We start from the raw sequence: 60,948 nt of genomic DNA, 5'->3' as shown, positions 1-60,948 counted from the left end.
CTCCGTCCTGCTGGCCGCCCGGAGCCACTGCCGTCCCAGGCCCCCCGCCCTCCGTGGGGTGGAGGCAGTGGACCCTCTCACAGGGACACGGGGAGAGGCCTTAGTAGGGCGCTCAGTGGGAGCCGTCCTCCTGCTGTTGGGGACCAGAATGCCTCCGGTGACACCCCAAAACCGCTCAGTTGGACAGCTTCCTTGGACAGGGAACAGCTGCTCCTCTCCCTGTGACTCAGGAGGTGTGCTCGGCCTCGCATGTGCTCCCCTCAACCCCCCACCCCGCCTTCCAGCTCAGCCACCTGTCCCCGTGCCGCCCCCGCCGTGGCCTGTGCAGGATTCTGGGCTCGGCCCAGGGAGGCAGGAGCCGGCAGCCTGGGGCCGGGACTTCCTGGCCCCCTGCAGGCGGAGGGGGAGACGGGGTGCATATGACACACTTACAGCCTGGACAAGGCGGCCACAGGGGCAGGTGAGCCAGTTCACCGGGGGCTGAGCGTGCCAAGGAGCGGGGGCGATGGAGGAAGAGGAGGGAGCCCCGCTGGGGGCTGCAGGGTGGCGCTCAGCGTTGCGCCTGCTGAGATCCCAGGGCGGGAGCCCCAGGTGGGGAGCTGTCAGCGAGGAAGGGGGTTGTGGCCTCCTGGGTGGGGGGTGAGGGAGGGACTGGTCTGGAGCCACAGGCCTGGCGGCGTGAGCTTCCCGCCTGGGCCCAGCGCCCTCCTCTGAGAATGCCTCCGGGCTGCCAGAGGGGGGTCCCTACGTGGGGTCTCAGCAGCACCCCAACCCGTGAGGCTGCCGAGGCCGAAGCAGCCACCCAAGAACACTGCCAACCCGGTCTGTGCAGCTGCTTTTATTAGAAAGCTGGTGTGCAAAATGGCGTCCCTCCCCAAGGACTCCCCCCACCCCCGGACGCCCCCCTTATGTCCTGTGGGGGGTTAGGGCTCGTGTAAAAATACTCGGAAAGGCTCATGCGGAAATGAGAGGATGAGGAACGAGGGCTCCACCCGGGGCGGGGCGGGCGGGGCGGGCGGGCCCCTCACAGTGCTGCTCCCTCCGAGGACGGCGGAGGAAGGCGATGGCGGAGGCTGGCCACAGGCTGGTTCTGGTAAAAACGGTTTAAAGCCTCAGCCACGAGCACCGCCTTCCCCTGATCGGCGGGCACCTGCTCTGGGCTGAGGCCTGAGGCCTGTCCTGGCCGGGCGTCCCCGCCCTGGAGGCTCCTGGGGCCCTGGGCGGCCTCAGGTCCCAGCCCCCCGGGCGCTAGGCCTCCGGGACCCCGTGCAGCGGCTGCTCTTTGGACTCCAGCGGCGAGAAGCGGTGCAGCGCGGGCGCGGCGGCCGGGAAGAGGGCGGGCTTGCGCGGCAGGCCCGGGAAGCCCTCCTGGTTCCTGCGGTTGAGCAGGCTGACCCTGCGCGCCAGCTCGGGGCTGGTCTGCGTGGCGCCCGGGGCCGGGCAGGGGTCCGAGGACAGCGAGGACAGCAGGTCCTGGGCGGCGGGGGCGGGGGCCGGGGGGCCGGGGCTGGGCGCGGAGGACGGCTCGCGGGCCGAGCTGCAGGCGCGGGAGGAGCACAGGGTGTGGCTGCTGCCGCTCTGCCCGGAGCCCGAGCTGCCGGTGGAGCAGGACGGGCTCTCGGAGGCCGAGCTCGCCCAGGCGCCCTGGCCGCGCAGCCTCGGGGGCTCCCCGGAGAAGAGGTCCGAGGACACGCCGGGCCGGTGGACGTCAATGGCCGCCGTGGTGACCACGCCCGCGGCCGGGTCCGGGACGCCGCTGTCTGCGGAGAGGAGGGGCCGCCTGAGGGCGGGTCCGAGCCCCGCCGGCTCTCGGCGTGGATTACCGTCAGCTCCGGGAACAACGCACACGTGTGTGCACGCATGCACACAGGAACACGTCTGACACAACAGGATCCTCGGGCACCAGTGATGTGTGGCCGTGGGACACCGCCCCTCTGGATGGCCGCCCTCGGCCCCTCCCCCCTTCCTCCCAGCTCGCCCCCAAGATCCCCTTTCCTCTACCCTCTAGCGTACCCCCCGTTGTCCCCCGCCCGCACCCCTGTCCCTGGGCCAGATCACACCGGCTCACCCCCAGCTGCCCTCGGAATGCCCCGCTCTGCCTTCCCACGCTCCCGACTCCAGGGCCTTCGTGTTTCCAAACACCTCGTTCAGCCACCGGGGGGCTCCCTGCTTCCCCAGACCAGCCCGCCCCAGCCCCAGCCCAGCCCCAGCCCCAGCCCCACATTCTTGGTTGTTCCCACTCGAGCTCCCGCTCCAAACCTCCCTCTGGATTGCCCTGCTGACTCCCCACTCACAGCCCCCACACTCGCTCCACAGTCTCACTCCACACCCCCCGGTGCCATGTACCCCCCCCCTCCGGTAACCACTCAGCTGGCCCCTCAGCCTGCACCCCGCTCCCCGCTCAGCTCGCCTCCATCACTCCCCCCCCCCCCCCCCCGCGTGGCCCTGTGGCTCCGCCCCTGGCGCCCCCTCCAGCCGCTCATCGCCACCATCTGCCCTTCCAAGTAGCTCTGCTGGCCGGGGGCGGAGGCTGGGGGGCGCGGGGACGGACGGTGAGGACCCCGGCAGGCCCACGGCTGTGACGCGTGAGTGGTGGGGAGGAAAGCTTCACTGATCCACCGGGAGCCTGGCAGCCCAGTGCCTGCGGCGGCAGCCCGGCTCCACAAGTGATGGGTGCCCAGCTAACGGGCGAGGGGGTGGCCGTGACCCCTGCTGAGAGGCAGGCTCTCCTCCGGCCTGGCCCGGCAGGCACCCGCCCCGGCGGAGTCTGCAGGGGAGCCCCGGGTGGTGTGGGCACCTCTATGGCGTGTCGCCCAGAGCCCTCGGGGCTGGCCTCGGGGTCACCGTTAGCAGCACACGCGGTCTTTCCCCGCCTCCAGTGGCCCCGGCCCCTGCGTGTCCAGCTGTCATTTCTCATGTCACATAGATGCTCCCTCGACACAGCTCCTGGGCAGAGACCAGCTGGGCCCCTTCCTCCCTGAGGACGGGACTGCGTCACTGCAGCCCTCCCAGCTCCTGCCTGCGGCTCAAGGCCGTGGACACGGCAGGTGCCCCTCTAGGGAGCTCCAGGCGGTGGTGTCAGGAGGTTAAGGAAGCGGGGGGCGGGGGTGCGCATGTGGCAGGTCTGTGGGCGCCCCATCACCCCCGCTGAGTACGCCTCAAACCTGACCCAGCTCTGTCCCCTCTCATCCTGCCTCCGTCCTTGTCCTGGACGTTCCCGCCGTGGGGACTGCAGGGAGGAGGACAGACGGCCATACAGACGGCAGGACGCAGAGTGTCACGGCGCTCCTGGTGCACGGGGTTATTTTAAAGTCTTCGTTCCTCTCCAACCCGGACCTGACTCCCTGGGCCCCATCATGGCGTCGGGGGTCAGGGGACTGGGGTGACGGCCGAGGGACAGTGGCCCGCCGTCGCCTCCAGTGCTCCGGACCCAGAGCCAGAAATGGGCACCAGGGCTTCCCGTCCGGGTGGCCGAGCAGGTCAGGGCTGTAGCTCACCCGTCAACACCCCTCAGCACCCCGCGGCCCCGGCCACCACCACATCCAGATGCCGAGCCCCAGCCCGCCCTCCTAGCGCCCCAGTTACTGCCTGAAGCCCCAGCCAGGCTGGCTCTGTGCTTAGGGCACTGCGGACTGAGGGGTCCAGGGTTCGAATTCAGTCAAAGGCACGTACCTCCAGGTGCGTGTGGAGGCAACCGATGGATGTCTCTCTCACTTCTCTCCCAGTTCCTCCCACTGTTCCTATAAACCAATGGGAGGGTTCACAACAAGAAGTAAAAATAAAATAAAAGCGGTCTTCCTGAAAAGGAAAATAAAGCTATTAAAAACCTCCCGAAGACCAGCTGAGCGGAGCTCGGATCACTGAGGACACACAGACCAGAGGAGGGGCAGAGGCGTGGGCAGGCGGGCCACACCCACGGGTGGCGATGAAACATCAGCAGGGATGTCTTGGCTGCAGAGCACTCCCCCCACCCCCCACCACCCCAAGGACCCGGGAGCCAGCCCCATGGGGCTCCCCGGCCCCGGGTTCCAGCGCCCGAAAGAGGAGTTGCCACAACCTCTGGCTCCGAAAACCTGTGGTGAGTGTGTCCCAGCGTCATCTTAGAAACCCACGTGCTTCTTCCCCAAGGGTCACAGAGCTCGGCGCTGGCGTGCTCCGCGGTGGAGCGTCTGCCTAGAACCAGGAGGTCACGGTTCGATTCCCGGTGGGGGCACAGGAGGCAGCTGATCCGTGATTCTCTCCCTCTTCCTTTCTTCCTAGAATCAGTAAGTAAGCACATGCACACCGGAGGCCGGTGCATGAAATCCGTGCCAGAGCTGGCCTGCCTCCCCCTGGCCGCCAGCCGGCTTCCCTCCGGCACTTGGGCCCCGGGCTTCCCCGGCCTTATCCAGGATTTCTGGTCTGATTAGCATATTACACGTTTATTACTATGCATACGTAAGTAACTTTAAAAAGCACCAGGGACATGGTCTGGCTTCAGGACGAGGGCTCAGGCAGCTCCCGCCCAGGCGAAGGTGCCGGCAGAACCGCTGCTGTGCTGGGCGCTCCCCACGAGGTGCGTCTCCATCAGCGTGGTTGGCGCTCACCCCGCCCTGTGGTTCCCTGAGGCCCCGTCCCACCCGCCGCGTCATGGCTGTTCCATACAAACGGCGGTCGTGGCTCACACTGCAGACTTTCCTGGAACCTCTCAGCCCACACGGCGCCGGCCGCAGCGTGTCCCACAGCCCTGCTCCTCGGCCCCGGGCCCAGCTCGGGGGCAGCGTCTGCAGCTCAGGCTCCCCGGCCCTCCGGCCCAGCTCGGGGGCAGCGTCTGCAGCGCCCTCTGTGCGCGCCCCCGGCCCGGCAGGGCCCAGGCAGCAGCTGGCCTCGGCCTGTTCCTCCCGAGAGACCTCAGAGCGCACACCTGGTGGCCAGCGTCAGCCCAGAGCACAACCCAGCCACCGCCACCGGCACTCCCAGGACCCACTCGCCAGGCCCGGGGCCCTCCCGCCTCCTGCTCCACGGCCCTCCCGCCAGCCTCCGCACCCGTCACCCGAGGTCACCCTCCACGGACGCGCCACAGCAGCAGGAGGGCACGGGGCCACACGGGGACCGGGAGGGCACACGGCCACACGGGGACCGGGAGGGCACACATGGCCACACGGGGGGACCGGGAGGGCACACGGCCACACGGGGACCGGGAGGGCACACGGCCACACGGGGACCGGGAGGGCACACGGCCACACGGGGGGACCGGAGGGCACACGGCCACACGGGGGGACCGGGAGGGCACACGGCCACACGGGGACCGGGAGGGCACACGGCCACACGGGGGGACCGGGAGGGCACGCGCGGCCACACGGGGGGACCGGGAGGGCACACGGCCACACGAGGACCGGGAGGGCACGCGCGGCCACACGGGGGGACCGGAGGGCACGGCCACACGGGGACCGGGAGGGCACACATGGCCACACGAGGGGACCGTAGGGCACGGCCACACGGGGACCGGAGGGCACACATGGCCACACGGGGGGACCGGGAGGGCACACACGGCCACACGGGGACCGGGAGGGCACACACGGCCACACGGGGGACCGGGAGGGCACACGCGGCCACACGGGGGACCGGGAGGGCACGGCCACACGGGGACCGGGAGGGCACGGCCACACGGGGACCGGGAGGGCACACGGCCACACGGGGGGACCGGGAGGGCACACGGCCACACGGGGGGACCGGGAGGGCACGGCCACACGGGGGGACCGGGAGGGCACGGCCACACGGGGACCGGGAGGGCACACGCGGCCACACGGGGGGACCGGGAGGGCACACGGCCACACGGGGACCGGGAGGGCACACGCGGCCACATGGGGGGACCGGGAGGGCACACGGCCACACGGGGACCGGGAGGGCACACGGCCACACGGGGACCGGGAGGGCACACGCGGCCACACGGGGGGACCGGGAGGGCACACGGCCACACGGGGGGACCGGGAGGGCACACGGCCACACGGGGGGACCGGGAGGGCACGGCCACACGGGGGGACCGGGAGGGCACACGCGGCCACACGGGGGGACCGGGAGGGCACGGCCACACGGGGACCGGGAGGGCACGGCCACACGGGGGGACCGGGAGGGCACACGGCCACACGGGGGGACCGGGAGGGCACACGGCCACACAGGGACCGGGAGGGCACGGCCACACGGGGACCGGGAGGGCACGGCCACACGGGGGGACCGGGAGGGCACACGGCCACACGGGGGGACCGGGAGGGCACACGGCCACACAGGGACCGGGAGGGCACGGCCACACGGGGGGACCGGGAGGGCACACGCGGCCACACGGGGGGACCGGGAGGGCACACGTGGCCACACGGGGGGACCGGGAGGGCACGGCCACACGGGGGGACCGGGAGGGCACACGCGGCCACACGGGGGGACCGGGAGGGCACGGCCACACGGGGGGACCGGGAGGGCACACGGCCACACGGGGGGACCGGAGGGCACGGCCACACGGGGGGACCGGGAGGGCACACGCAGCCACACGGGGACCGGGAAGGCACACGGCCACACACACGGGGGGACAGGGAGGGCACACGGCCACACACACGGGGGGACAGGGAGGGCACACGCGGCCACACGGGGGGACCGGGAGGGCACATGGCCACACGGGGGGACCGGAGGGCACGGCCACACGGGGGGACCCTGAGTGCCCGCTCAGGTGCCAGCAAGGCTGCCCCTTAGGGCACCTACGACCTGAGGCCACGAGACCGAGATGCAGAGCCACGGCCACTCCACCTGACGCGGACAGAGGCAGCCGGCGAGAGGAAGGAGCCAGCCCAGGTGCAGAGGGCAGGCCCCCACGGGCACCTACCTGGCGAGGGCTGCAGCTGCTCCACGACGCCCTCCGTGGCCGTGGCCTCCACCACGTGGTAGCGGCCGCGTGGCCGCAGCACCTGCGGGGCCCTCAGCGCCTCCTCCCGCTCGGCGGCCAGGTCCAGGTCCTGCTGGGCCAGGTGCGCCCGCAGCTGCCGGATCTCAAACTGCGAGGAGAGGGGTGGTCAGGCCGCCGGAGGGTCTGGGCGAAGGGGGCTTGTGGAGGGCAGGCGGGTGCGGGCCAGGTCTGGGCGCTGCTCATGGGGCTCTGAGCTCCCACAGGCTGGGCTGCCCCAGAGCCGCCTCCGGCCTAGTGTGTCCCCTCCTCTGGGCCCTGCCCCCCCTGTGGGCCCTGCCTCCCCCGGGGCTCTGCCCCCCCTGTGGGCCCTGCCCCCCCCCCGTGGTCCTGCCCCCCCAGGGGTCCTGCCCCCCCTGTGGGCCCTGCCCCCCCTGTGGGCCCTGCCCCCCCCCGTGGTCCTGCCCCCCCCAGGGGCCCTGCCCCCCCTGGGGTCCTGCCCCCCCTGTGGGCCCTGCCCCCCCCTGTGGGCCCTGCCCCCCCCGGGCCCTGCCCCCCCCGTGGGCCCTGCCCCCCCTGTGGGCCCTGCCCCCCCCCCGTGGTCCTGCCCCCCCCGGGGCCCTGCCCCCCCCCGTGGGCCCTGCCCCCCCCCGTGGGCTCTGCCCCCCCTGTGGGCCCTGCCCCCCCCCGTGGTCCTGCCCCCCCTGTGGGTCCTGCCCCCCCCGTGGTCCTGCCCCCCCTGTGGGCCCTGCCCCCCCCCCGGGCCCTGCCCTCCCTGTGGCCCTGCCCCCCTGGGGGACCGGAAAGAGCTGTGCTTGTGGGAAACCCCTGGAGGCCTCGGGGGCCTGGGTTTGAGGCCGTGTCAGGTGTCTGTGCTGACCCAGTGCCCCCCCCAATGCTGTCCCCCCAACGCTGTCCCCGACCCACTCACAGGCCTGCCGCCCCCCCCACCCCCCCACCCCCCCCCCCCCCGCTCACAGGCTGTGCCCGACCCTGGTCTCAGATGAGGCTCAGACTCTGGACCTCAACAGCCCTCCCCCCGCACTAAAACGGGGGGGGGGGCTGGCCTCAAAGGGTGAGAAACGGGCTGACGTGTGACCGTGGCCGGGGCGGCCCCTCTGGCAGAGACTCCGAGGTCACAGCGGCCCACGGGGCAGCCCCCTGACCCTGCGGGGGGGGGGGCCCTCCTGCCAGGCCGCGGGGAGCCGCACTCGGCCCTTCCCCCACGGCTGCGCAGGGCGGCAGCCCAGCTAACGGCTCCGAGCAGCTGCATTACTGATGGCCTGTCATCGACAGCAAGCTGCTGGGAGTCCCCCTGGAACTGAGGCCAGACGGCACGTGGTGACAGGCACGGACACGGGCATTCCAGGGGAGAGATGTACACGCGTGTGCGGTGCCTCCCCCCGCTCCCCTCCTCCCTCCCCCCCTCCCTCGGGAAGGTCAGGGGAAGCGCGTGAGCGGCTTTGGAAGGAAAGCCCTCCCTCCGTCCGGAAGGGAGTCCTGGCCGGGCCCTGCCTCCGGAGCACCTGGTCCTTGGTGCCGGGGGCCGCGGGGCTGGCAGGGAGGGCCGGAGCGGGCGCGGGGACCACCCCCGGCCTGTGGGAGGGACGGAGCGTTCCCGTGGGGCCCTCTGTCCTGGGACTCGGGGAGGGCGGAGGTGCGGCCATTAGGGAGCCTCGCCCATCAGACCCGCAGGGTCGTTACCTCCGGGCCGGAGGGAGCGCCGCAGGCTGGACTGTAACGCCGGGTGGGCAGCTCCTGCACGGAGGGGGGGGGGCGGTCTGGGCCCTGGAGGGCAGCACCACCCTCCTCCCTCCCCGCGGTGCCCGCGCGCCCGGCGGACGGCACAGTTTATCCCATCGGCGGCCGTGGTGGGAACAGGGGTCGGAGCAGCTGCAAACCTGTGGCTTGGGGGGCGGCCCTCCATGCCCCGGAGGGACGGTCAGGGCCGTGAGCTTCAGTGACGGAGAGGATAGGAAGTCACTGCTCTGAGGGCTGCCTGCACCGCTAGCGGCTGTTTCACAAACCTCTGCCGTGTTCAAACACACGTGACAGCCCACGGAGGGAGACCCGAGTGACGGGGGGGGGGCTGCTGCGCTGGGGGGGAAGGGGGCGCCTTTGGAGGAAGAGGCTCTGGAAGGGGCCGGCACCAGGCTCACCCCGAGGCCAGGCAGCACCCCTTTCCCGCACTGTCTCCCGCCTGGAGGGACCCGCAGCGCTGGCAGGGACGGGGCTCCCCGGGGGGATGGGGGGGCTCCCCCGGGAAGGCTGTGGCATTGGGGGCGAGGCCACTGCTCCCACCGGGAGGAGCGGGAGGAGCGGCTGGAGCCCCCTGACCCTGCGGCTCCCCCTCCTGGACGAGGTGAGGCCGGCGCTCAGAGGGGGTGAGGGTGACGGAGCCGTCTCCCTGGGGGACCCCATTCCCACCGTCGCCCACGCCCGCCCTCTCTGGGCTGATGCCCCAGCGCCACCCGGGCCTGCCGGGGGTCCTGGCGCCGGGGCCGGCCCGTGGTGACGGGAAGGTGAAGTCACACGACGTTTATGCGGAAACAGGCAGAGTCCGCCGGCGTCCAGGGCCACAGCTTCCTGCACCGACGACGGCGAACAGACCTCACAGTGGAGACCCCACCAACACCCTGAGCCCGCGGCCACGCGGGACCACAGCGATGTCATGGCAGCAGCCTGCCCTGCGCTCACCGCGGGTTCCCCCAGACCCAGGACTGCACCCCGTCCTGAGGCACATCCGACAGTCCCCACAGCCAGGAGCCACCACCGGGCGGTCCCCACAGCCACCGCCGGGCGGTCCCCACAGCCACCGCCGGGCGGTCCCCACAGCCCGCAGCCACCGCCGGGCGGTCCCCACAGCCACCGCCGGGCGGTCCCCACAGCCCGCAGCCACCGCCGGGCGGTCCCCACAGCCACCGCCGGGCGGTCCCCACAGCCCGCAGCCACCGCCGGGCGGTCCCCACAGCCCACAGCCACCGCCGGGCGGTCCCCACAGCCCGCAGCCACCGCCGGGCGGTCCCCACAGCCCACAGCCTGTTGGGACTGTCTGGTGAGCACTCACAGTCGTCCTGCTTTCCTACCTGGAACATGGGGAGGAGTCACCCTGTGTCCAGGGCCAGGCTCAGCTGAGCACTCACAGCTCCTTCGAGGATGCCATTCCCACACCGTCTTCAGATCAGGAAAACCAGGAAGGCCACAGAGAACCGGGCTGTCTAAGCTCGCGCTCCAGGGGCAGCGACTGAGCTGGCTGTGCGGCCCGAGTGGCCCAAAGCCTGTCCTCACCCAGCCCGGCGCTGTGCCCCCCAAGGGCCATGCCACCTGCCCCCAGCCCCTCTCACAGCCCCAGGGGTGCCTGTTGCCGTCCAATCTCAGAGCCGGTCTTCAAACCCAGCCGAACAGGAGGCGTCTGTCCGCCTGGCCTGTGGGGTGCCCCGCGCTGGGAGGGCAGCGTCCTGGCTGCAGACCAGCCCCCCGGCCTCCGTGCCCGCTCCCCCCACCCAGGCCTCCTGCTCCCTTTCGCTGCCCTGACTCGGGAACAGCCAGCGCTGGGGAGAGAAGTCGTGGGTCTGTTTCCCTTTTCCAGGCGTCACCACCCAGCGCGGTCCTCGCTATTCACTGCTCTGTCCTGTGCAGACCCTCTCCGCTGAGACCCCGGAGCAGCCGCCAGGGGTCCCCTGACCCAGGCCCCTGCAGCTCGATGGCCACGGAGCCCGGGAGGTGGTGGCTGGAGGGTCTGAGCTCGGCGGGTGCGGGGGGCTGTGACGGCGGAGCGGGAGGGCAGGTGCTGGCGGGGCTGGAGGCTGTGCATGCAGGGCGGCGGCCACGGGGCCGGGTCTCTGATGAGGCAGTGCAGTGAGGACAGCCTCTGTGTCCCGCCAGCCCGGCTCTGCCTAACACCCGGGCCCCTCCCCTCTCGACCCTGGGCCCCGAACCCGGCCACCCCGCTCCCCCTGCTTGCTGCAGCCTCTCCCCTCAGGGGCCCTCACCCCAGCTCCTCTGGACCGTCCACTCTGCCCGCCCCTGCTGGGGGCCGCCACCCCAGCCCTGTGAGAGCAGCAGCCAAATCCTGCCCGGAGGGAGGCCCAGGTCGGCAGGGGCTGAGCCCAGAGGGCGCTCCACGCCATGGCTGCCCGGCCAGGGAGGATGGAGGTGCCTCCCGCTGGCGGGGCTCTGTCTGCCCCACCGGCCCCACCGGCCCCGCCGCCCGGCCCCGCACAATGTGCTCCCTGGGCTGCACCCCCTCTGGCCACCCCCCTCTGGCCACCCCCTCTGGCCACCCCCCTCTGGCCACCCCCTCTGGCCACACCCTCTGGCCACACCCGCAGGCACTGGGTGTGACATGAAGGCGTGGGCTCCCGGAGAAAAAGACCTGGTTCCAGGACAGACGTCCCGAGGGTGCTCTGCGGGAGGGACCTGTGCTCCTGGGGCCCTCAGTGCCCTCCTCCCCGTGCTCCCCTGCTCCCCGCACTGGGCTCCCACAGGAGCCGCCGCCCGGCACCCACAGACGAAGGGCGTGAGGGCCAAGGGGACTCGCCCGGGCTATCGTCCTGGGGGTGGAGGTCCCCGAGGGCACAGCGCTGCCACATCGGGGGTGTCCGGGCCCCGGGGGCGGCCGCCCAGCAGATGGATCCAGCGCTGAGCCCAGAGGACCGGGCTGAGCCGCCCGCGGCGGTGCGGGCGGAGCCGGGCGGGTGCCATGGGCCCGCGTTGGGCCGAGCCAGCCTGGCTGGGCCTTCGAGACGCCCGCCCCCCCTGACCTCAGAGCCCCGCGGCTTTGGGCACCCGCACCCTGAGCCCGGACACCCCGCCCCCCCCCCCCCACCTCAGAGCCCCCGCACCCTGAGCCCGGACACCCCGCCCCCCCGCCCCCCGACCTCAGAGCCCCCGCCCCCTGAGCCCGGACTGAACCGAGGACCCGCGGGGCCGTACCCCCTGCTCCTGGCAGATCTGCGTCAGCCGCTCCAGCTGCTCGTCCCGCACCACCTTGGCCTTCTCGTACTGCTGGATGACCAGCTCCAGCTCCACCTTCACCGGCAGGACGTACGCTGCGGGCAGAAGGCCGTGAGCACCCGGAGCCGGGCCGGGGGCGGGGAGGAGGGGACCAGCAACCCCCAGAGAGTGGGGGCGGCCGGGGGGCTGAGAGCTGTCCTCCCAGGGACGCCCCTCCGCTGGGCCGAGGCTCCACAGCCTCCGCCGTGCCCACCCCTCCCGGGCAGGAGGTGAGCCAGCCGTGTGCCCAGCCCGTGTGCCCAGCCCGTGTGCGGGCCAGGAGCGGGGCTCAGAGGCCTCTGACCTCTGACCCCAGAGAACATCGAGAACAAGACAGAGGTGAGCCGCTGCGTGGGACAGCCGTGCAGCATGACTGACCTTGAGGGACAGCGACAGGCTCGGCTCTCCGCAGTCCCCCGCCCCCGGAGCTGGCTGGGCGCCCCCCTCCACCCCACCCCCCGGCCGCGGAGCCCCGCTCTCACCGTCGATGACCCTCTTCACCCGCCAGATGCGGAGCAGGATGATGAGGCTGATGGCGTCCCAGGGGCTGCGGGGCCCGTTGGCCACCGTGGACGCCACCATCGGGGCCAAGGACAGGACGATCACGGCGCCGTCGAACACCTGGGGGCGAGCCCGGGGCTGGTCCTCAGCCCCACACCGGCCAGGCCGCCTGCGCCCGCCCTCCTGTCCTCCCGCGGAAGGCGGTCTCCCCTGACAGGACTCCCACCCCAGGTGCTCCAGCTGGTCCTCCCTCCAGAGGGGCCGCTGCCCCGGCTCCCGCCCCTTCTGGGGCTGCAGCCCCGGCCCCTCCTCCCGGGCAGCGGCAGCCGTTCTGGGGAGGCGGGGCCTGGAGAGGGTCCCAGCCTGTGACGGCCCTGCAGCTCGGCCTCCTCGTGAGATCTCTGCCAGCCTCTGCCCCTCCACTGCCCCCTCTGCTCCGCCAGAGAAGCCAACGCGGGGGGAGGCGGCCGGAGCCACCGGCTCAGCCCCGCCTCCGGGCCGCAGTCAGGTTTGACACTTTTCAGAACTCGGGATGTGCAGCCTGTCCAGCCCCCTGTCCTGGGAGCCCCATGTTCCCTCCGCCCACCTCGCGGGCCCGGGTCCGAGGAGGAGCAGGCGTCTCCGGGCGGCAGCTCACCTCGATCTTGTTCTCGATGTAATCCCACAGCCCGAGCACCACGATGCGGAGGACGGTCTGGAAGAGACGCAGGAGGTGGGGGCGGCCCTGCCCCCAGAGGGCGCCGCCCACCGGGGGAAGCGTCTCCCCCACCCATGGGTGCCAGCCCCTCCCACATGTCCCCTTCCCCTCTGCCCGGCGGGGAGCAGGGAGCCTTCCCATGAGCCCCCGGCTCCCTTCCCTTTGGGGGTCACCGCCCAGCCCGCCCCCGTCAGCGGGCACGCGGCCACGCTCTGAGTACGAGTCCCGGTGCGCCCCCCGGGGTCAGGGCCCGGCTTGCCCTCCTGTCCCCCCCCCAGCAGGAGGCTGCGGTGCACAGCGGTGGTGCGGGGCGTCTCCATGGGGCTGGGCAGCGGGGAGTGTGCTGGGTCCCCCAGTCCCAGCTGCTGCGCCCCCGGCCCCCAGCGGTCCTGCCCGGAAAGGCAGAGGCCCCCGGTTCGGGCTGTTGGCTTCTGGGGGCAGCAGCTCAGCCTTCACTCCCCTCCACTCCCCCGGGAAGGGAGAGGCAGAGAGACAGAGAGAGTGGGAGAGACAGAGACAGGGAAACAGGGAGAGACAGGGAGAGACAAATAGACAGAGACAGGGAGAGACAGAGAGAGTGGGAGAGACAGAGACAGGGAAACAGGGAGAGACAGGGAGAGACAAATAGACAGAGACAGGGAGAGACAGAGAAACAGGGAGAGACAGAGAGATAGAGACAGGGAGACAGGGAGATACAGACAGAGACAGAGAGAGACAGGGAGATACGGGGAGAGACAGAGAGAGACAGGTAGACAGGGAGACAGGGAGATACAGGGAGAGACAAACAGACAGAGACAGGGAGAAACTGAGAGACAAGGAAAGACAGAGAGACAGTGAGACTGGGAGACACAGACAGGGAGAGACAGAGAGATAGAGATGGAGAGACAGGGAAAGACAGAAACAGGGAGATGCAGGGAGAGACAGACAGGGAGAGCGAGGCAGAGGTGAGCAGACTGGTGAGAACTGGCCTGCAGGCCGCCACGCCCCCACAGGAAGGCCAGTCCCCTCCCTTTCCTGGGGGACCTGCCGCGGCCCCGGAAACACAGGCCAGGTGCCAGCCTGGGCACTGCCCGGCGTGTCCCTCACCCGATGGGCGCGCAGGCAGAGGGGGGCTGGGCCCGCTCCCAGAAGCCCCCCGGGATGGGAGCCGGGCCCACCTCGGAGAAGAAGCCGGAGAGGATGAGCAGGCTGACCCAGTGGATGACCCCCGCGAACTGGAAGGCGCTGGGAACTGCAAGGCAAGGACAGGGCGGTCAGGAGGAGGGCGAGGTCAGGAGGAGCCGGGGCACCGGGAGCAGGAGGTCTGGGCGGAGCCAGGCCGGCCGCCCGGGGGTGTCTGAGAGGAGGGGGAGGGGCGGGCCACCCTCCGTGCTTTCCTCTACGGCCCCCAACCCCCGCCCCCAGGCTGCCTCTTGGGGTCCAGCCCAGCCCTGCGGACTCCAGGGCTCTGCCTCTGAGGGGCTCAGGGAACATGGGCTTCTGGACCCGGGAGCTTGTCAGTCTGGCCGCGCTGTCAGAACACCCCACCACCAGCCTTCCCGTGCCCCCTGCCCCGCACCAGCTCCAGAGGCCCTTTAATACAGGCGCCAGGTCAGCTCCGAGCAGGCCAGCACATCCACCAGGTGGCGGACCCGAAGCAGGTGCTCCCGGAGGACAGGGCTGGGGGCTCTGACAGAGACTGGGGTGCAGACTGGGGTGCAGGTGCTCCGGGAGGACAGGGCCAGGGGCTCTGATGGAGACTGGGGTGCAGGTGCTCCCGGAGGACAGGCCCAGGGGGCTCTGATGGAGAATGGGATGCGGGTGCTCCGGGAGGACAGGCCCAGGGGGCTATGATGGAGACTGGGGTGCGGGTGCTCCCGGAGGACAGGCCCAGGGGGCTCCGATGGAGACTGGGGTGCGGGTGCTCCGGGAGGACAGGCCCAGGGGGCTATGATGGAGACTGGGGTGCGGGTGCTCCCGGAGGACAGGCCCAGGGGGCTCCGATGGAGACTGGGGTGCGGGTGCTCCCGGAGGACAGGCCCAGGGGGCTCCGATGGAGACTGGGGTGCGGGTGCTCCCGGAGGACAGGGCAGGGGGCTCTGATGGAGACTGGGGTGCGGGTGCTCCCAAAGGACAGGCCCAGGGGGCTCTGATGGAGAATGGGGTGCGGGTGCTCCGGGAGGACAGGCCCAGGGGGCTATGATGGAGAATGGGGTGCGGGTGCTACCCGAGGACAGGCCCAGGGGGCTCTGATGGAGAATGGGGTGCGGGTGCTACCCGAGGACAGGGCCAGGGGCTGTGATGGAGACTGGGGTGCAGGTGCTCCCAGAGGACAGGCCCAGGGGGCTCTGATGGAGAATGGGGTGCGGGTGCTCCCGGAGGACAGGCCCAGGGGGCTCCGATGGAGACTGGGGTGCGGGTGCTCCCGGAGGACAGGCCCAGGGGGCTCCGATGGAGACTGGGGTGTGGGTGCTCCCGGAGGACAGGCCCAGGGGGCTCTGACGGGGATGGGGTGCAGGTGCTCCCGGAGGACAGGGCCGGGGGCTCTGATGGAGACTGGGGTGCGGGTGCTCCCGGAGGACAGGGCCGGGGGCTCTGATGGAGACTGGAGTGCAGTGCTCCCGGAGGACAGGCCCAGGGGGCTCTGACGGAGACCGGGGTGCGGGTGCTCCCGGAGGACAGGGCCGGGGGCTCTGATGGAGACTGGGGTGCGGGTGCTCCCGGAGGACAGGGCCGGGGGCTCTGACGGGGATGGGGTGCAGGTGCTCCTGGAGGACAGGGCCGGGGGCTCTGATGGAGACTGGGGCGCGGGTGCACCCGGAGGACAGACCCAGGGGGCTCTGACGGAGACTGGGGTGCAGTGCTCCTGGAGGACAGGGCCAGGGGCTCTGACGGAGACTGGGGTGCAGTGCTCCTGGAGGACAGGGCCAGGGGCTCTTACGGAGGCTGGGGTGCAGTGCTCCTGGAGGACAGGGCCAGGGGCTCTGATGGAGACTGGGGCGCGGGTGCACTCGGAGGACAGACCCAGGGGGCTCTGACGGAGACTGGGGTGCAGTGCTCCTGGAGGACAGGGCCAGGGGCTCTGACGGAGACTGGGGTGTAGTGCTCCTGGAGGACAGGGCCAGGGGCTCTTACGGAGGCTGGGGTGCAGTGCTCCTGGAGGACAGGGCCAGGGGCTCTGATGGAGACTGGGGCGCGGGTGCACCCGGAGGACAGACCCAGGGGGCTCTGACGGAGACTGGGGTGCAGTGCTCCTGGAGGACAGGGCCAGGGGCTCTGACGGAGACTGGGGTGTAGTGCTCCTGGAGGACAGGGCCAGGGGCTCTTACGGAGGCTGGGGTGCAGTGCTCCTGGAGGACAGGGCCAGGGGCTCTGATGGAGACTGGGGCGCGGGTGCACCCGGAGGACAGACCCAGGGGGCTCTGACGGAGACTGGGGTGCAGTGCTCCTGGAGGACAGGGCCAGGGGCTCTGACGGAGACTGGGGTGTAGTGCTCCTGGAGGACAGGGCCAGGGGCTCTTACGGAGGCTGGGGTGCAGTGCTCCTGGAGGACAGGGCCAGGGGCTCTGATGGAGACTGGGGCGCGGGTGCACCCGGAGGACAGACCCAGGGGGCTCTGACGGAGACTGGGGTGCAGTGCTCCTGGAGGACAGGGCCAGGGGCTCTGACGGAGACTGGGGTGTAGTGCTCCTGGAGGACAGGGCCAGGGGCTCTTACGGAGGCTGGGGTGCAGTGCTCCTGGAGGACAGGGCCAGGGGCTCTGATGGAGACTGGGGCGCGGGTGCACCCGGAGGACAGACCCAGGGGGCTCTGACGGAGACTGGGGTGCAGTGCTCCCGGAGGACAGGGCCGGGGGCTCTGACGGAGACTGGGGTGCAGTGCTCCCGGAGGACAGGGAGGGGGGTGCTGGCAGCACGTCCTGGGCAGGGGCCTGGCGGGCGCAGGCGCCGCTGGGAACGTGCTGCTCCCCTCTGCCCGCTCAGAGTCCGGGGCCGAAGGACGAGGCCAGGGTCACGCAGGGGCAGTGGACCCAGCCTCCCCGAGCTGAGGCTGGGACCCGGGGTGGCAGACACAGGTCTGGAGCGGGGAGGCTGTGTCCTAGGCTCCAGGTGGGGGCTCGGGGTGCCCTGGCGTGGGGCCCACCTGACCCTTAAAGTCGAGCCAGGAGGCGGCCCCGCCCGTGAGCAGCAGCGGGCAGGGCAGGGCGAGGCCACAGGCTCTGATTCTGGAATCGTAAACCCTCCTCCCCCACCCTTCTCCGAGGAACGGGGCCTCCTTATGCCGCGGCTGCGTCATCAGAGCGGAGGGCTCTGGCTGTGCTTGTGGAGGCTGCTCGGACCCCCTCCCTCCCTCCTGGAGATTTCTCTCTCAGCCCCATCCAGCCTGGCCAGGCCAGCAGCCTCCGGGCCTGGCAGCGCCCCCAGGAGAGAGGCTTGCTGGGGCCTGGGGCTGGGGCTGGGGGCTGGGGGCTGGGCTGGGGCTGGGGGGCTAGGGGCTGGGGCTGGGGGCTGGGGGCTGGGCTGGGGCTGGGGGGCTAGGGGCTGGGGCTGGGGATTGGGGCTGGGGGCTCGGGGGCTAGGGGCAGGGGGCTGGAGCTGGGGGCCCGAGGCAGACCTCATAAAACGCAGGCGGGTGGGCGCAGGAGGGAGGGCCGCCCACGTGGTTAGCGGCAGAGAGGCCGCGTGCACACCCTGCCGGCCCCTTGGGAACCCAGAGAGCTGACGGCCCCCCTCTGGTGGCGGGTGGTGGGGTGGGAAGGGCCTGGAGGCCTCTGAGAAACTGTCCTAGACCCGCCCTGGGGTGGGGTCTGCAGTCCCGTGTGGCCCAGGCAGGAAAGGAAACCCTGGGGTGGAGCTAGGTAGGGGGGCGGGGGAGGGTGAGAGGGTGGGAGGTGGAGGAGAATAATCTCCTCTCTTCTGTCTCTGGCCTTGAAAGACCCCCTTTCTGAACTGGGGGACGTGTGAGCCACCCCCTCGGCCAGAGCTGAGTCTCAGCCCCCCCCCCGCCCCCCCTGCAGCCAGGACGTCACAGACACGCCGGGGCCTCCAGCACCGGGACCGGCCAATGGCCGGAGGAGGGTGGGATGGGGATGGTTTCTCGTGGGCACACGGAGGCCCGGCCTGCCCGCTCGGGGCTGCCGGAGGCCGATGACAGCAAAGCACTTACGTGGGCGGGGCTGGCGGGACAGGGAGGCGCCCCATGTGGAGCCTCTTTAAGCTGCAGACACTGCAGCCGCCAGCCCAATGGAGTGACAGCGCACGCAGGGCCCATGTCTGACCTCGGTCTCGGGCGTGGGGTGCGGGAGGACGCGGGAGCGGCCACGGGGCGGGGGGCACCGGTGCGGGGTGGCAGCTGCCCCTGTCCGCCCGGCGGCGGGGGGCTGCGCGGGGACCCTGGTGGGCGCGCAGGGAATATGGACAAGTATCGGCACAGGCCCCCCGGCTACTCACACTGGAGGAGCTTTATATCTATTAGCAGTTCCAGGGTCAGGAGAATCACCACCAATATTACACAGGCTACCAGGACACTGTTGAGACTGGCACTGAGCAAAAATACCTGCCACACGGCCGCTCTCTTCCCGCAGCACGGCCTCAGCCAGGGGGACCTGCGGGGACAGAGTGGGGAGAGGCGCTGAGAGGGGCCCGGAGGCCCTGCTCTCACCCCCCCACATCCCACTCCCCGAAACACCATCTTATCAGGAGGCTGCGGAGCCCAGTTACAAAGCCCCACTCCGGTAGAAACAAGATGCGGGGCCAGGGGGTGCCTGTGGGGGGGACGAGGGGCCGGAGGGAGTGGGGAGCCCTGCCTTCGGCTCCCGTTCCGGACGCTCCCGAGCCCCAGGCACGGGCCCCTGAGAGGCTGTGGCTGGTCGAGAAGCACCTGGAGCCGACACGCGCTCATGAGGAGGCTGCGACGGCCCTCACACTGGCCCCCTTCCCTCCGTCCAAAGGGGCAGACAGCGCGCCAGCCCGAGTCCCAGGGCTTCCCCCCAGCCCCCAGCGCAGCCCGGAGCCCGAGGGGCCCGAGCTCCCGGCTCAGGAGCCGGCAGCACAGGGCTCAGCCACGTCTTCCCGGCGTTTTCCAAATCTCTGGGCGTGGAGGCGCGGTCCGGGCTCTGGGGGAGCGCCAAGACTGGGTTCAACCCCCCTCGGGAGCCGGGTCCCAGGAAGGCGGCACTAACCCGGGGACACGGGGAGCGGCCACCAGGGGACGGGCCAGGCGTGTCTGTCCGGGCGGCAGGAAGGACGAGGCAGGAAGCCCCACCTCCCGCTCAGAGGGGGGCCCTGCCGCCTGGACAGAGGCCCCGAGAAGCCAGGTGCCCCCCGAGGTGCTGTCAGCCGCGCTGCTTCTGTGCCCGGCAGACCCTTGAACGTTGAGAAGGTGGCTGTCACTCAGTGACGGCTCTGCTGATCCATCCTCTCACCCCTCCCCCTCCTGCTCCACAAGGGCCATGCCTGCGCCTTCCCGGCCCTATTTCCACCCTTCACAGCTCTCACCCCGTCCCCAGCTCACACGTCCCTCCCTCGGCTCCTGTCAGCGCCTCCCTCGGCCACAGGCCCGGCAGCCTCAAAGGAGGGAACTCCAGCTCCACCCCCGCTAACCCCAGGCCCATGCCCCCGAGTGTGAGCCCAGCACCCTCTCCGGCAGGGGTCCTCAAACTTTTTTTAAAGTGGGGGCCAGATCACGGTCCCTCAGAGAGCTGGAGGGCCGGACTATATGAACTACTAATTCCTACTGTAACACCTGGGCTGCGCTCACTGCCCAAAGAACCTGGCGGGCCGGATCAGACTCCTCTGCGGGCCGCATGTGGCCCGCGGGCCGTAGTTTGAAGACCCCTGCTCTCCGGTCACAGCTTTGAGGGTCCCTCGGCTGGCATCGCGCTGAGCAGCCAGGCCGTGAGTCCGGGGCCAGGGCTTCCTCGGCTAAAGCCCCTTGGGGGGCAGGACCCCGAGGCTCGGCTCAGAGCCGAGCGGAAGGAGCAGACGTCCGGCTGCTCAGGCTGCTAATAAAGCGTCCTCTGACGCTCGGAAGAGTCTGACATTCCGAGGAGACGGGGTTTTAGCAGAAAAGGAGGATGAGTCTCATTTCAAAACGTCCAAGTGACTAAATGACAACTCACGGAGCCTCCTGGGCGAAAGGGACATCGGCGCCGACTGCGGTTTTTCTTTATCCTCAGGGGGAACCTGTTTCTTATTTGGCGTTTCCCTTTTCAGAGAGGGAGGGAGGGAGGGAGAGGGGGAAGAGCCAGCGTGAGAGACAAACGTGCTCGGTGTGCGGGACGATGCTCCGCCGAGCCACGGCCAGGCTGACTGCACTTCTCCTGTTGTGGCTGATTTCCGAGAGGGAGGGAGAGGAGGGCGGGGGGAGCATCCATGACGGGAGAGTGATGGGTCCGCCCGCCCGCCCGCACTGGGGATGGAGCCCACACCGGGGCCTGCGCGGGCTTCCGCTCCTGAAGATTCTGTCTGTCTTTCCACCTCCTCAGCATCAGCCCATCCCACCAGCGCCGGTGCTCGGGCGGCGCTGCCCCGGGCGGCCACCAGAGGGCAGGAGCGCCCAGCTCCAGCTCCGGGAGCAGGAGGGCAGCCAGGCGGCCAGCGGGGCTGCCGAGGAGCAGATGGCAGGCCCGCAGGGGGCTGTGTTCCATGTGTGGTCCCACCAGTGGCTCCGGAGCCGCAGAGATCCTGGCTGGCGGGCACCGGCCGTGCCGCCTCTGCTCTGTGTACGAAGGAGTCCCGGTAAACGCTGGAGGGCCGCTCCAGAGCATTACATGAACTTGGCTCCTTCACGGAGGCAAGGCCGCGGGGGCCCTGAAGGGGCGGCTCCAGGTCCCTGCTCCGTCAGGCAGTCCCCACATGGGGCACCGAACAGCCCTTTCCGAGGGGGGGCAGGCCTGGTGCCTGTCACAGGGCGGCTCCTATGGGGTCTGGGCTCCGCCAAAGAGCTGCGTGCTGCCAGGCCAGCGAAGAGGAGGGTGCAGCACTAGGGGGCGCTGTGGAGACCCTAAGTCGTCCCAGCCAGTGCTCACAAGCCGGGGGCCAGAGGGCCACAGCACAGCCCCTGCCCGGCTGCCAGCCCTGTCAGCCCCGCGCCGAGAGGCTCGCCCCTCAAGTCCCCAAAGAAGGGAGCGAGGGAGGGTCCAGGAAGTCGGAGCCGCCTGGCCGCAGCATGGAATGAGCTCAGGGCACCGGCTGGCCTCCTCCTGGCACTGGCGGCACGGCTGGGCCAGAGGCCAGAACCTTCTGGTTGCAAAGCTCTCCCCGGGGATGCCAACTACAGCCCTGCACCTCCCCCCCCCCCCGCCCGAAGGCACCCCTCACAGCCCCGTGCGGGCGCTCCAGGGGCGTGTGGTCTGCTGAGACAGCGGGGACGGGAGCCCGAGACCCCACGTCCCCAAGAGGCTCCGCCTCTGTGACGCCGACGGGCCTGGACGGCACAGCACCCGAGGCCCGCTCCCTGCCTCTGCTGTTTGTCCACAGGGCTGAACGCTCCGGGGCGGCCGCGGCGCTGACAGGAACCTCACGTCTGGGCGGGACAGACGCCGTCAGCACTTCGGACAGCCTGGAGCTGCGCCCAGCACTTCACACGCCGCCTCACCCAGTCTCCCAAAGACGGCTCCTCTGCAGCTGCCTCCTCTGCGGACAAGCCCCCGGGGACAGCCCGGCTTCCTCTCTGCTCCCCGCCTCCCGTCTGGGGCACCGGTGTCTCCGAGCGCAGCCCGAGCTGCTGCCTGCCCCCCGGGAGCCGCCCTGTGCGGGGCTGTGGTTCTGGAACATTAAATAGCGCGAACCCAAGCAGCCGCCGCCTCCGTCCACGCGGGACTGGGCGCAGGGGCCTCGGGAAGGGGGCACTGTCTCCGTGTGGGGGTGTGGGCCTTCACTCCGCCGCCTGCGGTCAGCTGCTACCACACGCCCCTAACCCCGCCCGGTGGGTGCTGAGCGCCGAGGGTGGCGGCCTTCCCTCAGGGAGCCTGGGCCGTGCGGGTGGGTTCTGACTGTGCCGGGAGCCCACTCGGGAAAAGCACAGGAATAAAGGGATGGGCAGGAGCGGGAAGGAGCGCCCATATGCAGACAAGTTCCCCGCGGGGCCCGGGCTGTGTATCCGCACGGGCGGCTGCTGCCTCAGCCTCCGGGAGAACGTGACCACAGCCCCGTCCTGCGCAGCACCCTCTCCCCGTGCCCCGCCCAGCAGCACCCTTTCCCTGTGCCCCCCAGGAGGAGGCCCAGCACCCTCTCCCCGTGCCCCCCCAGGAGGAGGCCCAGCACCCTCTCCCCTGCCCCCCCAGGAGGAGGCCCAGCACCCTCTCCCCTGCCCCCCCCAGGAGGAGGCCTAGCAGCACCCTCTCCCCTGCCCCCCAGGAGGAGGCCCAGCACCCTCTCCCCTGCCCCCCCCCAGGAGGAGGCCCAGCAGCACCCTCTCCCCTGCCCCCCCCCAGGAGGAGGCCCAGCACCCTCTCCCCGTGCCCCCCAGGAGGAGGCCCAGCACCCTCTCCCCGGCCCCCCAGGAGGAGGCCCAGCAGCACACAAGCCCAGGAGTCCAGCACACATGCCTGCCGGGAACCCACAGGCTGGTGTGGGGCCTCCCAGCCTCGGGGGGGGGGGGGGGGGGACTGGGGAAACCAAGTTCCACCCAGTGTCAGCCCTGCACCGGAAGGAGGGGGGGTGGGTCAGGTCTGAAATTCGCTTGTCCCAGAATCCACATTTCTTGCATCCTCAGGCCAGGAGGTAGGAGCTGCCACCCCACTTGGGGGGCGAGCCCCCAAGCCCCTCTGGGGGCACAGTGGCTGACATGCCCCGTGGGGGGGTCCTGGGCATTGCCCACACATCGCTGAAGAGCCCCCCCAGGCTCCCTGTGCCTGCAGGGCTGCCCAGAGGGCTGCCTGGAGGAGGCAGTTTCCTAACAGGGTGGGTGTGGGGGAGGGAGCCAGTGGCTAGTTTTCAGGCTTCTCTGTCCAGCTCTCTCTGTTCTCAGCTGCAGTTTGGCAAATCCGGGGTTGGCCACGCTCCCCTTTCCTGTTTAGCCAAGTCCAGACCCAAGGCGCCTCCAAAGACGACTGGGGACTCCAGAGCCCCCTAATCCAGCTCCCTGTCCCTGGGGGGCCTGGCCTCACGTTTACATTGCTCTCCCGCCCTCCCTCCTCCAGGCGGCGCTCAGAGGGGCTCTGCTGCCACCCCGTGGTGGCCGGGGTACACCGTCCCTGGGAGAAGGTGAGGATGAGGGGTTCATTATGCTGAAGAACCACGTATCTGTGGTTGTCTGTGGGGGCAACGGGGGCTCCAGTGGACCTGGAGGGGACAGGAGGGAATGTGAGCCAGGACCGCCGAGGGCTGTCAGTGACACCAAGAAGCGTGAGAGGCTGCACACGGAGCCCGGGGGCGCGGTTCTGGGCTGAATGCTTGTGCCCCCTCCCCGCACCCCCCCCCCCGAATATGCACACGCTGACGCCCCAGCACTGGATGGCGGCTCTGGCGGGGGCCCTGGGAGGGACGTAGGGTCAGATGAGCTGAGTGGCCCTGAGGGACGAGTGTGCTGTTGGCAGAGGAAGACCTGGGGCGGGAGTCTCTGGACCACGTGTGCAGCCACGGCCGGAGCCTCACCACCACCACACGCGTGCCTGGCTCTCGCCTCCAGCCCGAGCTGGCAGGAAACATGTGTCTGTGTTTGAGCCGCGGGGTCTGTGGTCTCTTGTCAAGGCAGCCGGAGCCCGCGGCCTGGCCCCGCACCAGGGCGGTGTGGGAAGGACAGGCACAGCCACGGGGCCTGACCCCGCCGCCCCACCCACCTGCCAGCGCGGCACCGTCATGGGTCCGGGGGACGGAGGGGGCACGCGAACTGCGGTCCCCACGTGTGACAAAGGAAGCCAGGCGTGGCCGCATCAGGAGCGGCGGGCTCTGCGGGGCCTGTCTCATGCAGCCTGGGGGCGCTCCTCCCGCACCGACTCCGCGTCCGTCCGCACATGGGGACCAGGTGCGCTCTGAGCTGTGCTCCAGCGCCCACGTTCTCAGGTTCGGAAACTCTGAAACCCCGAAGAGAAGGGAAGGGTGGGGCCCCTCGTTTCCTGCAGGAGAGACGCAGCAGGAAGCGTGTCTGACAAGGTGTGCACTGAAGCTTTTGGAACCGCGCAGACACATGCTCTGTGTTCTGCATCGGGGAGGCAGGTGCAATGTGGGGACACGCCGGGAGGAGCAGCCGGAGCCAAGAGGCCTGGCTCCCGCCCGCAGCGTGCTTCTGCCTCGCTTCCTCCCTGGCTCCGTCCTGCCTGCTCTTCCTGCTCCGGGAAGCCCTCTGGCTGCCAAGGAGCCCGCGGAGCCCGCAGGACACACACCCTTCCCCTCCGACCCCACCGCGGAGGCAGCCGTGAGCCGAGCAGGAGCGACAAGCAGGCTCAGGGGGCCAGCGAAAGCCCAGGTCCCTCCCACGGACATGCAGCTGCTGGGACTCTGCCTCGGGTGGCTTCCCCCTCACACGGCCCCGCCAGGCGCTGTGCACCCCGGCCTTCCTCCCGAGAGGCACCATCTCCGCCTCACGCTGTAGTCCAGCCCCGGCCCAGACAGCTAAGCACAGGCCGCCACCACTCAGGTCAGGACCCGCTGCGCTGCCAACGGCCCCTGCCCTGTGCCCACCCATCGGTGGACACGGCCCCCTGAGGACACAGCTGGGAAACTGCTGCCTGTCCCAGTGATCTTTCCCTGGGACCCCCCCATCCCCACCGGAGAGCCCTCGATGGGGACCCAGCCTTTCCCCGCCCCCCTCACCATAATCTCCCCGGTGGGAGAACCTCTGCAGAGGCCAGTTCGGAAGCAAATGCAATGACGGTGTCAATTTGCCAAACTACAGCTGGGAACAGAGCGCTGGCGGTCCTGGTTCACATTCCCTCCTCCCGCCCGCTGGGTGCGCCCCCCTCTACCCCCCCACCCCCGCCCGGATGCCCGCAGGCTGCAGCCCTGCCCCTTGCCCAACCAGCATCCTTCAAGGCCTTTCCAGTTGGAGATGCTTGGACCCTAGAGCAGCGTTTTTCAACCGCTGTTCCGCGGCACACTAGTGTGCCGCGAGATGTTGCTTGGTGTGCCGTAGGTGCAGACAAGACAAGAATTTTATAATTTTTCACTATTTTGTTTACTTAATATTTCATAATAAAGTAATTATGAAATACTTTCTTTGTGTTTGATTCCTATTCAAGAGAATTACTTTATATATAGTCAATATAGGCACAGAGTTAAATTTTTTAACATTTTCTAATGGTGGTGTGCCTCGTGATTTTTTTCATGAAACAAGTGTGCCTTTGCCCCAAAATGGTTGAAAACACTGCCCTAGAGGCTTGAGGCTGCACTACCGCTGCTGACCACCAGAGAGCAGCACGCCCTCGCTCGCTCCTGCCTGCCCGGCCCTTTCCCGGGGTCCCTGTCCAGCCGAACCAGCGCACAGCGCTCAGAGGAACTGGGTTTCCAGAGAAAGCCACTGGGTGGCGCTTTTAAAAAAGGTGCATGGTTTCCCAACTGTTGGGCAATTTTCTCTCCGAAAAACACTTTTTGTTTGGAAAACAAACAGAGGGGCTCCAAGCTGTAAACATGTAATTCTAACCAATACTTTTCACAGCTCCTAAACAGCCAGCAACCTGCATCTCTAGACCCAAAGCAGAGGCGGCCGGCCAGCGCTGTGCGGTCCAAGCCTCTCCTCGGGGGCTGTGACCTGGGGCGGCCCCGCTCCCTGCGGCCGATCCCCAGCGCGCAGCACGGTCGGTCGGGGCTGAGGGAGAACGTCAGCCTTACGCAGACGCAGACGCTGTGACTCGGACGCTGCGTGGCCCCGCCCCTCAGCGCCTCGGCCACGTGCCTCCAGAGCGATGCCCCGGCCGGCCCAGACCTACCCTTCTCTTTGGTAATCCTCGTCCAGGTTTGACAGGAGCTGCGAGCCCGCCGTGGAGAGGTCGCCCGGGGCCAGGGGCAAGTCCCGGTAGGCAAAGCCGGCCAGCGGCCCCGCGGCCGCGCTCCTGGCGTCCTCGTCCCCCGGCTGGGAGATGATCTCCACCTCGGGCAGTCCTCCGGCGGCCGGCCTGCGGGAGGACGACAGAGCCCTCAGCCAGGCCCCGGCCACCCGAGGCCGCGGAGCTCTGCGTCAGGCCGCGGTTCCCACCACTGAGCCGACCACGGCGCTCAGGGCGGTCACGGGAGCTCCAGAGCCGAACCGCCGGCTCCACCGTCCAGGCGAGTGAGGGGAGGGCGGGCTCCATGGAGCACCGCAGGGGGCGCTGCCTGAGCGCCCGGTCCACCAGGCAGGTGGCCCACCTGCCTCCTGTCTGTGGGTCTGTCCTGTGCCGTGGCTCCCTGGCAGGCACAGGCACCCGCTCCTCACCGCGAGTGAGGCTTTTAGGAAATGACTCAAGGCCCTCAGACGGCACAGACCCAGGCGCAAGGCCTCTCGTGTCTCAATAAACAAAACAACGGGGTGGGTGTTTATGGTGTTTTTTAAAAAGTAGGTTCTGGCCGAAACCAGTGTGGCTCAGTGGATAGAGCGTCGGCCTGCGGACTAAAAGATCCCGGGTTCGATTCCGGTCAAGGGCATGGACCTTGGCTGCGGGCACATCCCCACTAGGGGGTGTGCAAGAGGCAGCTGATGGATGTTTCTCTAGCATCGATGTTTCTGTCTATCCCTCTCTCTTCCTCTCTGTAAAAAATCAATAAAATATATATATATTTTTTTTAAATCACAGCAGTTAAAAATCACTTTTAAAAAAAGCAGGTTCTGGGTTGAAGTTTTTCTCTGCTGATCTCAAGGAAACTACGGGTTATGAACCAAACACACAGAGCTTTCTGACCAGTGGGGTATTCCTGGGTGACAGGTTCTGAGACTAATAATATCTGGCTCTGCTTGGCTGGCGTGGCTCAGGGGTTGAGCGGTGACCTATGAACCAGGAGGTCCAGGTTCGATTCCCAGTCAGGACACATGCCCAGGTTGGGGGCTCCATCCCTGGTGTGGGATGTGCAGGAGGCAGCTGATCCGTGATTCCCTCTCATCATGGATGTCTCTCTCGCTTTCTCTCAACGCAATAAAAATAAAAATAAACAACGATGTCGGTAATGCAGCTGGCCGGGCGCGGCTCCGGGGGACTTACTGTGGGTTGCTCATGGTGAGAGGCGCAGCCAGAGCCTCGGGCTCCTGGGGGTCTAGCGGGGCTCGGCTGCTTGGACGCCTGTGGCCAGCATTTCCCGGCGTGCCTTCTCCCAGGCCCACAGCGCGGCACCCTGCAAGCAGACCATCGGAGAGTGTTACGCGCGCCATCTGAAAACCGAAGCTCCTCACCGGAGAGCTGGACAGGCTCCTAGCCCTGTCCTCTGGGGACAACATGCGGGAGATCCCGCTGGCTGCGAGATGCAGCCACAGGTTTGAGTGACAGCAGCTTCCTGTCACACGCCGCGGGAGAAGAGCCAGGAGCACGGGCCCAGGCGCTCCGACATCTGAGCCACAGCTCTCCCCACCACCCGTGTTCAGGAAACCCGGGTAATGTTAGGTTTCAGCTGCAGGAATCAATGATAAGGCTTGTCTCGAAAACCTCAAGTGATAGAGAAACCAAGATGGCGGCATAGGTAAGCAACTGTACCGCTGCCTCGCACAACAATTTCAAAACTGCAACTGAAAGGCAGAGCAGACATCAGAACCACCGGAAAGCTGGATGAGTGGAAATTCTACAACTAGAAGGAAAGAGAAAAGGGCACAGACGCAGAGGAGCTGTGGAGGTGTGGAGACCCGTGTGCGCAGAAAGGGTGGGCGGCTGAATACGCGGCTGGCTTACTCGTGGCGCGGAGAGGGCGGGCAGCAAGTGTGCAGATAGCTTTCTTGTTCGGGAGGAAAACAAAACCTCCCGACTGCACTGAAATCCAGCCATTGCCACAGGACACTGAGACACAGGGCCCTCGTAGGGCGGGGCTGACGGGAAACCAAGGCTGTCTGCTCCACTCTGAGACTCCGCCCCATCCAAGCTGAACACAGAAGCCCTCCCAGCAGAGACACTGCTGATCTCACAGCCCATTTGCCTGGAGGTCAGCTCCCCACAGTGACACCAACAACAATCAAGGCTTAACTACAACAATACTGTACATACAGCCACAAAGGGCTGCACCAAGAGGGTCCACCTCAGGTAACTGGGGAGGCTGAGCCACTGGGCCCTACTAGGACACCTAGCACACAAAACCACTCCATCAACCCAGGGAAGCAGCTAAAATGCAGAGACAAAAATGCAGGTCACAAATGAAGGAAATGGAGGAAAACAAAAGACAGGATATAGAGTTCAAAACCACAGTTATAAGGTTTTTCAAGAATTTCCTACAAAAGGCCGATAAATTTAACAAGACCCTCGAGGATATGAAAAAGGTCCAACTAGAAATTAAGCATACACTGACTGAAATAAAAAATATTATACAGAGACCAAAAAGCAGACTACAGGATTGCAAGAATCAAGTCAAAGATTCTAGAGGATCGAAGAATCAAGTCAAAGAAAGATTTGGAATACAAAGAAGCGAAAAATAATCTCCCAGAAAAACAAAAAGAAAAAAGAATCCAAAAAGTTGAAGATAGTATAAGAGCCTCTGGGACAACTTCAAGGGTACCCACATCAGAATTATGGGGGTACCAGAAGAAGAGAGAGAGCAAGATACTGAAAACCAATTTGAAGAAAAAATGACTGAAAACTTTCCCCACCTGGTGAAAGAAATAGACTTACAAGTCCAGGAAGTGCACAGAACCCCAAACAAAAGGAATCCAAAGAGGATCACACCAACATACATCATAATTAAAATGCCAAGGTCAAAAGACAAAGAGAGAATATTAAAAGCAGCAAGAGTAAAACAGTTAATTACCTACAAGGGAGCACCCATACAACTGTCAGCTGATTTCTCAACAGATACGATGCAGGCCAGATGGGAGTGACAAGAAATATTCAAAGTAATGAATAGCCAAGAACCTACAACCAAGATTACTCTACCCAGCAAAGATATTATTTAGAATTGAAGGTGAGACAAAGAGCTTCACAGATAAGAAAAGGCTAAAGGAGTTCAGCACCACCAAACTAGAATTTCCTCACATTTCCTTCATTTGTGGCCTGCCTCTTTGTCTCCACATTTTAGCTGCTGAAAGACATTCTTTAAGAAGAGGAAGAAGAAAAAGATAAAGATAAAAATTATGAACAAAAAATACATATCTATCAACAAGTGAGCCTAAAAATCAAGTGAATTAAAAATCTGATGAACAGAATAAGCTGGTGAACATAATAGAATCAGGGGCATAGAAAGGGAGTGGAGTGACAATTTTCAGAGGAAAAGGGGTGTGGGGGTGCGGGAAGAGACTGAACAAAAATCGTACACCTATGGATGAGGTCAGTGGGGGGGGGTAAGGGCAGAGGATGGAGTAGGAAACTGGTAGAGGGGAGCAATGGGGGGGGGAGGAAGAACAATTGTAATAATTTGAACAATAAAGATTTATTAAATTTAAAAAACAAAAACAAAAAAACCCTCAAGTGTTCCCACAAACGTCTTTCTCCCGTTTCTGTTGCCATCTGGGGCCTCTGCCCCTCTTCCCGGCCTCCCTCTCCTCCTCGGGGTCCGTGAGGAAAGGGTCGGAGCCCGGCTCCCGCGCTGGCCCGGCCTCTGTTCCTGGAGGTCAGCGTGGTGCTCTCAGACGGCATGTCGGTGGGATCACACGGCGTGGCTCTGTGCACCCTGTCTGTGAGTCCACCCGGGCGTCTGCACGGCCAGGGCACCGATCCCACCGAAACCCCACCATCTGTAGGCGCTGCACCTGGTGATGGACAGCTGATGGCTCCCGGCTGTGGCTCTGACGGAACGTCTGGGAAAGTCCTTTTACACGCGATGTGTATATGCTCAGTGTACATGCTCAGGAACTGGGAGCAGGATCTCCTAAGAAACTGCCTCAGCGTCTCAGAGGCGCTCCGGCTGCTACCGAAGTCTTCTTAAAGAGGCAGCCCATGCTGGCTCTCCAGACTCGCTCTCCTCCACAGCAAGTGGCAGGCCTCCAGGACCAGCTGCCAGCCCGGCCACACGCTCCCCCACCCGTCACACCACCTCCCTCACTCCCCACCCGTCACACCCGCCTGGCTCACTGGCAAACACTGGTTCAGTCTCAGCTTCCCAGAAGCCCGTCCCTGGCCACAGCCCCCATGTGCACAGCAAACCTGCTGCCGTTTCTGGAGGTGCTGGCTGGTGACTTCACACCCGCCCCCGCCCTGTGACCTAGCTGCTGGGCTCCGTGCCTCTTCGCACACGGCGTGACTCCGTTACCCTCGCCGCCCGCCCCACGCAGGAGACACGCGGTTGCTTCTCTCCACCTGACCCGGTGAGGGGCTGCGCACAGAGCTAGGAGTGAGAGCTCAGTCCCTGGGCCAGAGAGCGCAGGCAGAGCGGAAAGACGGTCAAGTCGTTACCCCCCTACGTGGGGTTAGAGACCCAAACAGGCTCAGCATCAGCAGGATGGGAGAGGAGCTGCCCTGAGGACACTGCCAGAGGCGGCCACTAGGGGAGCTGTGCTCCCTCCGTGAGGGGGGACCTGGACTAGACAGTGAGAGGAGGCTGGTGGCTGGGGCCAGAGGCGAGGGCCCAGGGAGGGCCTGCCGGACCCGGCCAGACCAGCTCCTGCAGAGCGTTAGTCACCATCTTGCTTGAGAGGAGGAGCAGAGCGGGCAGTGTCCTCTCTGCCATCCTGTCACGGTGCCCAACGCACGGACGTGCACAGAAGCCCTCTGCTGGCCTGATGGGTCTCAGACGTGTCTGCAAAGTATGCGGCTGAGGGAGGGCTGAGGGGCTGAGGGAGGGCTGCAGGGCTGAAGGAGGGGCTGCCTGGCTGAGGGAGGGCTGAGGGGCTGAGGGAGAAGCTGCAGAGCTGAGGGAGGGCTGAGGGGCTGAGGGAGGGCTGAGGGCTGAGGGAGGGCTGAGGGGCTGAGGGAGGGCTGGGGGCTGAGGGAGGGCTGCGGGGCTGAGGGAGGGCTGGGGGCTGAGGGAGGGCTGGGGGCTGAGGGAGGGCTGAGGGGCTGAGGGAGAAGCTGCAGAGCTGAGGGAGGGCTGAGGGGCTGAGGGAGGGCTGGGGGCTGAGGGAGGGCTGCGGGGCTGAGGGAGGGCTGGGGGCTGAGGGAGGGCTGGGGGCTGAGGGAGGGCTGGGGGCTGAGGGAGGGCTGAGGGGCTGAGGGAGAAGCTGCAGAGCTGAGGGAGGGCTGAGGGGCTGAGGGAGGGCTGAGGGCTGAGGGAGGGCTGCGGGGCTGAGGGAGGGCTGGGGGCTGAGGGAGGGCTGCGGGGCTGAGGGAGGGCTGGGGGCTGAGGGAGGGCTGGGGGCTGAGGGAGGGCTGGGGGCTGAGGGAGGGCTGAGGGGCTGAGGGAGAAGCTGCAGAGCTGAGGGAGGGCTGGGGGCTGAGGGAGGGCTGGGGGCTGAGGGAGGGCTGGGGGCTGAGGGAGGGCTGAGGGGCTGAGGGAGAAGCTGCAGAGCTGAGGGAGGGCTGAGGGGCTGAGGGAGGGCTGCGGGGCTGAGGGAGGAATGCGGGGCTGAGGGAGGAATGCGGGGCTGAGGGAGGAATGAGGGGCTGAGGGAGGAATGAGGGGCTGAGGGAGGAATGCGGGGCTGAGGGAGGAATGAGGGGCTGAGGGAGGGCTGAGGGGCTGAGGGAGGAATGAGGGGCTGAGGGAGGGCTGAGGGGCTGAGGGAGGAATGCGGGGCTGAGGGAGGAATGAGGGGCTGAGGGAGGGCTGAGGGGCTGAGGGAGGGCTGAGGGGCTGAGGGAGGGCTGCGGGGCTGAGGGAGGGCTGCGGGGCTGAGGGAGGCACACCTCGAGTTTGCTGAGCCAACAGAGATGAGGAGGCGGACCGTGTGAGTTCTGACACAGCAGGGAGGGCCAGAGTGCAGGTGGCCAGCACTGAGGTGGAGGAAGAGCAGGTACGTGAGGAGAGCGCACACCACCTGGAGGGAAAGGCGTGGTGATGGCCACGTGTTTTAGGGCCCATTTTCCCGAATCTACACGGTGCCATGGACCGGCACGTGCTATCCGTGTGCCGTGGGTTCTGCCCATAGCACGGCGGATGGGCTGGTGCAGGAATTCTCACTGAGTTTTTACGATAACTTCCAAGTGTACGTTTTAGGCCCGATTTACGGAGCTGTTACAGTTCACAGAGCAGGGCTCGGGAGGCAGAGCACACGGTCAGTGAGCAGCGGGCCTGGACCGGGACCCGTCCATCTGACACCACCACCAGGCGCCCAGCAACGGCTCCCTCCCGCCCGCACAGCCCGGCCCCGGAGCGGCTGCGGGGGAGATGGCCGTTCTGCCCCCGTGGGGGGGGGGGGGCTTCCTCTGCAGAAGAGGAACGGGGTGTGAGTGAGCGGGCCAGGAGGGAGCTCGGGGGCCCAGGACACGCCTGTCCTCTGATGGAGAAGGGAGGACAGAAGGAAACCACACAGGCGTGCGTCACGGTTCACCACTGAAGACGGCGCCGGGAGTGCTGTGTCCCCACGGGCGGCGGCTCCGCTGGGGCTGGGGGGCTGCCGGGAGGGGGGGTGAGGAGCAGCCTGGGGAAGGAGCCGGAGAAAGGGGCTCCGGAACCATCCCGGTGTCCGTGGGAGCCATATGCTGGAAGGGCCGGGGCCAGGGGCCAGGTGGCCACGCCGCAGGGACAGAGGGCTTGGTGGCCCATCGCAGGGCGATCTCAGCCAGAGGAGGTGGGCGATCCGTGGCGGGTGGGCGGTGCTGTTGGAACGGTGCCTTTGGACGGGACCAGGAGACCCCACTGCGATCCCTGCTGCCCCGGGTTGTGTCCCTGGACGTTAACCAAGGCCTCTGGCACTCACACCCGGCCCCGCGATCGGTGCTGGGCTGACTCACTGCCTCGGGCTCGGCCGCCCAGCGCTTTCTCCATTTCAGGAGGCGCAGTGGCTGAGGAGGGCGACCCCACGTCACAGAACCTCAGGACGGGGCTTTCCTGAGAAACAGACTCTGTAATCGGTTAGACGAGGTCATCCTGGACTGGGGTGGGCCCCGCGCCCCGTGACAGCGTCCTCCTGAGGCCGCAGGGAGAGGCCGCGTGGAGGCAGACGCCGCCACCAGCCGAGGACTGCCGAGAGCCCAGGAGAGGTGAGGGAGGGTCCCCCTGGTCTCCAGAGGGCGGGTGGCCCACCCTGACCTTGCCCCTCTGGCCTCCAGGACTCTACTCTTTAAACTTCCCCGTCCGGATTCTGGGCTACAGAAGCCCCCGGGAGCCTACACAGGCGCTGAGGGCCGTCCCCCTCATGGCACGCAGGAGCCCTCCAGCCAGAGTCCGCCCCACGTAAGTGCCAAGAAGAAATTCTGTGCAACAAGAGCATCCCCGGATTTCAAACGGAGGGAGAAGCACAATGTCCCGACGCTGTTTGCCAGGAAGGCTCGGGCCTGGCTGGGGCTTGGCGCCCTGACCACGTGGCAGGAGGAGGCCTCGAGCTCTCGCCCTCTCCACGCTGAGTCAGCCTTAGCGCCACCAGCTAAATCATGCTAAGCAAGCTCACAGGAAACAGACCCCTGGCCGCACACGAGCGGAAAGGAGAGAAAGTCTCTCCTCCACTGTCCCACACGCCGGGCCCAGCATCAGCCGTCAGTTACAGGGGTGCCAGCGGGAGTCGGGGCGCCTCCCAGCAAGCACAGAAGAGGGGACCGACCCTGCTCCACCCCAGGGACCAGAATCATCCCTGTCTCCAGCTCCGCAAGTCCAGGCCAGGCGGCCTGAGTCATCACATCCCGTTATGTTTGGGGACAATTCGTTACGCAGCAACAGTGATCAGAACATGCCCACCAGCGTGGCTCAGGGGTGGAACGGCCACCCGTGAACCAGGAGGTCACGGTGCGATTCCTGATCAAGGGCACATCCCCGGGTTGCAGACTCGATCCCCAGCAGGGGAGGTGCAAGGGGCAGCCAATCCATGGTTCTCTCTCCTCACTGATGTTCCTCTCTCTCTCTCTCTCTCTCTCTCTCTCTCTCTCTCTCTCTCTCTCTCCCTTCCTTTCTGAAATCAATACAAATATATTTGAAAAAAAATAGTGGCCATAACATCCCAATTGAAAATGTTAGCCTGAGATATTAACATGAGGGATGAAAAAACAAAACGAAAGGTACCCCTAGAACGGTGACAGTGTTTATACACGGAATGGGGGGTAGGGGCCACCGTCTGTGTCCCTGGCCCCGGGCTTCCCGCCGAGTGTGGTCCACTCAGAGACCTCGTGCCCACAGGCCCCAGCCCGGCGGTCCTGACAGCGCACAGGAGCCCTGGCTCCAGCGCGGACGCAATTGAACACGGGGGTGCTACCTGCCCGCCCCAGGCCAGCCGTGCCAGGTGAGCCGTGTGGCAGACACTGCCTCTACCCACGACGTGACACTGATCACCCCGAGGCAGGCCCCGCTGGCACTGCCAGCCGACCCCGATTCTCTCTCATCGTAATGAAGGGTTTCGGCTGCCCCAGGCTTCCCCCGCCAAACGCCATCCGTCTACGCTTCCCTCTTCCAGCAAACCCCACCGAAGCACAGCGTGCACAGCAAGCTGCCGGGAGTTCCTCTCCCCGCCTGCTTGGGGCGCAGCTTGGTCTGCGGTAGAGGAGTCATTCTGGGACCCCTGCACCACAGAGCCAGCCCCGCCACTGAGCACGAAAGGGCGTCCGGGTCCGGGAGAGCAAAGGGCCTCGTCCGGGGCAGGACTCTGTCTGAGGAGCAGCTGGGGCTGGATGCCAGGAGTCCGATGCCTCCCTGCGAGACTTCTTTCCAGAGCTCGGGGAGTGAGCTTTGAAAAGGGAGAATAACAAGAGATAACCTTGCCAAAGCCAGTGTGGCTCATTGCATAGAGCAGGGGTCTTCAAACTACGGCCCGCGGGCCACATGCGGCCCGCAGAGGAGTCTGATCCGGCCCGCCAGGTTTTTTGGGCAGTGAGCGCAGCCAAGGTGTTACAGTAGGAATTAGTACAATAGTTCATATAGTCCAGCCCTCCAGCTCTCTGAGGGACCGTGATCTGGCCCCCACTTTAAAAAGTTTGAGGACCCCTGGTAGAGCGTCGGCCTGCGGACTGAAGGGTCCCGGGTTCGATTCCGGTCAAGGGCATGGACATTCGTTGCAGGCACATCCCCAGTAGGGGGTGTGCAGGAGGCAGCTGATCGATGTCTCTCCCTTATCGATGTTTCTAACTGTCTAGCCCTCTCCCTTCCTCTCTGAAAAATCAATAAAAATATATTATAAAAAAAAAAAATAGAGAAAGCCTTGATGCTTTTCAGGAAGTGAATGACATGGCTGCTTTCAGTCTATAGGAACGCTCCTGCCTTTAGAAAGAACAAAGACTGTCCATTGCGGGGGGGGGAGGGGGGGTTTGTTTGTTTTAATCCTCACCCAAGGATATGTTCCCACTGATTTTTAGAGAGAGTGGAAGAGAGAGGGAAAGACAGGGAGAGATACACTGATTGGTTGCCTCTTGCACGCACACTGACCAGGGAGTGGGCCAGGGAGGAGCCTGCATCCCAGGTCCATGCCTTTGACTAGAATCAAACCCGGGACCCTTCAGTCTGCAGGCTGATGCTCTATCCACTGAGCCTGCGGTCGGCAAACTGCGGCTCGCGAGCCACATGCGGCTCTTTGACCCCTTGAGTGTGGCTCTTCCACAAAATACCACGGCCTGGGTGAGTCTATTTTGGAGAAATGGTGTCAGAAGAAGTTTAAGTTTAAAAAATGTGGCTCTCCAAAGAAATTTCAATCGTTGTGCTGTTGATATTTGGCTCTGATGACTAACAGCTTGCCGACCACCGCACTGAGCCAAACCGGCGATGGCTGGAGGTGGGTTCTAAGCCACAAGCCCACAGGTAAACTTCCTGACAGCCACAAACCCCTGAGCGTTGTAGGGGGGCCCCTTAGAAAGCACGGAGCCCCTGGCGTTCCTACCTCACACCCGAAGCACCTGCTGGTCATGTCGCAGAGCCTCTGGGGGGCAGCCGGCCCCCCTCCAACGGCAACCAACGAGTCTTTCTCCAGAAACGGCATTTTGGAGTAACACACGTGTTGTCAAAGCCACTGTGGGAGTATCTGGGCACTTAAACACAGCTCCGGCCAAGACACCCCAGGAGGACCGAACCAGCCCGGCACGTGCTGTTGCATTCAGACTTGAGAACTTCGGGGTAAGATGGTCTAGATCAGGGGTCTTCAAACTACGGCCCGCGGGCCACATGCAGCCCCCAGGGGAGTCTGATCCTGGCCGCCAGGTTTTTTGGGCAGTGAGCGCAGCCAAGGTGTTACAGTAGGAATTAGTAGTTCATATAGTCCGGCCCTCAGCTCTCTGAGGGACCGTGATCTGGCCCCCACTTTAAAAAGTTTGAGGACCCCTGGCTAGATTCTGTAACTCTTTTAACTGTGCACATCTCCTTATTTCTTTTTTTTTTTAATATATTTTTTAATTGATTTTTTACAGAGAGGAAGAGAGAGGGATAGAGAGTTAGAAACATCAATGAGAGAGAAACATCAACCAGCTGCCTCTTGCACACCCCCCACTGGGGATGTGCCCGCAACCAAGGTACATGCCCTTGACCGGAATCGAACCTGGGACCCTTCAGTCCGCAGGCCGACGCTCTATCCACTGAGCCAAACCAGCTTCGGCATATCTCCTTATTTCTGATGTCATCTTCAACTGATGAGAGACGCTAAGTTTTAAAAAAGCAGGCAAGTCCCTCCTTCAATCTTCACTCAGTGTCCTCTATGCAAGGTGGGAAGGGAGAGAAGGCAGGCTAGAACCTAGCGGCTCAGGACCAGGCCTGTGACGAGGTCTGAGGGGCTGAAACATTTCCCACGACATCCCCGGAGCTCGTTGTACTGGGAGCGCCGTCGTGAGAACAAGGAAGCAGCTCCGAACACGGTATAAAATCCCAACAGCTTCACAGCTGGCCAGGCTTTCAAACTCCTTTCTCAAAGCATTACATGGCTATCCGCGCTCCTATTTTAAAGTGATTTCTATGTATCCCTCCTCGTTCCAGAATTCACTGAGGTGGTCCGCTCTCCCTGGGGGCTGACTCCGCTTTCCCATAGAAAGCTTCCATGGGCTTTGGGACTGATCAATACCTGGGAGGCGATAAGGCCTGAAAGGGCCAAGGGAAGCGATGGCTGGCAGCTGAAAGGCATGTTACATTCCTCCTGTGTGTAAAGTGCGGTGTTAATGCCGAGGAGGGTGTTCTTAGAAGTGTAAATCACAGCTGCGTCCTGAGATAGCTCATTTATAATCCACGTCCTCCCCGGGTGTCTCCGCAGGCGCAGCCTCAGCACGCGCCCTCCCCTGCCAGGAAGCGCTGGGCAGGAAGGGGTGGAGGTGGTCCAGGAGGGGGCGGCATGGGCAAAGGCTCAGAAGAGGGCACGCACTGGGAAGGGCCGGGAAGTAAGATGCTGAGAGCGGCCGTCGGGGCCTTTAGCCTCGGACGGGGTCTGAGGAGGGTGCCAACAGGTGACACTTCGCTGGGCTCACTCCTGACAGCCCTGGGGCACGGCCCCTCTTCTCCCCACTGCACTGAGGAGGAAACTGAGGCACGGGGAGTGGTGAGTCACTGTCACACCATTACAAGCGCTCCAGTCAGGATTCAAACCCTGCGAGGGCCCGGCCAGTTGGCTCAGGGTTGAGTGACAACCCATGAACTAAGAGGTTATGATTCGATTCCCTTCCCGATCAGGGCACACGCCAGGGTTGCTGGCTCGATCCCCAGTGGGGGGGCGGGCGGGAGACAGCTGATCCATGATTCTCTCTCATCGTGGATGTTTCTCTCTCTCCCCCCTCCCTCTCCCTTCCTTCTGAAATCAATAAAATATTTAAGTATACATTCATATACATACATATACACATATACATATCTATGCATACATTAAACCAACACCCTGGGCAGCCCGCGCACACACAGCCCCTTCTGCAGACGGCTCCCCGCACCCCGGAGGACGCGGACAGAGACCTCGGAGGAGCGGCCACAGGGGGCATCTCAAGGAGTAGGAGGCCTGCGGAGCTATCAGCAGCGAAATCTGAGAAACCGCCAAGGACGGACGGGGTTCGGCCACCCCAGCGACCTTCAGGCGTTCCATTCCAGCATGCGGGTGGGAGGGACAGGGGCTCCTTGTAGGACATCCGGAGGGCGGTGACACACAGGGAGAGGACAGGAGGGACATTCCCAAGCCTGTCCTCCGAGGAGGCCCCGAAGCAACGGGACGCTGTCATACGGAGAGATCACACGGTTCTCTCTGCTGTTTCGAAGGACGAGACACACACGTTGTAGTAGTCGTGTTTAAGGGAGAATGAGCACGTGTCAGGAAGCTCATATTCTAAATCACTGCATCTAATTCGGTGAGATCCAAGACCTATTTCAAGGGAAGCCACTGAGGGGAGGGCTGTCACTCACCTTAAGCGGGGCATTACCTGGACGAAATGGCAATTCTGGAGTGGGGGTGGGCGGCTGAGGGGACAGGAGGAAAGAACTTGCTTTTTTTTGAGCCCGAAAGCAGCCAGAAGTCTGTGTTATGACGTGAGACTGAGACCCAGAGAACAGCTGCCCGGTCGCAGCCTGGACTCCGGACCCGGGGCTGCAGAGAGCCGGCGGACAGATCGACATTCTCTGCTCTAACGGGCCGGGGACATGCTGCCAGCCCGGCCTGGCTACTGGCTGGTTTCTGTAGTCAGGCAGAAGAGCGTCAGGGAGGCGGTGTTTTTGAAGGGAAGCCTCTCCTGCTGGGTAATCCGGGTCGCCTGGAGCAGCAGGAACGTGGCAGGGAGAGAGAAGGGGCAGAAGGAGGCCTCCCCGTGGCCGAGCAGCAGTTTGGGGCAGACTTCACCCCAGAACCGTTCCTCCCTCCAGCATCCAGGTCATGAGTCGGAAAGGGCCACACGAGCCCACCGGTGCCATCCTGTGTTCAGCTCAAGGACCACGGCAAACGGCAGATCACGGGAGCCAGGATACAGGGCTGCGTGGGCCAGAAGGGCCTCAGGCTGGGGTGCTCGGGCACCGGATCTCTCACCCCGGCTCACACAGGGAGGGCACCCACGGGGTTTCCTCCCTGAAGCACATCGCAGTTAACCTGCCCGGGAAATGCTAAAGCTTCCGCTTAACCCTTTGCAGGAGGGAAGAAAAAAAAAATCCACAGATTTAGGGTCCAGTCTCCTCACTCACTCGAAAGGCCCACGCTGTGACCCTGTGCCCCAAAAAGGCTGCAGGTTCGATTCCTGGTCAGGGCACCTACCTAGGTTTCGGGTTTGATCCCCAGATGGGACATATACATTCCAAAATCCATAAAAACATATCCTTGGGTTAGGATTAAAAAAAAAAAAAAGGCCAAGCTATGACTTCCAACCCTGCCGCGCACTCCTCCTCCTCCAGTGACTCGGCCCCGGGGAAAGCGGGTGGGATCTTTGGAAGTCTTCCGAACATTCTGCTGTCCGTGAGCGGGGAGCCCACAGGTCTCTGCACCCAGGCCACCGCCCCCCAAGCCCTGCTGGGGATGCCATCAAGGAGAAAAAAAGACCCGATGAAAAGCAAGTCTTCCACGTAAGCTGACTGCGAACTTCCTCTGTGAGTCAAGACTGTCGATACTGAGGGAAAAAATCCCACCTTAAAGAACACTAAATCAAGGAGGAGAGAAAGAAAGCTTCACAAGTGAAAAAAACAGACAAGGTCAGACAAGGAAAGACAATGGTGGCGGTTCCCGGTGTCTTTCTCGGCAATGAGTTAAAACGTGTGTTACAGGCCAAGACCGGTTTGGCTCAATGGATAGAGTGTCGGCTTGGGAACTAAAGGGACCCGGGTTCGATTCCGGTCAAGGGCATGTGCCTTGGTTGTGGGCACATCCCCAGTAGGGGGTGTGCAAGAGGCAGCTGTTGGATGACTCTCGATGTTTCTATCTATCTCTCTCCCTTCCTCTCTATACAAAATCAATAAAATATATTAAAAAAACACACACACACAAAACATGCCGAAACCGGTTTGGCTCAGTGGATAGGGCGTCGGCTTGGGGACTGAAAGGTCCCGGGTTCGATTCCAGTCAAGGGCATGTACCTTGGTTGCGGGCATATCCCCAGTAGGGGGTGTGCAAGAGGCAGCTGATCGATGACTCTCTCTCATCGATGTTTCTAACTCTCTATCTCTCTCCCTTCCTTTCTGTACAAAATCAATAAAATATATTTTAAAATTTTTTTTAAAAAACACTAAAAAACACACACAAAAAAGAAACGTGCATTACAGCAAGGCACCTCGATGGATGGTGGGCATAGAGCCAGAAAATGTTTAGTTTCTCTTCCTACCTCCACAAAAAATAAAAAACACTTGGTGAGGGGAATTAAAAAATAATGCTTAAGCATCTATAGTTTCCCTATGGTTTTCCCGTTTAAATATGTTTGAAGGAAAAAAAAAATAATGTAGTTCAGAAACGTTTTATGTTCCTCGAATTGACCACTTCACCAAAAAGGGTGCTCAGCTCTGCATTAAATACAATTCTGCTTGAATGGGAGAGAGCAGGCTAGCCTACTTCCTGGGTGCCATACATACACACACACTAATAAAAGGGTAAGATGCTAACTAGACCGGGAGACCTTCCAGACAAAGCCATGGGGGCGGGGCTGAGGCAGAGGTGGTTAGGGGCGGTCAGGCCAGGAGGGGAGGGCAGTTGCAGGGAGAGCAGGCCAGCAGGGGGGCCAGTTGGGGGCAAGCAGGCTGGCAGGCAGAGTGGTTAGGGGCAATCAGACAGGCAGGCAGGCAGGCAGGTGAGCAGTTAGGAGACAGCGGTCCTGGATTGCCAGAGGGATGTCTGACTGCCGGTTAGGGGATCCAGATTGGAGAGAGTGCAGGCTGGGCTGAGGGACACCCTCCCCCAACCCATGCATGAATTTTGTGCCCCGGGCCACCAGTGTGTGTGTGTGTGTATTGATTTCAGAGAGAGGAAGAGAAGAGACAAAGAAGCATCAATGACAAGAGAGAGTCATGGATCGGCTGCCTCCTGCACACCCCACACTGGGGATCGAGCCCACAATCCAAGCATCCAAGCATGGATCGAACCCAGAACCTTCCGTCTGCAGGCAGACACTCTATCCACTGAGCCACACCAGGCAGGGCCGTGGGTGCTCTCCACTGATGAGATGTCTGACTGGAAAAGACAGCGATGTCCCCATGGAGAGCCCCACTTCCTCCCCACACAGGAAGGAACCAGCACCCCTCTTGGCGTCTGCTTCTTCCAGCGACATCAGGACTCCGCTCGAGCTATTCCGATCACAGACTGGACATCCCGGGGGCAGAAGGACTCCAGCACTCATTCCCATAAGCACTGGGGACCGTGCTCTTCCGAAGCCCAGTGTTTGCCAGGAGCTACGCCAGCCGCACGATCGCTCTCCTGCCAACAGCACAGAGTGAGGAAAAGGAGCGTCCGGATGGCCCAAACCCAGCCACAGCGCCCACGGTGGAAAACAGAGCTTACGGGATTTACGAGTCTATGTTCCCTGCCTCACAGCACTCACCAGCTTATCCCCGGGAGCTGTAACTGCCATGGGAAGTAATTTTCAAATACACGATCTGTACACCTTTCTCACTACCATCTCAAATACGGGAGCTGAGCATGACAGGATGTGGCCCCATTGGTTCAATGTGCCACTGCCATAACCAGAGCAATCTCACGTCTATGAGAACTGCTAGGAGAGTGTAGCAAAACCCAACATCTGGCCTTGACTGGCAAGGCTCAGTGGTTAAGCGTTGACCTATGAACCAGGAGGTGGCAGTTCAACTCCCAGGCAGGGCGCTTGCCCAAGCTGTGGGTTAATCCCCGGGGTCAGGGGGGTCATGCAGGAGGCAGATGATAAATTTTTTTTTCATCATTGATATGTCTGTTTCCCTCTCCTTTCCCTCTTAAGTCAATAAAAATGTATTTTTTTAAATATATATTTTATTGATTTTTTACAGAGAGAGAGATAGAGAGCCAGAAACATCGATGAGAGAGAAACATCGACCAGCCGCCTCCTGCACCCCCCACCCCGGGGATGTGCCCGCAACCAATGTATGTGCCCTTGACCGGAATCGAACCCGGGACCTCTCAGTCCGCAGACCGACGCTCTACCACTGAGCCAATACCTGTATTATAATAACGCATTTGTAAAAACACATGGACTATACATCCATAGTTGAATGCACACATTCCAAGACTGTCGCATGAATCACTTTTGTACGTACAGAGAGGCAGAGGAGGGTCCAAGGGAAGCATGAATGCCTACGATAGCAACGCTGGTCCTATGATGGCCAGCGAGACCAGAGATGGCGTGCAGGGAGACCCACAGGCCGGAGTAGGGTTCGATAACGAAAAACTAGTGGAATGGCTCTACCTGGTGTGTATTCAATTTATAGATTTAAACCTGAAGGGAAACTATTTTTGAACTCTCTGTTTTTAACACTCACCCAAGGATATTTTTCCATTCATTTTCTTAAAAACTTATTTTTATTGATCTCAGAGAGGAAAAGAGAGAGAAACATCCATGAGAAGAGAGAAGCACGGATCGGCTGCCTCCTGCACGCCCCACACTGGGGATGGAGCCCACAACCCAGGCATGTGCCCTGACCGGGAATCGAACCGTGACCTCCTGGTTCCTAGGTCAATGCTCAGCCCCTGAGCCATGCCAGCCGGGCTTCCCATTCATTTTTAGAGAGTGGAAGGGAAGGGGAGAGACTCGGAGAGAAACATCAATGTGGGAGAGACACATGGATCGGTTGCCTTCCACACACACCCCGACCAGGACCCAGGATGGAGCCTGCAACGGACGTCCACGCCCCAATCACACCCGGGACCTCTCGGTCGCCAGCCATCGCTCTATCAGCCGAGCCAAACCTTTATTTTTCAACATAAACCGCTTGTTTGGGAGAGACGAACGGAAGCATTCTGGACCTCATTTTAAAAAAAAATATATTTTTTTATTGCTGTCAGAGAGGAAGGGAGAGGGAGAGAGAGATGGAGACATCAATGACGAGAATCATTGATCGGCTGCCTCCCTCACGCCCCCACTGGGGATCGAGCCTGCAACCATTGCATGTGCCCTTGACCGGAATTGAAACCGGGACCCTTCAGTCTGCAGGTCGACACTCTGAGACAAACCGTCTATGGCACATTTTTAAAAATATATAGTTTATTGATTTTTTACAGAGAGGAAGAGAGAGGGAGAGAGAGTTAGAAACATCGATGAGAGAGAATCATCCATCAGCTGCCTCTTGCACACCCCCCACTGGGGATGTGCCCGCAACCAAGGTCCATGCCCTTGACCAAACCTGGGACCTTTTAGTCTGCAGGCCGACGCTCTATCCACTGAGCCAAACCGGTTTCGGCCACATTTTTTTTTTTTTTTTTATAGGCTCAGTGCCACCTCAAAAATTCCACACAGACCCACTGTACAACAACAGCTTCTCTTCGCGGGAAGTCACAGAGGTCGGTGTGGAATCTACGAAATGGAAAATCCAAGACAGTGTGCTCATGCATAAGCTGATCTCGGTGAGGGTGTGGACAGAGCAGCGGCACTGGGGTTAAGGAAGCTGACGGTGTCGCCCGAGGCCCCCGCCCCAGCACCCCCAGCTGCCCGATACACCGATGATGCACCGGGAGTCTGCATCCTCCTCCTGGTCCTGACCTTGACCTTGGGCAGGTTCCCTAACCTTCCTCCGTCTCAGCTCCCTCCTAGACATCACAGGCGGGTCGCAGGGATGACGAGAGCGTGCAGCATGGCACACGCACACACGTTCGTACACACACACACACACACACACACACACCCCTAAGAAAACGTGGCATGGGGGGACCAGAGAGCACCGCGCTGAGTGATGTAAGTTGGTCAGAGAAAGACACGCATCCCACGATCGCACTCCTATGTGGAGTCCAAGTAACAAAACAGAGGGATGAACGGAATGGTTGGAGAGACATGGAACCTCAGAGGGAAGGCGGGGGACTCTGTGTGCATATATGCATGCCCTGGGGCACAAACCATAGCGGTTGACAGAGGGAGACCTTGGTGCATATACGCATGCCCACGGCACAGACCATAGAGGAATGATGGCCTGGGGGGGCGGTGAGGATTAATTGGGGAGGAATGAACAGGATTTAGGTTATATTTCTTTTTTTTTTTTTTTAATACACTTTATTGAGTTTTTACAAAGAGGAAGAGAGAGGGAGAGAGAGTTAGAAACATGGAACAGCTGCCTCCTGCACGCCCGGTACTGGGGATGTGCCCGCAACCAATGTACGTGCCCTTGACCGGAATCGAACCCGGGACCCTTCAGTCCGCAGGCCGACGCTCTATCCATTGAGCAAAACCGGTTTCGGCACTTAGGTAATATTTTCACAAGAAAAAAAAATCGGGGGAAACTAAATGTGTCCTTGACCCAGTGGTTGGGCGTGACCTATGACCCCGAGGTCAGGGCCCAGGCCCGGGTTGCGGGCTCGCTGCCCAGTAGGGGGCGTGCAGGAGGCAGCGGGGTCCGTGATCCTCTCTCACCTCGGATGCTTCTCTCTCCCCCTCCTTCTTCTCTGAAATAAATTAATTTTAAAAAAAGAAAAAAGAAATGTATCCTTTGGGGGAAAAATAAAATAGAACAGGGTCCCCTCCGGATGGTATGTGTTTGCTGGGGTCCCGGCCGCAGCCCCGCACCGGGGGGCCACGTCCCGGCGGCGCTCCCGCTCCTCCGCCCGGAGTGTTTGGGGGGAACGTGGACAACCCGCGTCTCGGGGGGCGGAGGAGCGGGGACACGGCACAGCGGCGGCGGCGGCTCCGGGCTCCGGGCTCCGGCTGCCAACAGGTGGCGACCCCGCACCGGGCGCAGCGGCTGCGCCGGGGCCGCCGCTCCAGGCCCCGCAGCCGGCGCCCCGGCCTCGGGCTGCGGCGACACGCGAGGTGCCCGGGAGGCGGGGACGCGCCGGGCGCCGGGGCCGGACCGACCCGGCGGCTGCAGAGACGGACGGGGACGCGGGGCGGCCGGCGGGGCCCCGCTCCGCTGCCTCCAGGCCCACGGCACGCGCACCGGCCCCGGGGGAAGGTCAGCGGTCAGCCCGGCCCCCGGGTCCCCGGTCCCCCGGCCCCGACCCCCAGCCCCGCGTGAGGAGGCGGCCCGGCCCCCCGGCCCCCGGCCCCGCGGGAGGAGGCGGCCCGGCCCCCCGGTCCCCCTGCCCCGGCCCCGCGTGAGGAGGCCAGCCGCCCCGCCAGCCGCGGGGACACGTACCTGCCGGGCTCCGCGTCGCGCGCCTCTGCCGCGGCGGCCGCCACCGCTCGCGCGCCGGGCTCTCCTCACGCCTCGCGCCGCCCGCCCGCTCTCCGGGGCCCGCGCCTGCGCAGTGGCGCCTGCGCGCTGGCCGCGCGGCCTCCGCACTCCCCCCACCGTGCGGCCCCCACGCACGCGCACCCACCCGCCCCCGGCGCCCCCCGCGCAAGCGCACGCCCCCGGCTTTAGCGCCCCCCCCGCGCACACGCACGCCCCCCCCCCCCGGTCGCGCGGCCCTGGCCTCGGAGCCCCCCCCGCGCACGCGCACGCCCCCCTCCCTTCGCGCGGCGAGGACCCCCCCTCGCGCACGCGCACGCCCCCCTCCCTTCGCGCGGCCGAGGACCCCCCTCGCGCACGCGCACGCCCCCTCCCGCCGCGCGGGCAAAGCCCCCCACCCCCGCGCACGCGCACGCCCCCTCCCGTCGCGCGGCCGAGGCGCAGTCCAGAGCCTCGCGGACGCCCGGAGCGCCGGCTGCGGGGACCTGTCAGTTCCTGGGGGGAGTAAAGAGGGGGGACCACACTGTCTCCGCGTCCTCTCCGGACCGCCCACCCGCAAGGAGCCTGTGGAGACCTTGTGTCTGCTGATCGCCCCCCCCCTCCATGCAGGAGGTGCCGCTGCGTGATGCACAGGAGGGGGTCCCGGCGGCGCGGGGCGGGGACCGCGCACCTGTGCCCAGATGCCCGGGTCCGCAGGTGGCAGGTTCCCCCGAGGCAGCCTCTGGTTCGTGGCAGCTTTTTGCTTTTTTGTTTTATTGATGTCAGAGATGTTGGGAGAGGGAGAGAGAGAGAAACACCAATGATGAGATAGATTGATGGATCAGCTGCCTCCTGCACGCCCCCCACTGGGGATGGAGCCCACAACCCAGGCATGTGCCCTGACTGGGAATCGAACCGGGGACCCTTCAGTCCGCAGGTCGAAGCTCTATCCGCTGAGCCACGCAGGCCGGGGCTCCTGGCAGCTTTTGGTGATGTGCAGTCTCCGTGAAGTCATCCTAAAATCATGGCCACTGTCCCCTGGGCTCCTGGCGTTTTTTCGTTGAAAAGATTGGAACCCCGTCCCGTTCTCACGCCTCCTCTGAAGCAGGTTTTCGTTGTTGGGGTTGGGGGATGGCTGTTGTTTTATTCAGGAGGTCTATTGGTTTGGCCCTTTTGGCCTCCCAGGAATATCTGCCTTCCCGACCTCCTTCAGCTTTTCCAGATAAAAAAAACTGTGGAGGCCCGAACCAGTGTGGCTCAATGGATAGAGTGCCAGCCTGCGGACTGAAGGGTCCCGGGTTCGATTCCAGTCAAGGGCACGTATCTTGATTGCGGGCACATCCCCAGTAGGGGGCGTGTAGGAGGCAGCTGATCTATGTTTCTCTCTCATGGATGTTTCTAATTCTCTATCCCTCTCCCTTCCTCTCTGTAAAAAAAAAAAAAAAATCAATAAAATACATTTTTTTTAAAAACTGTGGAGTAGGAAGCTTTCAAAACTGAGGCTTGGGTCACACTTCCTTAGACACAAGAATATCTGTCTGCACCTTGTGGGGCATCTCGTGTGGAGCTTAGAAATGAGCCCCCCTTCCTCCCATGTTTATTTTTGTTTGTTTTTAATATATTTTATTGATTTTTAACAGAGAGGAAGGGAGAGGGACAGAGAGCTAGAAACATCGATGAGAGAAAAACATCGACCAGCTGCCTCCTGCACATCTCCCACCGGGGATGTGCCCACAACCAAGGTACATGCCCTTGACCGGAATCCAACCCAAACTCTTCAGTCCGCCGATGCTCTATCCACTGAGCCACACCGGTTTCGGCCCTTCTATGTTTCAATGTTTCATGCCCAAATCCAATGGTAGCATTTCAAAGGGGGATAAAGAGCTCTTGATGGTAATATTTGTAGAAGCCACCTGAGTTGCCAAGGGGATTTTCTTCCAGATTTTATTTTATTTTTTTATTTTTATTTTTTAAAATATATTTTATTGATTTTGTACAGAGAGTAAGGGAGACAGACAGAGAGTTAGAAACATCGATGGGAGAGAGTCATCGATCAGCTGCCTCTTGCACACTCCCCACCGGGGATGTGCCCGCAACCAAGGTACATGCCTCTGACCGGAATCGAATCCGGGACCCTTCAGTCCCCAAGCCGATGCTCTATCCATTGAGCCAAAGATTTTCTTCCAGATTTTAGCAAGAAATGTATACCGGCTCCGCTGGTGTGGCTCCATGGTTAAGCGTCGACCTAGGAACCAGAAGGTCAGGGTTCAAGTCCCCGTCAGGGCACATGCCCGGGTTGGAGGCTCAATCCCCAGTGAAGGGTGTGCAGGAGGCAGCCGATCTATGGTTCTCTCTCATGAAGGCGGTTTCTATCTCTCTCTCTCTCCCTCTCTGAAATCAGTAAAAAATAGACACATATTTAAAAAAAGACAGAAAGAAAGGTGGCCTGGAAAAAGTGGCAGTGGGCCAAGTCAACTGGGGAAGACAGATGGCGCTGGGGAAGGAGGTACAGGTTTCTGACAAGTGGTGGCAGCATTTCAACCACACTTGAAAAATTGTAAAAAAAAAAAAAAAAAAAAAAAAAAAAAGCAAGCGTTGGCATCCCTCGCCCAAATTGTCCACCTACTAGAACACTGACGATGTGACCAAAACCACTGAAAAGCACCCAGCTACAATGCTGGCTAAAAGAGTGGGACAAGCCCTGGCCGGTGTGGCTCAGTGGGTAGAGCGTCGGCCTGCAGATGGAAGGGTCCCAGGTTCGATTCCAGTCAAGGGTACATCCCTGGTTGCAGGCTATGTCCAATGTGCAGGAGGCAGCCAATCCATGATTTCCTCTTGTTGATGCTTCTGCCTCTCTCTTCCTCTCTGAAATCAATTAAAAATATATATATTCTTTAAAAAAAAGAAAAAAAAGAGTGGGGCTGAAACCAGTGTGGCTCAGTGGATAGAGCATTGGCCTGTGGACTGAAAGGTCCCAGGTTCGATACTGGTCAAGGGCAAGTACTTTGGTTACCGGCACATCCCCAGTAGGGGGCATGCAGGAGGCAGCTGATGGATGTTTGTTTCTCTCTCATTGATGTTTCTAACTCTTTGTCCCTCTCTCTTCTTCTCTGTGAAAAATCAATAAAATGTATATTAAAAAAATAAAAGAGTGGGACATGTATTTTGAAAGTTGCGGACAGAGAATTTGGAACGCCACTTCTGTTCCCTTAGAATCAATTTTTTTTTTTTTTTTTTTTATTGCTGATCTTTTTTTTTTTTTTAATATATTTTATTAATTTTTCACAGAGGAGGAGGAGAGAGGGATAGAGAGTTAGAAACATCGATGAGAGAGAGTCATTGATCAGCCGCCTCTTGCACACCCCCTACTGGGGATATGCCCACAACCAAGGTACATGCCCTTGACCGGAATCGAACCCGGGACCTTTCAGTCCGCAGGCCGACGCTCTATCCACTGAGCCAAACCGGTCCCGGCTAGAATCAATTTTTTGATTCAGGTGCAATGCTACCTATTGTAAGGGGACTTTTGTTCTTTATTGATTAAGGTATTATTATGTGTCCTTATTCCCCCATTGCCCCTCCATCCCCCCCACTCATGCCCTCCTCCTCCCCCCCCACCCCGTGTCTGTGTCCACTGGTTAGGCTCATATGCATGCATACAAGTCCTTTGGTTGATCTCTCCCCCTGACCCCCACCCTCCCCTGCCTTCCCTCAGAGGTTTGAGCACCTGACCCATGCTTCTCTGTCTCTGGATCTGTTTTTGTTCATCAGGGAACTTTCTCCTATGATGGCTGTCTATAAGAACCCTAAGTCTGGTAAGTAGATGCTAACATGTGCCTATCAAGTGTTTAAAAAAAAATGTAGGTGCAACCATTTTATGTGGTCATGAGAAATCAAAAATATCCCCAACCATGTATAATTTGTCAGCTCTGTGCTGCCCCCTGGTGGCGTCCCTCTTCACAGCACATATCCAAACTAAAAATTTCCCTTCTCTTGGGTGGAAAACAATTTTATTGATATTTTACAGAGAGGAAGGGAGAGGGATAGAGAGCTAGAAACGTCGATGAGAGAGAGACATCGACCAGTTGCCTCTTGCACACCCCCTACCGAGGATGTGCCCGCAACCAATGCACATGCGCTTGACCAGAATCGAACCTGGGACCTTTCAGTCCGCAGACCGACGCTCTACCACTGAGCCAAACCGGTTTCGGCTGGGTGGAAAACCTAAATCAGACAAGATGCCATTCTGCTTTTCCCCAAACTTGTCCTGCTCTTCTTTTCAAACACCCAGGGGAGGATTAGACCTCGAGGCCGATCAGTTGCAGGGGTGAGAATCTCTCTGCCCAGGGCCATTTGGGTATTTATAACATTACTAGAGGCCCAGTGCAAGGATTCGTGCACTGGTGGGGGCGTGGCCTGCAGGGATCGACCCACGGTGGGAGTGCCACTCATCTCGGTCAGCTGATCAGCCATGGACCCGCCCTCTGAGCAGCTGCTCCCGCTGTGGGAGCGCACTGATCACCAGGGGACAGCTCCTGCATGGACTGGTGGTCAGTGCGCGTCATAGCGACCTGCCATCTGGTCCTTCTGGTTGTTCTGCCATTTGGTCTCCTGTCCTCTCGCCATCTGTTAGTCTCATGGCAGAGACTCACTCGCTCCAGCAATCCTCTCCCCTCACCCGCTGCTGTATTCTTTCAATATCTGGAAGGGGAAAAAACAAGAACTCCGCAGGCTTGTTAGCACTTTGGATAAAAGAGAAAATAAGCCGAAACCGGTTTGGCTCAATGGTAGAGCGTCGGTCTGCAAACTGAAGGGTCCCAGGTTCGATTCCGGTCAAGGGCATGTACCTTGGTTGCGGGCACATCCCCAGTAGGGGATGTGCAAGAGGCAACTGGTCGATGTTTCTCTCTCATCGACGTTTCTAGCTCTCTATCTCTCTCCCTTCCTCTTTGTAACAAATCAATAAAATATATTTAAAAAAGAAAGAAAGAAAAAAAGGCGAGGAAAGGCAGGGACACTTCCTTGTGTGACCTGAAGGGGGCGCTGACGCCACTCTGCCATGCTCTGAGTGGCGGGTAGAACACGGTGCGGGCTTGCCTGGAGATGCTAGGCTGGTCCGCCTGGACGTCACAGCACAGACAGCGTGTGTGTGTGTGTGTGTGTGTGTGTGTGTGTGTGAACGAGATAAGAGAGACCTGTTGTGGGGTGGGGGGCAGTGCATATAATGAAAATATGGGTCCTGGCTGGTTTGGCTCAGTGGACAGAACCTCAGCCTGCGGATTGAACCTCAGCCAGGTTCAATTCTGGTCAAGGGCACATGCCTAGGTTGCGAGCTCGATCCTCAGTAGGGGATGCAAGAGGCAGCCAATCCATGATTCTTTTTTTTTTCTTCCATGATTCTTATCATTGATGTTTTTCTCTCTCTCTCTCTATCTCTTCCTTCCTCTCTGAGATCAATAAAATATATATATATATATATATATATATATATATATATATATATATATATTTTAAATATATATTTTGAGTTTTTACAGAGAGGAAGAGAGAGGGATAGAGAGTTAGAAACATTGATGAGAGAGAAACATCGATCAGCTGCCTCTTGCACGCCCCCACCCAGGGATGTGCCCACAACCAAGGTCCATGCCCTTGACCGGAATTAAGCCCGAAACCCTTCTGTCCACAGGCCGACGCTCTATCCACCAAGCCACACCAGTCAGCACTATTTTAGGGTTTTTATGTAGCAGACCCATGCCCAGTCTCTATACTGGAAAATCAAGCCAGTTGTCCGAAAACCTCACTGTTCCCAACTAAGAGGAGCTTATCTGTTTACAGGAACACGTGACATACGCTGGGGCTCGCCTCAGTCGCACAGGGTAGGCGTAAGGTGACAGAAGTAGATTTATTTCTCCTCAACCATTTTTACGTGGATTTGTAGTTCATTTACATGCTCTGCACGGTCGCTATGTTGAACGTGCACAATATCGATAAACTAGAGGCCTGGCGCATGAAGATTCATGCCAGAATTCATGCCTTCCTCCCCTGGCTGCAGGCACCGCCTCACTCTGGCCAGAGCCGCCTTTTCGCCTTCCCATGCTGCCCAGAGGCCCAGAGCGGCTGGGGTGGTGCGGAACTCCTGCGTTATCACCATGGTAACAACACAAGCGTCCTGCCCTGCCCCGCCTGCTCCATGCCCGTGCATGCAAATTAACCCACCATCTTTGTTGGGTTCATTTGCATACTCATTCCTGATTGGCTGGTGGGCATCATGACAGTACGGTCAATTAGCATGTTACTCTTTATGAGTGTAGATGACAAGGCTTTTGCGCTCTGGCCTCTGGCTTGCTGAGAAGGCGGGGTGTCTGCCAGGCATCCAGGCTCAGGCACGCTAGAGGGGGGCCCCTCCTCCTGGGAAGAGGTCCCAAATGATCCCCCACATCGATGAGCAGGTGTTGGTTTTCGGAACAGGGTCAAAAGACCTGCCTTTCCTTTATTTCACAGGGTTGCTACGGGCCCAGGAGGACTTCACTTCCACTTGGGAAGGGGCTGAAATACACTGAGCGGCCAGATGATGATGGTGATCTCTGAACGCACAATCATCTGTCCACTTGGCGTAGATCCTATAGAATAAAAGGTTAATATGCAGCTGAAACTGGTTTAGCTCAGTGGATAGAGTGTCGGTCTGCGGACTGAAGGGTCCCAGGTTCGATTCCGGTCAAGGGCATGGACCTTGGTTGCAGGCACATCCCCGGTGGGTGGTGTGCAGGAGGCAGCTGGTCGATGTCTCTCATCGATGTTTCTAGCTCTCTATCCCTCTCCCTTCCTCTCTGTGAAAAATCAATAAAATATATTTTTTTTAAAAAAAGGCTAATATGCAAATTGTCCCCTGGACCAGGAGTGAGACTAGCAGGCAGGCCGGCCAATCGCCCATGTCCCCTCCCCTTGACCAGGCTGGCCGGACCCCACCCATGCACGATTCATGCACCTGGCCTCTCATACATATTATATACATATATATGTATATAATACATATTATATATGGAAGTGAACATGTCTTTTTTAAAATTTTATTTTATTGACTTTTACAGAGAGGGAGTTAGAAACATCAATGAGAGAGAATCATGGATCAGCTTCCTCTTGCACACCCCCTACCGGGGATATGCCCGCAACCAATGTATATGCCCTTGACCGGAATCGAACCTGGGACCTTCCAGCCCACAGGCTGACGCACTTATGCACTGAGCCAAATGCGTTTCGGCTGTGATGACTGCTTTTACTTAAAGCCAGCCTTTCATAATCTCAGCACATCCTTTCATTGTAACTTTGGTCAGAGCGACTCCCCTCCCTCTCCACGCAACCTCTGGTGATGACTTTTGTCCTCGGATCTAGGAGTAACCTTGTAGCGTTTAGAGCAACATTGTAGCATTTAAAGCAGCATTGTAGCGCTCAGTGTCGTTTCGTTGCCACGGTGATGAGTTGCCATGGGAACAAGTAGCCTATGGCAACGCTGGTTTCACTACGTGTCACGTGACCACAGTCGCAGCACCCTATCCACAGACCCCGTTCAGCGAGGACTTGCTGGACACCTATGGCTTCTGTGGGCTCCGCTTTTCGTTCCGTTCCCCACCGAGGCGTATGACCTATAGAATAAAAGGCTACTATGCAAATTCTTAGCATATTAAGTGCCCCGTGGCCACAGGAATCTTCCCTCAAAACCAGCCCCAGCCGAAACCGGTTTGGCTCAGTGGATAGAGCGTCGGTCCGCGGACTGAAAGGTCCGGGGTTCGATTCCGGTCAAGGGCATGGACCTTGGTTGCAGGCACATCCCCAGTAGGGTGTGTGCATGAGGCACCTGGTCGATGTTTCTCTCCCATTGATGTTTCTAGCTCTCTATCCCTCTCCCTTCCTCTCTCTGTAAAAATCAATAAAACATATTTTTTAAAAAACACACAAAAAACTTTATAGCCGAATCCGGTGTGGCTCAGTGGATAGAGCGTCAGCCTGCAGACTGAAGGGTCCTGGGTTTGATTCCGGTCAAGGGCATGTACCTTGGTTGTGAGCACATCCACAGTAGGGGGCGTGCAAGAGGCAACTGACCAAGGACTCTCTCTCATCGACGTTTCTAACTCTCTATCCTTCACTCTTCCTCTCTGTAAAAAATCAATATATTAAAAAAAAATTTTTTTTTTTCTAGTTTTCAACTTCCTTTTCCTGTAGTTTATCCCAAAACACAAATTCACACGGTATTTTCTATATGTGCTATGGAATCACATCCGAGGGCTCAAACTCTGAGGTCCTGTCTCCTTGGTAACGGGCACCGATGCTACAGAACTATAAACGTTCACCACTATTCAGAGACTGACAGTTCTGACCAACTTTTCTTTGGAAAAGTTCATCCTCAGGAGGTGAGATGAGCTAACCACCAACCAATGGAAACTCGGTATTTTTATCGCATACATAAGCAGGAAGAGGAAAACCTTTCGAGGTGGAAACGGGGGGGTGAGGGGGGAGAAGAGTGAGTGAAAGCACACAAGCGGGCCCTGGCCGGTGTGGTTCAGTGGGCAGAGTGTCGGCCTGCGGACTAAAGGGTCCCTGGTTCGATTCCAGTCAGGGGCATGGACCTTGGTTGCGGGCACATCCCCAATCGGGGGTGTGCAGGAGGCAGCTGATTGATGTTTCTAACTTGCTCCCCCTCTCTCCCTTCCTCTGTAAACAATCAGTAAAATTTACTAAAAACACACACAAACCAGACGAGCGGGGAAAGGCAACAAAGTGTCCATTATTAGTTACATTAATTAGGTGTGATACTCTGCAAATGCACGTCATTCTGCAGTGAAGACCTGGAGGGGGGGGGGGTTGGAGGTGGTTTTGGGGGGGACCTTCTCTTCATCGGAGTAGCACACTGCTGATTTCCCGTGGCCCTTCATCGCGATGAGCAACAACTGGAGCAGGAAGACAAAGATAACTCTTTCGTACTAATCATCAGAGGCGTAGACAGTCCGTCCTGTGGTCGCTTCTGAACGATGTGGAACGCGGAGAAAGGATCTCTCAGGCAGCCCGCCCGGCTTCATCCTTCGTTCGGGGGGGAAAGTGTCTTCGTGATTCTGCTCCACGACCCAGCTGGCCCTGCACGGGGAGCAGCTCCATCCGGTCCCGGACCCTTCCCGTGTCCAGGCGCCTATGCATCTGGCTCAATGACACGCATGGCAGCCACGGGGCCTGGGCAGCGCCACGATCGACGGATCAATCAATGGATCGATGGGCGGGTTTGTGCCCGACGCAGGAGCCCTCCTTCCTCACAGGTTAGAACAGCGGTCGGCAAACCGCGCGGTTCACGAGCCACATGCATGCGGCTCTTTGGGCCCCTTGAGTGTGGCTCTTCCACAGAATACCACAGCCTGGGTGAGTCTATTTTGAAGTGGCGTTAGAAGAAGTTTAAGTTTAAAAAACTTGGCTCTCCAAAGAAATTTCAGTCTTTGTCCTGTTGGTATTTGGCGCTTGCCGACCACTGGGTTAGAAAACGACCCTGATGCCGAAACCGGTGTGGCTCAGTGGACAGAGCATCGGCCTGCAGACTGAAGAGTCCCAGGTTCGATTCCAGTCAAGGGCATATACCTTGGTTGCAGGGTGTGGGGGGTGTGCAGGAGGCAGCTGGTCAATGTTTCTCATCGATGTTTTTAACTCTCCCTCTCCCTTTCTCTCTGTGAAAAATCAATTATATATATATATATTAAAAAAAAAAAAAAGAAAAAAAAAAAAGAAAGAAAACGACCCCGAGAAACCTGTTAGAGCATCCGGGCTACAGAACAGATACATGTAGAGTCATTTTGTTTCAAAGACATATATTCCCAAGTTCCCGGAAAGGCGGGGGCCTGCAGGGGTGTGCGGGGTGGGCCCAAGTGTGAGCTGGGCGAGCCCAGCAGGTGTGGGCGGGGCAGGCCCAGCCAATGTGGGCGGGACAAGCCCAGCAGGTGGGCGGGGCAGGCCCAGGCCCAGCCAATGTGGGCGGGGCAGGCTCAGGCCCAGCCAATGTGGGCGGGGCAGGCCCAGGCCCAGCCAATGTGGGCGGGACGGGCCCAGGCCCAGCCAATGTGGGCGGTGCGGGCCCAGGTATGGGCGGGGCAGGCCCAGGCCCAGCCAATGTAGGCGGTGCGGGCCCAGGTGTGGGCGGGGCGAGTCCAGCCAATGTGGGCGGGGCAGGCCCAGGTGTGGGCGGGGCGAGTCCAGCCAATGTGGGCGGGGTAGGCACACCCCAGCAATGTGTGCGGGGCGGGCCCAGGTGCGGATGCTGCAGGCCCAGCAGGCGCGGGTGCCGGCAGGCAGGTGCCGGTGGGCCCTCACTTGGCGGCGCCCAGGTGCACCAGCGCCAGCACGGTGGTGTAGCTGTGGAACAGGTCCTCCTCGGTGCGCGCCTCGCCGCCGCCGGCCGGGGCCTCGCCGCAGCGCCGCAGCGCGAAGTGGCCGGTGACGATGCGGTCGCAGCCGATCTCGCCGTTGCCGAAGAAGCCGAAGAGCGGCACGCCGGGGAAGGCCTTGCGGAACGCGTCGGCCTCCACGTGGGCGCGGCCGCGGTAGAACTGGGCGCCGCGGCCCACGCAGGCGAACATGAAGCCCACGGTGTGGCGCTCGGGGATGCCGGCCGCCTTGAGGCGCTGCACGGCCGCCTCGGCCGCGCGCTCGTCGCCCACGTCCTCGCCCAGCAGCACCGTGGCGCCCTGCACGCGCTGGCCGCTCAGCGCCAGCCCCGCCACGCCCGCGCCGTCCACGTCCACCGGGCACCTGCGGGGACGCAGACGGAGGGACCGGTCACCGCCAAACACAGAACGTGCAGGTGCCAACAGGCAACACCAGCCCGGCCCGCCTGGCTCCGGGGTTGAGTGCCGACCTAGGAACCAGGAGGTCAGGGGTTCGATTCCCGCTCAGGGCACAGGCCCGGGTTTCAGGCTCGATCCCCAGTGGGGGGCGTGCAGGAGGCAGCCAATCAGTGCTTCTCTCCTCACTGAATTTCTCTCTCTCTGAAATCAAAAAAATATACACATGTATAAAAGTATCTCTAGCCGTGGCTCAGTGGATAGAGCATCATCAGCCTGCAGACTGAAAGGTCCCAGGTTCGATTCCCGCTCAGGGCACAGGCCCGGGTTTCAGGCTCGATCCCTAGTGGGGGGCGTGCAGGAGGCAGCCAATCAGTGCTTCTCTCTCCTCATTGAATTTCTATCTCGCTTTCTCTCTGGAATCAATAAAATATACACAGGTATTAATAGTATTTCTAGCCGTGGCTCAGTGGATAGAGCATCAGCCTGCAGACTGAAAGGTCCCAGGGTTTGATTCCGGGTCAGGGCACATGTCTGGGTTGTGGGCTCGATCCCCAGTGTGGGGCGTGCAGGAGGCAGCCGATCAGTGCTTCTCTCTCATAGATGTTTCTCTCTCCCGCTCTCTTCCTCTCTGAAATCAATAAAAAATATATTTAAAAAAAAACACACACACAGCCGAAACCGGTTTGGCTCGGTGGATAGAGCGTCAGCCTGTGGACTGCAGGGTCCAGGTTCGATTCCGGTCAAGGGCATGTACCTTGGTTGCGGGCACATCCCCAGAGGGGGGTGTGCAAGAGGCAGCTGGTCAATGTCTCTCTCTCATAGACGTTTCTAGCTCTCTATCTCTCTCCCTTCCTCTCTGTAAAAAATCAATAAAATATATTTTTTAAAAAACAAAAACAAACAAACAAACAAACAAACAAAAAAAACACACACAGCCCTAGCCTGGGAGGCTCAGCGGATAGAGCATCGGCCTGCAGACTAAAAGGTCCGGGTTCGAATCCCAGTCAAGGGCACTTTCCTGGGTTGTGGGTTCCATCTGTAGTGTGGGGCGGGCAGGAGGCAGCCGATCCATGCTTTTCTCATCATGGATGTTTCTCTCTCCCTCTCCCTCTCTCTTCCTCTCTGAAGTCAAAAAAAAAAAAAAAAAAAAAAAAAAAAAAAAATATATATATATATATATATATATATATATATATATATATATATATATATATATATTTTTTTTTTTAAAGTGCAACCCAGGCATGTGCCCTTGGCCAGAATCAAACTCAGGACCCTTCAGTCCTCAGGCTGACGCTCTATCCACTGAGCCACACCAGCCAGGGTTTTTTTTTTTTTTCTTTTTCTTTTTTTCTCATTTCCAAGAGGACCCCTGCTGCCTGCTGTTTTGTGTTCGTACAGTGTGTCTAACAATAAAGCAGGAGGGGGAAAAAAGCACCAGGCCGATGCTCTATCACAGGCCAGGGCTCTTTCTCCTTCCCTTCCTTCCTTCCTTCCTCCCCCCTCCCTTCCTCCCTCCTTTTCTTTTCCTTCCTTCCTTCCTCCTTCCTCCCTCCCTCCTTTCCTTTTCTTTCCTTCCTTCCTTCCTTCCTTCCTCCCCCCTCCCTTCCTCCCTCCTTTTCTTTCCTTCCTTCCTTCCTTCCTTCCTCCCTCCTTCCTTCCCTTCTTTTCTTTCTTTCCCTCCTTCCTCCCTCCCTCCTTTCCTTTCCTTCCTTCCTTCCTTCCTCCCTCCCTCCCTTCCTTCCTCCCTCCTTTCCTTCTTTTCTTTCTTTCCTTCCTTCCTTTCTTCCTCCCTCCCTCCCTCCTTCCTTCCTCCCCCCTCCTTTTCCTTCCTTCCTTCCCTCCTTCCTCCCTCCCTCCTTCCTTCTTCCTCCTCCCTTCTTTTCTTTCTTTCCTTCCTTCCTCCCTCCTTCCTTCCTTCCTCCTCCTCCCTCCTTTTCCTTCCTTCCTTCCTTCCTCCTCCCTCCCTTCTTCATATTTGACATATATTACATTATCTATCAACTTGGGGTCTCACAGAAGCCCAAGCGCGCCCCGCCCCGCCCCGCCCCGCCCCGCGGGGAGCCTGGCCGGCGGCGGCCGCAGGGACGTACGTGTTGTTGGTCAGCGACACCAGGCTGTCCACCTGGCCCCCGGCCACCACCACGTTGGTGTCGCTGAAGGTGCGGACCACGCGCTGCAGGAAGCTGCTGGCGCCCACCTTGCAGCAGTTGTAGCCGAACACCAGGACCACGCGCAGCTCGGGGTTGTCCAGGAGGCCTGCGGGGAGGGGGCGGCCGCGAGTGACTCCTGCGGACGCCGTGGGAGCCGGCGGTCCCCGCCCTGAGCCGCCTGCTCCCCCCATGACGGTACGCACGAGTGGGTGCAGCTGGGGAAGCCGCGGAGGGTCCCCACGGCTACAAACTGTGACACGGATCAACGTCTGGGCAACAATGTTTCCCTCTTAATAAAAACCTGAGGCCCTGGCCGTGGCCGGTGTGGCTCAGCGGATAGAGCGTCGGCCTGCGGAGTGAAGGGTCCCGGGTTCAATTCCGGTCAAGGGCACATACCTTGGTTGCGGGCACATTGCCAGTAGGGGGCATGCAGGAGGCAGCTGATGGATGTTTTTTTTAACTCTCTATCCCTCTCCCTTCCCCTCTGTAAAAAATCAATAAAATATATATTTTAAAAAAGTTAAACATGTATTTAAAAATAAATAAATAGCCGAAACCGGTTTGGCTCAGTGGATAGAGCATCTGCCTGTGGACTGAAGAGTCCGAGGTTCGATTCCGGTCAAGGGCGTGGACCTTGGTTGCAGGCACATCCCCAGTGGGGGGGCGGGGTGTGTGTGCAGGAGGCGGCTGGTAGATGTTTCTCTCTCATCGACGTTTCTAACTCTCAATTTCTCTCTGTAAAAATATCAATAAAATATATATTAAAAAAAAATAATAATAATCTATGGCCCTGACCGGTGTGGCTCAGGGGATAGAGGATGAAGGGTCCTGGGTTCGATTCCCGGTCAGGGCACAGGCCTGGGTGGCGGGCTCCATCCCCAATAAGGAGCGTGCAGGAGGCAGCCGATCCATGATTCTCTCTTGTCGTGGATGTTTCTCTTTCTCTCCCTCTCCCTTCCTCTCTGTAAAATAATCAATAAAATATATATATTTTTAAAAAGTTAAACACGCATTTAAAAATGAATAAATAGAGCTCAGAACTCCCCGCCCCAGCCTCGGTCACCCCGGGGACCGCCCCGCCCACCTCTCTCCCCGGGACCCTCCGCCGGTGAGGGCCGCGACTCACCTGCTTCGGTGAAGCGCCGTCTCTCCAGCGTCAGGTTCTTCGGGTTCTTGGTGAAACGGAAGGGCTGTATTTTAATTCCTTCCACCTGGGGGAACAGCAGCGCGAAGCCGGACTCCCCGATCTCTATCTCCTGCGGCCGGTGGCTCCCCGAGCCCATGGGGGTCACTGGGGGGAAAGGGGAGCGGTTTGGTCCGCGGTCCGTAAGCACGGAGGATTGTGTTCCTAACGGCGCGGGGCCAGCCCGCCCGCCCGCCCGGACCGCCAGCCGCCAGGCGCCCGGCCACCCCCCCACCCCTGCCCCAGCCCCTCAGCGTGCTCAGCCTGCTGCCCCAGGGGCACAGAGTGCTGAGGGCTGCGATGCCCTCGCAAATGGTTTGCAAAGAAACAGGCTGGTGCTCGGCTGACAGGCTGGGAGCGGCCAGGCCCGGAGCGGCCGGGACCGGAGCAACCGGTCCCAGAGCAGCCGGGTCGGGTGCGGCCAGGCCTGTAGCAGCAACAGCCAAGTCCAGAGCAACTAGGTCGGGAGCGGCAGTGACCAGACCCGGAGCAGCTGGTTGTGGAACGAACCAGAGCAACAGAGGCCAGGCCTGGAGCAGCCAGGCCCGAAACAGCTCGCTCCTCGCCTGTACCTGCCCACGGCTGCCTCTCAGACATGGCTGGAAACTTTTGCGGGAACTCGAGGGTCTGCTGAATCAAGTGATGAAGGCTTAGATCTGGATGTGTTGAGTTAGTATAGGGCTGGGGTGTTGATCTGTGAGTGCCTTGGGTGGGGCCTGGATGAGGCTGGTTGACCTATTTGGAAATGTCTTTTGTGTGAAGTGTATCATTGGGCATGTGGAGGTATTATTGATATGAGAAAATGCTAAGTAACAGATTTACTATCTGAAAAGGGATTTACTATCGGGGAAAGGGAGGGAGGAAGAGACTGAACATAAACTATGCACCTATGGATGAGGACAATGGGGGATGGGGAGGGGGCAGAGGGTGGGGTGGGAACCTGGTGGAGGGGGGAAGAAATGAGGAACCTTTGTAATAATATGAACAATAAAGATTGATTTTTAAAAAAAAAAAAAAAAAAAAAAAAGAAACAGGCTGGTGCTGCCACACGTCCTTAAAGGGTGACCCAGCCAAAATCGGTGTGGCTCAGTGGGTAGAGCGTCAGCCCGCGGACTGGAAAGGTCCCGGGTTCGATTCCGGTCAAGGGCATGGACCTTGGTTGCGGGCACATCCCCAGTGGGGGGAGTGCAGGAGGCAGCTGATCGATGTTTCTCTCTCATCGATGTTTCTAGCTCTCTAGCTCTCTCCCTTCCTCTCTGTAAAAAAGCAATAAAATATGAAGGAAGGAAGGAAGGAAGGAAGGAAAGAAGAAAGGAAAAAAGGAAGAAGATAAAAGAGCCCTAGCTGGTATTGCTCGGTGGATAGAGCATCGGCCTGAGGACTGAAGGGTCCAGGGTTCCATTCTGGTCAAGGGCATAAGACCGGGTGGCGGGCTCAATCCCCAGTGGGGGGCGTGCAGGAGGCAGCCGACCCACGATTCCCTCTCCTCACTGATGTTTCTCTCTT

The 60,948-nt window shown here is 61.6% G+C and overlaps 2 protein-coding genes across 3 annotated transcripts in view; both read right to left on the bottom strand.

The window, feature by feature from the left end:
* Positions 1-1,212: 1,212 nt before the first annotated feature.
* TMEM266 (transmembrane protein 266) lies at positions 1,213-45,397 on the bottom strand. 2 transcript variants are annotated; one of them, XM_084869214.1, is made up of 10 exons: positions 45,278-45,397; positions 27,154-27,283; positions 25,909-26,094; positions 18,491-18,645; positions 14,219-14,292; positions 13,002-13,058; positions 12,346-12,484; positions 11,804-11,919; positions 6,851-7,019; positions 1,213-1,760 (listed from the first exon to the last, which is right to left on the bottom strand). In XM_084869214.1, the coding sequence occupies exons 2-10, from the start codon at positions 27,165-27,167 to the stop codon at positions 1,249-1,251; spliced, it is 1,422 nt and encodes a 473-aa protein (XP_084725340.1). In that variant the 5' UTR covers positions 27,168-27,283; positions 45,278-45,397; the 3' UTR covers positions 1,213-1,248. The 2 variants fall into 2 exon arrangements, with proteins under 2 accessions (XP_084725340.1, XP_084725341.1); XM_084869215.1 differs by lacking the exon at positions 25,909-26,094.
* A 9,720-nt stretch (positions 45,398-55,117) lies between these two features.
* Positions 55,118-60,948, bottom strand: part of FBXO22 (F-box protein 22) — a 10,794-nt gene continuing 4,963 nt past the window's right edge. Inside the window, exons 5-7 of the mRNA XM_084869239.1 lie at positions 59,386-59,550; positions 58,200-58,365; positions 55,118-56,071 (exon numbers count right to left, since the gene is read on the bottom strand). Of these exons, the coding sequence (XP_084725365.1) occupies positions 55,630-56,071; positions 58,200-58,365; positions 59,386-59,550 (773 nt within the window). The 3' untranslated portion in view covers positions 55,118-55,629. The remainder of the gene's footprint in view (positions 56,072-58,199; positions 58,366-59,385; positions 59,551-60,948) is intronic.

The sequence above is a fragment of the Pipistrellus hanaki genome (genome assembly GCF_964339955.1).
Source record: "Pipistrellus hanaki genome assembly, chromosome: 21".
Taxonomy (NCBI): Eukaryota; Metazoa; Chordata; class Mammalia; order Chiroptera; family Vespertilionidae; genus Pipistrellus; species Pipistrellus hanaki.
Note: the sequence above shows the minus strand (reverse complement) of the source record. Positions and strands in the feature narration are given on the sequence as shown.

What these genes read in the sequence shown, in the direction of transcription:
- TMEM266 (XM_084869214.1), bottom strand. An exon ending in GAGGATTACCAAAGAGAAGG is followed by an intron (nt 18,646 to 25,908) that starts GTAGGTCTGGGC and finishes CTGTCCCCGCAG; the next exon opens with GTCCCCCTGGCTGAGGCCGT. An exon ending in TCTCCGGCTTCTTCTCCGAG is followed by an intron (nt 13,059 to 14,218) that starts GTGGGCCCGGCT and finishes CGTCTCTTCCAG; the next exon opens with ACCGTCCTCCGCATCGTGGT.